Source organism: Anguilla anguilla, chromosome 18, assembly GCF_013347855.1.
Source record: "Anguilla anguilla isolate fAngAng1 chromosome 18, fAngAng1.pri, whole genome shotgun sequence".
Taxonomy (NCBI): Eukaryota; Metazoa; Chordata; class Actinopteri; order Anguilliformes; family Anguillidae; genus Anguilla; species Anguilla anguilla.
The window spans coordinates 22,483,895-22,535,396 of NC_049218.1; the positions used below are offsets into that span (position 1 = coordinate 22,483,895).

At 44.8% G+C, this 51,502-nt stretch overlaps 3 protein-coding genes across 8 annotated transcripts in view; all 3 read left to right on the forward strand.

Moving 5' to 3' along the window:
* slc24a3 (solute carrier family 24 member 3) overlaps nt 1-5,902 on the forward strand; it is a 67,364-nt gene extending 61,462 nt beyond the window's left edge. The window contains exons 15-17 of the mRNA XM_035400822.1: nt 379-491; nt 1,689-1,754; nt 2,287-5,902. Coding sequence (XP_035256713.1) covers nt 379-491; nt 1,689-1,754; nt 2,287-2,436 — 329 coding nt within the window. The 3' untranslated portion in view covers nt 2,437-5,902. The remainder of the gene's footprint in view (nt 1-378; nt 492-1,688; nt 1,755-2,286) is intronic.
* A 3,057-nt stretch (nt 5,903-8,959) lies between these two features.
* On the forward strand, nt 8,960-11,650 carry si:dkey-187a12.4. The gene is made up of 4 exons (XM_035399610.1): nt 8,960-9,292; nt 10,060-10,277; nt 10,756-10,915; nt 11,080-11,650. The coding sequence occupies exons 1-4, from the start codon at nt 8,998-9,000 to the stop codon at nt 11,232-11,234; spliced, it is 828 nt and encodes a 275-aa protein (XP_035255501.1). The 5' UTR covers nt 8,960-8,997; the 3' UTR covers nt 11,235-11,650.
* A 1,467-nt stretch (nt 11,651-13,117) lies between these two features.
* rin2 (Ras and Rab interactor 2) lies at nt 13,118-51,286 on the forward strand. 6 transcript variants are annotated; one of them, XM_035400318.1, is made up of 12 exons: nt 13,118-13,355; nt 23,908-24,030; nt 27,700-27,791; nt 30,740-30,938; nt 32,376-32,484; nt 35,347-35,419; nt 36,559-36,650; nt 41,349-42,353; nt 46,182-46,490; nt 46,896-47,027; nt 47,453-47,616; nt 48,364-51,286. In XM_035400318.1, the coding sequence occupies exons 2-12, from the start codon at nt 23,971-23,973 to the stop codon at nt 48,667-48,669; spliced, it is 2,541 nt and encodes an 846-aa protein (XP_035256209.1). In that variant the 5' UTR covers nt 13,118-13,355; nt 23,908-23,970; the 3' UTR covers nt 48,670-51,286. The 6 variants fall into 6 exon arrangements, with proteins under 6 accessions (XP_035256209.1, XP_035256214.1, XP_035256213.1 ...); XM_035400323.1 differs by lacking the exon at nt 13,118-13,355 and adding an exon at nt 15,270-15,379; XM_035400322.1 differs by lacking the exon at nt 13,118-13,355 and adding an exon at nt 19,718-19,860.
* The last annotated feature ends 216 nt before the right edge of the window (nt 51,287-51,502 follow it).

The window sequence follows — 51,502 nt, forward strand, 5'->3', positions numbered from 1 at the left end:
GAATTTCAAGACATACAGCAAGAACATAAAACACATGTGCAAGAGCAACAAAATGTGGTGATCTCTGTCCTCATTAAAGGGTGAACTACTTTAAAGGCACAGTGAACTACAAAAGATTTTAAATAGATTTTTAAATTCTGTTAGTAGAATAAGGCAACGTTTGTAGAAATTAGTTAAAGGTGGAGTTCACACTGATATCAGGAAGATGTTACGGTTTGTACAAAGAGAGTTGTGGAACAGTGTGGAACAGCAGGGGCCCCCAGGGTCCAGGCTTGGTTCAATGCTGCGCATTGCTTACATTAAAATGGTGAGGTCAGAAGGGCCGAACGGCCCGTTGTCCTGATCATGCACTCTTTCCTTTTCATCCTTTCATCTCAGGCATGGGCGACATGGCCGTCTCCAACTCCATCGGGAGCAACGTGTTCGACATCCTGGTGGGCCTGGGCCTGCCGTGGGTGATCCAGACCCTGGCCATCGACTACGGCTCTTACGTGAGTGACCAGAGAGCCCGCCCTGCGCAGGCTTACATCCCTCCCTCCCTAATTTTCCCTCCCTGAAAACTCTGTCCTCTTCTCTTATTCTCAGCCATGAATGAATGTGCCAGAGAGTGAGAGATCGACATCCTGAATCATTTCCATTTCAGATATATTTTAGCTATATTGTTATTTACTGTAGTAACTTATAAATTACTGTAGTAAATTGCCCGTGCAGGGTCCTTAGGCACTGGTGCAGATTTGTGAGATGCCGCAGACGCCTCCTCCTTTTGACGGCCTCTGCGGTCCGCGAACAAACTCCCTGTTCCACCCATTTCACTCCATCGTTCCGGCACGTCAAGTGGTCAAAAAAGCTTCAAAAGGGAAGGAGGAATTTGAGGGCCGTCCAAGAGAAATGTGGCGTACCGTACACCTGCTGAAAGGCACAGAGGGCCAGCCTTCTCAAATCGAACGCATGTGTCGAACGGAGGAATGCGGCTCGCCTCTCCCACAAGACAAACATGTCCCCCGCTTTCAGAGCCACGCTCAGCGCTTTCACACTGATGTTCTGCCCGGCTCTTGTTAGTGTTTTTTTAAATATGAAAGATGTGATTGTGGATAGAAATGGAATATCTTTGAGGGTGGATAAATAATACGACCCGCGAAGTAAGGAATTTTTATGAACATACACACTCCCGTGTTTTTTAACTTCATATTTTTCATTTCATTTCCACTGTAAACATTTTCAGCCACGTGTCTTTGTATGAAATGTGCCTTACAAACAATCGTTTCATTATGCTCACATTCTTTAAAAATAATTGAACATCAAGACATTATGTATTCCTGTCCTCACTGTTCTGTTTGATACCCTTAATCAGCAATCATTTGGTAATGTCTGTCAGGGAGCATGATAGCTCATCCACTTTATTTATGTCTGCGCTACACAAACAGACACTTGTAGTTTCTGCTTACCCAAGATCCTCATGCACAGTCAACCATCATACGCACGCGTTTGATCATATTTTGTTTTTATATTCCCAACTTAATCAGCTATACAGAAAGGTTGAGAATTTTTTAAATAATACATTTGCTTTAATTAAATTGGAGTTGGTTGTGCTTGTTCCACAGGAAGTGTCAACATGACACTCCAGAGTTAGATGTAAGGAAATAAAGAGGGCCTATGAAGTAAAGTGTGCTTTCTCTTACCTTTCACAGGTTCATCTGAACAGCAAGGGGCTCATCTTCTCTGTGGGGCTCCTGCTGGCCTCAGTATTCCTCACAGTGAGTGAAGCCCGAAATCAGTGCAGATTGCTAACTCTGGCCCCTCTGCTGACCTCTAGTGGTAAAACTCTGTTACTGTGGCCCTGTGACAGTTAAACAGAGATATGCAATCCATTACACCAGGGGTCATCAATCTTATCCAAAAAGGGTCAGTGTGGGTGCAGGTTTTTGCTTTAGCCTGATTCAACTAATTAAGTAATCACGGTTTTCAGTCAATATCGTGATAAGTAGAATCTGGTGTCTTAGTACTGGGCTAAAACAAAAACCTGCACCCACATCGGCCCTTTTCAGACAAGATTGCATCTAGATTACATGATTGTTGCTGTTTAATCTCATGACTTATTCATTTTTTTTTTTGGAAAAATGAAATGTGTAGAGTAAAAAAAGTATTGTTCGGCATATTAAAGAAAATGAAGGATGAAGGTGAAAATCAGACTTACCATCAGATTTTTAAAACAGGCTTACTCTCTCTCTCTCTCTCTCTCTCTCTCTCTCTCTCTCTCTCTCTCCCCTCTCTCTCCTTCCCTCTCAGATCCTGGGTGTGCACTTGAATAAATGGACTCTGGACCGGAGGCTGGGCCTGGTGTGTCTGCTCATGTATGCCGTGTTCCTCTGCATCTCCATTCTCATAGAGTTCAACGTTTTCACCTTCGTCAATCTGCCCACGTGTCGTCACGACTGAAGCCCCTCCCCCTGGTCCGCTGACTGGCCCCTCCCACTCTCAGCGGGGGGCGGCCCCCCGCATCCCCTGCCCCCTCTTCACTTTTCCGTGCAGACGATTGCTTTTCCTTGTCATTGGTGCAATATGGACAGAGTGAGCGACAGAGACACATGTATTTTTGTCAACTACTGCCTGCTGTGATGTGGAACAAGAAGAACCTTTTTGAATTTTGTATGGTTGAATCGAAACTGGATTATAATTATGAATAATATCACTATTATATTTTACAAGGAGATTTATTTTACTAGCTGCTAATTGACTAAGACAAAGCTGGACTGATGAGAATGCTATTATTATTATTATTATTATTATTATTATTATTACTGTTGTTGTTATTATGCAAATGATTATTATTAAGGGTATTGACATTTTGATTAGAGAGAGAGAGAGTGCACAGGACATGCCTACAGAAACACTGGGGAAAAGCACAGCTGCCCACCTGAAGTGGACCTGAGTGGGCTCTCTCTCCCCCACCTGTCCCTTTGTGTGCTGTCTGAGTGGGAACAAACTTTTTTTAAAAAGCATATTTTGAAGTCAGAGGGTGTTGGGTTTCCCTCTGTGTCGGAGACAAGCGGAGACATTCCTCTCTCCGACATCAGGACTGCACCGTGTGCTGGCTGTTCGCTCGTGTGTTTCATTCTTCTGTACTTTGTGAAGCAAAGACTCAATCCTATTTATTAATTTATTGAAAGTTATTTATGTGCATATGATGTATATTTTTGCCATAAAGAAGAAAAAAAACAACTAATCTACCCACAGCTGTCCCAAAGAGGAGATCACCCTGGATATAGTCCAGCATCGTCACTTTATCGCACAAAACTTCTCATTCAACTCGTCCATCTTCTTTTTCTGACAGTGAGAATCACATCTGCATCCGTGCTGTGTTCCTCCAAGAGATCACTCTGAAAATGTTCTGTTTCTCACACATAAATGCAGTGGTGACAAGCCACGTCTTTTTAACAGTGTTTTCAGTGTTCACACTTTACAATGAAGAATACCACACGCGTGTTAAATTGACTGAACCTCTTTTCTTTCTCGTACGAAGGTTTTGGTCATGTTTTCTGAGGTTAAGGTTAGTTCCTTTAGAAGAATACGCCCTAGTGGCTGATTATCAGAATTTGGCTCTGGTAATATGAAGCTCATCTCAATGTGACGAAACTGAATTAGTCTTATTTTGACTCATTCTTCTAGTAAACATGTTCTGTGCAGAATTTGAATATGTCAGTAGGTAAGGCCTAGTGTTATTGTTCATATTGTACAGGTGGATATTCAGTAATTTAATAGATCCTCGTGTTTTGCATTTGTTAATAACAGATTGATTATTTGTATTTTGTAATGCAGAATGTTCAGAGTGACCATGGGCTGCACATTCAAACTTTCTGCTTGTCTGTAGGTTTGGTTTCGTTATGGTCGTAGTCCAAAGTTTCTTCCTCAAAGACCCATTTGGTGGCATGTAACATTTTCAAATATTTTGTGAACATGCTACTATGCCCCCCCCCCCCCCCCCCACACACACACACACACACACACGCACACACACACACGCACATAATTTTTTTCCCTCTTTGTCTTTGATACACACAAAAGAGTGTGTTTTGCAAGTACAACCATGAGTGTCCACATTTTGCTGCGATGGTGAAATGCAGACTTGGTGATGTTCATAATCTGGCCTTCACTTAAAATAATAAAGAGATGCTGTTTGAATGGGAAGCCGGTAACACTTGATACTGATAAGTTTTCATATTGTGGCAAGGCAGGCTTTTGAAAAATAACTGAAGATATTTTGTATACCATATTCATTCATAATCAACTAAACACAATTAAATCTTCAATTACAGGCATGGCTGTTTAAGTGCTTTATGGACATTTAGGCCACCTCTCTGATTGCTGGAATTTTTACTGTCCTGTATTTTTTCCGTAATCATTGTGGTACAGTCCTCATTTCAATGATTGATTTAATCACTTTTGTGGCAGGGGGTGTAATGCACAATATTATTATTTTTGTTATAGGGTGATAAAAAACATTAACTGATTTTGCATTTTGTGACCAATGCACCTGCAATTTAGGCACCTACTATTTTGCCACTTTTGAACTAATAGTTGCCTCATGTTGCTTTGGAAACTTACATATCAAAGTGCTGATTGTCAGCCCTTTTTTTAGTTCAATGATACTTTCATTGAATTTGCTATGAATTACCTGTGTAGCTGTACTTGTGACTTAGTTACTTAAGAGTTAAACTACTTTTTCATGTTGTGTTTCTTTTACTTTTTCCAACCTCTGTATTCAGAGGGCACCTTGCAGTTGTTTATAGCACTAATGGCTGCCTACCAATAGAGGGCGCTGTAGGGCAGAGTGTAAGCTAGTCACCATATTCTCTTGTCCTGTAATTGTAAGAACAACCTTTGATCTTTGAATACTTAACCGAAGCTAGGTTCTCATTTTATTGCTCAAGCCTATGTGCGGTACTTCTGAAAAATAAGCCTCAAGACCACATTATCTATTATTGTTGTTACTGCTTTTGATAGTCTGTACAGTTGTACACAAAGTATTGTCACACATAACCAAATGTGAGCAAACAAAAAATTAGAAATATTTTTTAGTTGGAGAAAAGTGCATCATACTGTTACAAGCAGTACAGTATAAATTCAAAATAAAATAAATTAGTACATATTAAATTCCTCAAAAATCAACTTGATTGTACAATTTCTAGAAATGTTTCTAGAGTATGTTCAGATACTGTTGTATGCAGCTGTACATATGATTGGTTGTAAATATATATTCTTGCATTTTCACAGGACTCAACACAGCCTACACGATAAGGTACTATTATTTGCTTGAAATTATTCAGTAACTCTCAGTTGTTTTCTACGGGATTGCTGTCTAGTGCAAAACATTTAATATAATTTGTGATATTCACAGGGTGATGTGTTGCTTCTGTACATAAATATATATAAATATACATTATACATTTATTTATATATTTTGTTGTAATCTGTATATCTGTTGGTTATAATTGGGGTACATTTATCCAAAATCCTTTTTTTCCTCACAGTGTTTTGTTGCGTTGAGATTGTGATGAAATCACCTCACAAAGTAATTTACAGTTGACTCGCATGGAGATAATTATGTCATTTTTAGTTAGTAATGACTGTACCTATTATGGCTGATAGTGTACAGGTCCAGGACACAGATTTGCTGAACTGCATGTTATAGGTTTGGTTTGGTCGCTGCGCCCTTGGGGATATACATGGTGAAAACATGAGTTTTCCCATCAGCAGCCGTTTCTAGAACGTTCACTGGATTAATGGAACAGAGTTTACTTTTGTGTACCAGACAGTTATATTCAGATGTTTGTATATTTGAATTTTTGCTACTCAAGCACAAATAAAGCAACCCTTTTTAAAGGTCAGGCCGGAGAGGACATTTTACCTTGTTCTCTATGGTTTCTATAATACTGGTGAATTCAAAAAAAATGTGAGGATTGTTTTGTAAATGGATTCGGGTGCTCCTCCCATTGTTACAGCCACACCTACACTGCATTGGCAAAAGTATGTGGACACCTGACATCCAACATCTCATCTGAAATTATGTGCATTAATATATGGAGTTGGTCCACCCTTTGCTGCTATAACAATCTCCACGCTTCTGGGTAGGCTTTATACTAGATGTTGGAGCATCACTGCAGGGATTTGCTTCCATTCAGCCGAAAGAGCATTAGTGAGAACGTTGCCACGTTTTAAAATAACATTACCACGCCTTGTTATCTGAAACAATCAGACCTCTCTTTTCTGTCTTTCAATTATTTATGTATTCATTTCTATTTATGAGAGAAATTCCCATAAATAGTGAGGTGAAAACTTGTGAGGACCTTTGGTTTGTTGAATTATAGTATCAAGTTTTTCAGGGCAAATAAAATTCTAGGGGCTACAATTTGCTCTCTAGATTTAACAAATATATATTTTTTAATGAATATATAAGTAGAAACTACTTACCAGTATATTTCAAACTCTCATGACTGGCCTTTACAGTTAGTCTAGTTAGATGACTCCAAAAGATATTTTAAAATAAATTATAAAAATTGTGCCATGGGACACTGTATATTGCTGTCTTCATTGTAATATTGCAATGCAAGTCCACTCAAAGTAATGTCATGTACTACCCTTACCTCTGGTCAGATGTGACTAAATGTGTCACTGTGTAAACCCATCTAGAGCATGAATTTATCATTTCAGTACCCAGCGGTCCTAAATATTGAAATCTGGAACTCTTTCCTGCGATGTACATCTCAATAATAGAGGTACAAGAAACTTCCATATGCTTACAATATTATCACAATATGACAATTCTGAACAAGATCAAAATCCAGTATACTGTTCTTATAGCATCCAAATCCTGATTTGGCAACATGACATGTACTTTAGAAGTGGTCCTTTACACCTTTTCAATATATTTCATAAAGTGATAAAATGTAATATAAACCCTTGGGCTGGTGGAGAAGCAGCTTTCAGTCAATTCATATGTGTGGAAGTAAGTTTCCTTTGTCAGAAATAATTCCAGCAGAACGTTCAAGGAAATAGATCTGCATGCTCTAAATAGATGATATCCTAATAAAGGGAGTTATTTTTATCTTTTGTGTACATTTTAATAAATTTAAGTTGTAGTTTTTGATTATGTAAATTATATGAATGACAGATTAAGAGAATGTTGAAGAAACCCCTATAAAATATATTTTAAATCTCTAGAATATCAGTTAGTTTAATGTGAACCCATGTCCTTTTACTGTTACATTTCCTTGCAGTTGTGAAAATGGGTTTTAAAAAATTGTGAATCTTCATATTGTTAAAGGGTCCTGATCTGCAATCTGCTAACTGCCCTGTAGAGGACAGGGCCAGAGTGCTATTGGAGATCTGGCAATAAACTGATTACAAACCGGTGTCTTGTGTGAACATTCCTGTGGCAGAAAGATGTGTTGAAAGGACACAGGATAGCCAAGCTTATGAGACGTAGCGACATGGAAGAGTTTGAGTGTCCGAGCCCATGACTGATGCAAAATGCTGGCTGATAAACATACGGCATTATTTACAGTGGACTTTATGCACAGTAGATATATGAAACATACAATACGGTGTGGCAATGATATCATTTAAAACTTACATGTAAGCTCTGAGCAGGCAAACCTTTCAACCATCTTGAACAGGCCACAGTGTAGCAGCATATACAGTAAGAATAGTCTTGAATGTGGGCCTAGCTCTTGAGAAACATATTTTGAAAATTGAGTTGATCTGCAGAAGTTGAGTGTAACAAGAAAACAATGACCAAAAACTTTTTAAAAAACTTAAATAAAATACTTTCCAAGGGATATGATCCTGACATTATACCCAGAGCCTCATATAGGCCTACATTAAATTTACTCCAACATTTTGGATTTACTATTTTAAATATTTCATATGATATTCAAAACAACTGTGCTCTCCAGTATCCAGTATATATTTTTTCCAACATGTATAATCCCTGATCATAACTAGTAAAATGAACATTTCTAGAGCTGCCAGCTTCCTGTAGCCCAGCGATTCCTGGGGACCCACTGTGTGTGCTGCTTTTTGTCAATGCCGATCAGTTAAGGTTATGATGTGAATATAGGACTTTTTTTGGAAATACATAGCTAGGTGCCATAATGTGCCTTTAAGAGGGTAAATCGTCCTTAAATAGGCGTATAAAGTCTAATGAATGGACAATTAGCAGCTCGTTACAATACAACAGTTGTCACTATGGTTGGAACAAAAACCAGCAGGGTCTCCAGGACCAGGGTTGAGAAACACTGCTCTAGCCCATACCATATTTATTTCAATTTTTTTTTATGTTACCGTCGTGATCAGTTGATATCACTCAATTACACAGATAACCCCGAATTCAAACCGGCACACTTGGTAACGAATGCCTTAGGCTTTAGGATTCACTTGTGTATCGCTGCAATATGCAAGCACACATTTAAACGTTACGTTTCTTAAAAGAACAAATGAGCCTCTTTTTGGCTAACTACCAATAGCTATAACAGCTAACTTACGGTAAGCTTTCGTTAAAATACAAGTTGACAGAGGAGCCGATTCAACTGAACTTAGATCGGGACCATCCAGCAGAATTTTCCAGAGAGGAAACAATATGTGCATAACTGGACTGAAAAGAGCTGAGACTTTCTCACGGTGAGACGCAAACAGATTCCAATCCTGTCCCTAGTTAAAGCGTCACTCACTTTGAGGGTGAGGCTGGCGTGTATCTTGTATTATGGGAAATGTAGTACATTCGGGACTCCCAATATTCTCGTAACGTTGCCGTGACGTTTAAGCAACGTGACAACGTGCGCTTGTTGGGGACGGCTCGGAAAGTACTTCCGCCTATTTTCTTAAATCTCTTTATGAAGTCTCTTTACAGATTCCAGAAAAAAGAAGGTTTCATCAAGAGCTTACCAATTCGTTTGACTGTAACGTTAGCTAGCAAAGTTAGCTCGCTACCTCGCGACGTCGATGGCCCAAAACAATGGAAATAGTTCTCATTGGTCAATACAGCGACGTGTGGAAGGTTTGGTGAACAAACACATGGCAGACATGGCAGTAGAAACACTGCAACATAGGCTTAATGCTGTATCAGAAGAAATTAACCATCTGGCAGAAGAGGCCGCGAGACGCGCTGAAGATGTCCCGAGATGTGCAGAGGATGTCCCAAGGCGTGCGGATGTCACTTTTGAAGTGGAATCACAGTCAGACATACACCACTCCGGAGGTGTTGGGGAAAAGTTAATACCAGCAGCCGCCTCTTCAGGTAAATGTTTTTATTGCTCTTTTTTCTCTCCAGCGATAGTTGTTGTGAAGTTAACTGTCAGTTATTATGCATCCATCTTAAAACCTTCTGTAGCAAATGTTATCCACGAAGGACAACTGTGAACATTTCAGTGGACAGAAAAGAATTAGGCTATGTTATTGATTTTATTATGGAGCATCTCATATTTTTGCAGATACTCACTGTAATCATTTATTTCGAAGGCAAGTGGTAGTTCTGTGAAATTAATTTGTATTAGTTAGTTATATTAATAGTTGCTTTCTTGATCTAGTGACTAAAAGCAGATGGATTTTAACAGAAATATGATATCTGCATGCTATTTGATTGAGAGTAGTGAGTTCTTGTGTCTTGAAACATGCTGGCAATTCAGTCGTCAAAGATGATGGTAAAATAGCACAAGTGTCAAGCTATTGGTGTCAAAAGAAATGGATTGGGGCAGTCACATTAATCACATTTTACATTTAACAATCACTCTTATCCAGAGAAATTCACATGAAGCAGGCTGCTTTTTTCAGGGGTGCAAGAACATTGCCCTACCTGGGAATCAAGCCACTAACCCCTGAGTTGTACATTGCTGCTATATGCACAGCGTTTCCTATTGGCTAAATTATTGTTTATTCAACAAACTCCATTATCCAGAACAACCTACAGGAGCAGATTGCATTTTCAAATTATTTATCTTGTGCAAGAGCAAAAAAACTGGTAAGGTAATAGAAAATTAATTGATGTATTCATTTTCTCACCTTCAGAGACAGCAGCGCAGAGGAGAATCATTTCGCTTCTGCTGGAGATTAAGGAAGAACAGCAGAAACAGTGGGCAGTTTTAAAGGAGCTGCAAGACAGAATGCAGGGTCCAGTGTGTGAGGAGGAGTTTGAAGCACTTGACATTGACCTACCCCTGAGGACCATGGAGCAGCTGGATGAAACAGAGAGACATTTGGAGGATGCTGGAGCACAGAAGAAGATGGTGAGATGGCACATTGATTGACACAGTGTCACTTCACTAATTAGCCTATTTCTAGTACTATAGTGCTAGATTATCTTGCTGCAATGATGTTTACTAAATTTGAAGGACAGTGTACCAACTTAAAACATTTGTGTATGTATTTGTATTTTCGAATATTGCCACTGCATTCAGGAAATATCTGATTTCAACATCTTTAGGTGAGTTAAGGCGAAAAGAATCGAATTTTTCATCAGTGAAATGGTGTTGTGCCTTGATAGCAATCTTGTGTACTGAACTCTGTAGCACCACCACTTGTTTACAACACCTTTTCATTGACAATATGCCAAACAACTGAATCTTTTGGCCTCATTATAATTCAAAATGGTGAATGTGAATTGTTCCTGAATGTAATTACTGAAGTCTTCACCTCTAAACTCCTTTGATGAAAGAGCACAATCAGTAGGCCTATACCTAAAATGTTTTTTGCTTTGAATTGCAGGTGTCACATTTATCACGCATGGGTGGCGCCACGGTGGACGATGCTGTGCGTCGGCTGATGCAGGCCGTGCTGTCCTTCGGAGTCGGCTCCAAACTGAACTGGGTCGGGCGAGGCCAGAAAAGGGGTTTTCGTAACACCAGGCTCCAGGGAGTCCTTTTCCGTAAGAAGTCTTTTATCTTACTGCATAATCAAGTTTTACAGCGGTATGTTCATTTGACGATTTCGACTTCCTGTGAGGCTGTGTGACACAGGTTACTGGCACCTAATAGTCTGGTTCTGAAAAAAAAAAAATGGCGTCACCTTTGTCAATTCATTTTTTTCCAGGTGCCCTAAAGAGAACTCCAGTCGGAAAGGAGGCGACACACCACCAGTTTGCAGACGTAGTTAAAAAATGGCTGCGATTTGCCCCGTTCAGGCAAGGGGGGAGTGGTCGACGGCAACATTACAAACCTTCGGTTGAATTCATGTGCCCTCAGTGAACCACATGACACTGTTGCCAGGTTGAGACCACAACAATTTAGATTGTAACTGTTTTCATCCTTGTTTGTTTAACCATCATGTGTGAACTAATGCATTTATCAACGTAAGTATATAACCAAAAAACAAGGAATCACGTTGCGTGTTATATTTCATCACTTTTACAAAAATGTATTAAAATGTATTAAAATGTGAAAGACTGCTTTCTAAACACATATTTCATCTTTGCTCTCACAATGTTAACCCAGTGCTGTTACTCATTAAACTTTTCCCCCTCCAAACTCAAATTGTATTGTGACCAAACAAGCAGTTGTTTTTCTTAAGTCCTTTTTATTTGGAAAATATTCAAGATTATTTGTGCTGTGACAGTGTCCCGTATATTCATTTAAAATAAATATCAGACTATTGTTGTAAAGAATGTGTTTATGAAACATGGTTTGGATTGGTTAGTTTTGCTAATTTTTTTGAACAAATGGTATTGTATCTCTTCAGCACTGTCAAACATTTGACGTGAAAAAAATAAATAGGTGATAATCACTAGACAGACCAATGTAGGTTCAAATTACACATAACAGTTTTTGGGATGGAATGCATAAACTTTTCTTCTGATTGTGTTGCAGTTTGGGTCCACTGCCACTGGCATTGTTTGCTGCTGGAGGAATAAAATGAGCGACTGTGTTCCCCTCTTATAAACAGGGTGTTGACAGGAGTGAATTCGGCCTCTGCTGAGCTGTCCAATTTTACTTTTTGTTCATGTGTGAGTTGCTTATTTGGCCAAAGGCTTCAATGAATGGTCCTTTTTGTAAGTTCATGGAAGACAGAGTTTAAATTTTTTCAGTGGCTTAGAACTCTGGTCTGTTAGCAAGTGCATTTCAAAGCAGGACCCAAAAAAACCTTTAGGATTCAAAGATGTTAAATCATATCAGCTTGATAACAGCAAGTAAGAAAACACAGATTGCAGCCTTTCATTTTATTTCACCTAAAAAATTTGAAATGTTATGTCGGTCTTTAAGAAAAAAAGTTTGTCACAAAGCTGGTACGCATTTCTTCTAAAACTATTATGAGTAACCTAAATATGATATGAGTTATATAAGATATTAAAACAGAATTAGATATTTAAAGTTTAAATTAGGGCTACAATGTTTACCGATTTCATGAAACGGCGGGTATTGGAAACATATTATACGTCTGATTTGTATTGGAATTTGTCAGGTTCATTTCTCAGAAAAGACACTGCATAATGCATAAATCATTCTAGAATTTTGACATAGATGCTAAGCTGAATCGGCCAGTCTCTATACTGGAATAACACATGTATTATACATCTGAGAATTAAATTTTTCTAAAAAAAAAAAAAAAAGACGTGATGACTTGACACGATCTTCTTAGTATGAGTGTCAAGATAAGCCAACATAAATGTGGTTCGATGGCGACAACAATCAATGTAATTCATAGCAATCAATAATCACGTTTCCTCATTGTTTTTTCGTTTATTATGTCCTTGGTTTTAAATTAATATTAAAATAAAAACGTAAGTCTGGATGCATTTTGTCTGATTTAGTGGGTTCGCCTCAATACTGTCCTCTGATTGATATCAAATCTTTATTAATTTTCAATTAACAGGGCTTTGGATATTGGCTTAAAACGAGAGGGGTAGACCAATAAAAAAAAATCCAGTTCAAGACATTCCTAGAGCAAACATATGACGTGAAAGTCAACGCAAATTTACTGTTTATCCGCGAGCAACAGCTCAGGGTGGACGAAAAATGAAACATATGGATGCGTTGTTCAAATTATGATTGTTTTGTAATATCCCATCTGCATGCTTTACTGATCGATAAATTTTCGTGGCGCTTGCGCACAGCTGATTCCAGTGAACAACAACTACGTTTGTTCCTAGCAGTTTTGTGTTGCCGGGAGCTCGCATGCGCTGTTGAGCCACCTTCCTCGCTAAGTTTTTGGAAGTGTCATAAAAGAGCAGAAGCATTTTCTTGAATGGGCCGTCCGATGATATAACTCACGGAGCGAAAGCTCCGTATTATACAATGAACCTTTAAACGGTTATACAGACGTTGGAATTCCGAGGCTTTTGGAACCACGGTGGAACTATTTACTTAAAACAGGTTAGTAGACATTACTTTGGAGCGTTAGACTATTCTCGTTTTCTTTGCAAAATTGGGTGCCAATGTTCGAATGACAAACTCGTTTGCTAGCTGTAGGCTAACACCATTACTGCGGTCCACATGAAAGCATTTTAACGCGAGACGAGCTAGCTTGCAAGTTGTTGATGCTGCCACTGTTTTTATTTACTAATCCTTTTTAGCACGGCGCTGTAGCCTGACTTTTCCATTGCATTTCTGCCTATTCACTGGTCAGCTGTGCTCGATAGACCACAGTGTTTTTAATAAGGGAAATACATAGTTGTAATCATTGATTTGAAATTATAGGTTATAGGCTACGTACGATGGGTCTCAAATTGCTGGCTTATGTATGAACTTTTGATAATTTGTCCACCGGTTAAAGGAATTGACATTGCTGAACGGAAGCTAACTTGGCTATCGCCCAACTATTTGAAGCATTTTTAATAATGTGTTGGTTTTTTCGAATGCCTGCCAATGTTTATATTTTGCTCCCAAGTTGCCGCTTGCAATATTCGTTTGCTTTATTAGGTCATTGTCCGTCCTGACAATTTAGCGTTCTAACTTGTAAGTTCTCATTTTCAGTACTCTCCCATCCCCTCCCTGGCACGCATAGTAAGTAAGACAGTCAAATACGCATAGCCTGCAAGTGCACACACACACACACACACACGCACGCGCGTGTTTATATCAGTTTTTGGTTTAATGGGCAGTGGTGAAAAGTTGTTTATGCAGTACTTCAGCAGAGATGTTGAGAATTCATTCTCTGGTACTGAACACAGAAGGTTTGCTTCGGTCTCTGTTAGATGGACAGAACATTCTTTCGCGTCTGAAGCAGGCTACAATCTAACAGAAAACGAGCAGTTTACAAATAGTTTTATTTATTTATTTATTTATTTATTTATTTATTTATTTATTTATTTGTTTGTTTTTGTTTGTTGTCTCAATGATTTTTATATCAAAATGCCTTGCTTTTCTATGGATAGCTAAAACAGTGATTTGGTATTTTGCCAACATATTCTTCAGACACACCAATAAAGATGTTGGCAGAATGTAAGTGGTAATTAATTGCATTTCCCTCGCTTTAGCCTTTGTGTATATATTGACACATGGGCTAAAGCCTTTGGTTGCTCATTCTTACTTGTATATTTTTGTAGTATCTGTCAAAACTGGCTTCCCTTGAGATGAGATCCGTCCTTTGCAAAGCAATTCTCTGGTTCAAGTGAAACCCATAGTGCTCATTTGAGCTCTCACCACAACATCAGGGTTTATCTCCTTTCCTGCTGATAACGAGCTACATTTAGTCTGGTTAACAACAATGAAAATTTCCCCATGATCATTGTTAATAAAACATATTTTAAAATCCTGTTTTGACAGAAATATGGCCAGTGGGGGTTGCATAGCTATGTCTAAAACTACAATTTTGCTCCTTGGGTGGTTTGTCTTGGGACAGTGGAATTAGACTGTGAAGGGCAGCCGATTTGGCCACATTGTTGAATGATTCCAGTCCAGTCCAGAGTTTGCCAGTCTTTTTAAAGCAGGTGTTGCTGAGTGTTCCCATCGAGCTGAATATAGCATTTTGGATATTGTGGGCAATAGAGATGTTTTTGCCTCGGGGTGTTTTCACAGGTTTGATCGTGTGTGAGATTACCGTCTTTGTGGAGCCATATTTAGCCTAGTTCATCTGTAGTTCAGTACGTTAACTCTGTTTCCTGTCCACTTCTGATATGGATAGTGAGCAACTAGGCCTGGACATTGGTTTATGGTTCATTACAATGACGTAGCCTATATGGTTCATGGAGGAAGTAACAAATTTAAACAGAGTTTCCTGTTAATGATGTAGCACACACAAAACTGGAATTCACACGGTTTGCTAAAACCTACAAAAAGGTAAAGGGTTTTTGCTAGCCTTGAATTGTCTCATTCTATTCCAGGTAAAACAGAATGGTGCCGTTTTGGTTCTCGACCCTCGCAGGTCTTACTATAAGAATTCCCCTGCTGTTTTTCAGGTAAAAGACTACTCATGATCTGACCTGAAACCAGGATTATTTTTCTTATCAAGGTCCTTTTTTGGCTTTTGCTTGGCCTCTCCTTGGTCAATGGGGAAATGGAAAAAATAATAAATAGCATTTTTGAACATCCCCTAGTGAAGTATTATATATGTCCAATCTTGTCATTATCATGTAGGCTTAATATGTTGTAATGGAGGTGTCCTTTATAGGTGGGGATTTCCATATATAACCTGAATGTGAGACCTGAAGGTGTCTAATATAAGACACTCTGGGGGTTTTCTTTATTACTGGGTGAAAGAAAAGAAGCTTCTGCACTCTCAAACTTTGATGCACAAAATATCTTTATTATTGAAAAAAACCAACGTTTCAGCAACAAGTGCCTTCGTCAGGTTATCAGCATATCAGGTTACCCAATATATTTGTTACTGGTTAACAGTTATTTACCATTTTAGATGAACTCATATGGACACACTTACAAACAGGATATATATATATATATATGTGTGTGTGTCTTATCTGTGTGTGTGTGTGTGTGTGTGTGTGTGTGTGTGTGTGTGTGTGTACTGGTTCCAAATGTTTAATCACCGATGTGTTGGGCTACTTGCTATACTGTAGCTACTCCCTGAATGAAGTGTATGTTTAACTTAAGTGCTTATTTGGCTGTTGGGCGGCACACATTGCTTGTGACTACTGGCGTCTGCAGTTTTCTGTGTAAGGCTACTTGCTATCTGTGTTGGGCCATAAAATGTGGAGTTCCTACTGCACATATACTGCACCAGGACTCCAGTATTCTTTGAAGAGTCATGTGCCCCACAATTTAGCTGATTATGTGAGTCATATATGAAAAGCTCACGTGCATAATTTCACGTTGAAACAAAGTGTAAAGTGAGACGCAGACCCTTCATTAAGTCATAATCTATCGTGACGTAGGTTTTTTTCAGAGTGGCTCTTGACAGCTCTCCTTAGCCCCATATTATAATACTTAGAACCTGGAGCGGTCCGCACAAGCGTGTTCACGCTGGTGCTACAGTTAACCTCAAGATGACGTAGCAATCCAGGAATCTGGAGCGGGGCGCAAAACCGGCTCGTCAACATTTCCACATTTAAAGAATGAAAGTTTCTTGATAGTCACCCGTTCCCAAGTTCAGTCTTCTCTGCAGGGGGCACTGAGAGATGGCCTGCTGCGCGTGCTTTGGGGTCTTCTTTGGCTCTCGTGTTTGCTATGAAGGTCTCAGATGCCTGCACCCTGCTTACACAGTATGGAAAGGCGGCGAGGGAGGGCTTGTGGGTCGGGGCTTCGCCGGTGGGATTAGCATGTTGGATCAGAGCCTCCTCCCCAGCCGTGACAGGCATTGGATCGGTCAACTGGTGTCAGTGAACTCATCTGTGTAATTAATTGATGAGGGCCTTCCTCTGGGCTGTTCATTTCTGTCCCTGCATAATCACCCCTGGCAGCCTCTGAGCTCATGAATGACATCACTGCAGTGTAGGAAGCAGCCGCTTTAGTCTTCACTGCCAGCGTGTGCTTGTAGTTCCTGTGGAAATTACACCAAATGCTGACAGTGGGCAGGTTCTGTGACCTTTTTATGCAATTAGAATGTTCTTAACTGAACATTCTAAGGATGATTTAACAATTGCTATTGGTAAATGAAAGCAGTGGAGTTCTAGAACATTGACATAGAATTTTGAAAAAACATTCTGAAAAACCTACTCTTCCGAAGGTTTTTAATGGGACTTAAAGCATGGTGATCTTCAGGTCCCAGTGCCTGGCGTGAAGGAATAAGTTCCTCTTTTCCTTTATAGAAAAGGCTGGAAGCTTCTGGATCAGCGGTAGGAGGCTTTTGGGAAGAGCAGACATTTAATCGCCGCTGCTCTGTCTGATGTGTGATACTTTCGCTGAAAGGCTCGCCGTTGGACTTAATGTGCTTCTCAATGAAGCGTTTCCTCACCCCACGCCCTGTATCTGACTGCTTCAGCTGTGAGCCAAGAGAGGCTAGGAAGGATGTTGCGAACATCCTGCTGACGGTTGAACTGTAATCCCATTGTGGCGCTGCAGTCAGCTTGGCCAGTGTTTTGACTTGGGATTGGGGTGGGGGAATCCTTTACCTCACTTCAGTGTCCTGCTTCACACCTAGCGACCAACCGATCAGGCCGAACTCTTTCTGTGTCTGAAGTTATAGAAGTGCTGTAAATGCTCAACTGTGTTGTGCTCCAGGAGAGAGTTTTGTGCTTGACATAAACAACTAGTTGGGTCCCATCGCTTGAGTGAGCCTGTACATGTCCATCATACACTAAGAGCTTTTATTTAGTTTCTTTTCTAAAGAGGAGAGCAATTGTGTCCACCCCACATGTTAAGTCATTCTTATGAGAATGCAGCGTGTTTTCTCTCTTGTTTGTGAGAAGCCTGTATCCTCAGCCACAACTTGGCTGCAAGGGGAATGTGCGTTCACTGCTGACCTTCTGACTGGAGGAGTCTGGCAGGGTGCACTGATTACAGTGAGGAAGAGGAATGGAGGGAGGACAGAATCTGGCAGGGTGTGCACAGATTGCTGTGAGGAAGAGGAATGGAGGGGGGACGGAATCTGGCAGGGTGTGCACTGTGCAGAGTGCTGTGAGGAATAGGAATGGAAGGAGGACAGGATCTGTGAAATTATTTAGATATTCATTTCTTTAGGTTAAATGTTTTCCCAAATAAACATGATAACCTTGAGTACTTGCAACACATGTTATCCACATGCATATTTAAAACAGAAGAGCTAAGCTTAATGATTTATAAGACATTTGCTTGTGTTAAACTTCTGCTGAGGCAAATGTTTCTCTCCGTCCAGGATGAATATCTGTATCCCAATGGTGGTACTGAAAACAGTGATTTTGTGGACCACGGGTACAGTGTACAGGGACGCTAACTTTGCACTGCGCTCAGCAGAATTCTCTAAGACAGGGCTCCACGCTAGCATTTTTTGAGAAGAGTGCATGTGCTCCTAAGTTGAAACATTTCTGGGCACACTAATGCATCCAATTTAGTAGATGTGCTCCTAAGTAATTCTTCCAGTTAGCACACATCGATTTTTCAGGAGCAAATTCTCCTAAAATGGGAGCACTGTGGAGCCCTGTAAAAAGTCGCATGGGAACACCTAGGAGGTCTATTAAAGTTTACTGGGGTTTGAGGCAGGAAGCTTCCGATACTAAGGCCTGTGTGAAATGCCTTTATGCTGTAATGAAGCAGTTGTGACGCTTTGGGTTTTGGTGACGAAAGAGTGTAAAGTCACACTGTGGCTAATGCTGCATGAAGGGCTTTGTAGTTCTAAACACCTTTGCAGGGTGATAATAGAAACTGAGTTTGGTCTGTGAGAAAACCCAGGGATCTCAATATATGACTCCATAGGCCCGACCACTTCCCCTTTCATAGTAGTGGGGTGAAAGCAGTTTTTTTGGTCTTCTGAGCTGTGCAGCCCCTGATAATTCTCACTGTTGTACCAGCCGGAGAAGTAGGCTATTGATTTCCAGCTCACAGTGGATTTATCCCATTACAATGGGTCCCTCAGTGCCAGAGACGTCCGAGAGTGCATGAGCGGGAATAGAATAGTTTAGAGCTGGATCTCTGATTTGTGGTGATGGATCTGTCTTCAACATTGTCCTTAATCTTGACATAGCCTACCTTCAGCAAGAAGCCTTAATAGTAATAACAACATGGTGTTCTGGAGAGTCGATGCTGTACTTCAGATAGTGTAATGTCTATGTCTATTCTTGGGCTCTTATCTGTGGAATGGGTGTGAGAATATGCATTTCTTGGCTTGTTCAGTGAAGTCAGCCCGAGACTAATCCTGGTAATTGTTTTATTTGGTGCATGTCTGGTCTTGCATGGATGTTGCTTGCTGAAGAGGAATCTCCTTTGCGAGCATGTAAAAGTAAGGACTGGGTTTTAATCGCTAACTAAGCTCGGTACAGTCCAGTGGCCCGGTTAGGCCTGGCTTCGCACTGGACGCTGTACAGGGGTAGGGAATAGGGAATGGTATTCTGCTACTCGTCTGCAGGAGATAAGGCATGTGTGTGAGGAAATCGGGGGTTAAAATTAGCAGTGTCTGTGGCGTTCCGCCTTTGCACTCGACACTCTGAAGTGGATGAACCTCCCGCTCTGTAAACCCCTGCAGGCAGGCAGGGGACGTCACGTGCGCGTTTAGCAACGCAACGCTACGTTTCCTTTCTTCAGGACGGCTTGCGTTCGGGGAAACGTGTCCGTGGCCGAGGTCCGAAACTAACGTCAATTACCGAGATTTGGTCACTAGAGAGAATGAGTCACTCTTGCGTAATTTGCGCTTTGTTGAGAGTTGCAGCGATACGAGATTGCACGTTCAGCTTGCATTAGTGATACGTGCGCACACAGTGAATCTTTGCACCGGAGTTACTGGAACTTCGATATTATTGTTCCTGAGACTGGGCTGTCCTGCCGGAGCACCCTCCCCCGCTGCCTCTCTCAGGTGGGCACGTGCTAGCATGAGTGAACAGCTGTGTTCCTGTCTGTTTCCGCCAACTTTTACTGATCGCTGGGCTGCGCGAGGGCAGGCATGCCGGAGCGCAGTCATATCCTTTTCCTAAAGCCTTTTAACCCGCCTGCGTCGCTGTGGCTCGTCCCTTGCGGTATCCGTTGAAGGTGGAGCAGCGTCTTCCATTGACTGCAGGATTGCAGTCTGGCTTGAAAGGCGTCCCAGTTCCCTTTTGATGAAGATGGGTCATAAGGCGTTATGTGTTGTATGCTGCATGTGTGGCTTTTGGGTAATGCCAGGTCAGTCCATGCACAGACATGCCTTCACACACGAAAACATGTGCACGCGAACCACCGCTCCATTGTAATGCAAAGAGAAATGAGCTTTCAGTGGTGTTCTTTATTGAGGAAACTTCTTTCATCCCGGTGAAAGTTCAGGATTCAAACCCCAGTGGAGGTGGTATTTATTTAATGTGCTGAAGAGTGATTCTAAAAATACAGAGAGCTAGAGAGCTGAAGCATCGCTGGAGCAGAGTCAGGGTGACAGTAAGACTAAGCACAGCTTCTACTGAAACACTGGCCTGGAGATGACACTGATGTCTCAGTGCATCTCAGTGCATCTCAGTGTGTCTCAGTGTGTCTCAGTGTGTCTCAGTGTGTCTCAGTATATCTCAGTGTATCTCTCAGTGTATCTCTCAGTCTGTCTCAGCATGTCTCTGTGTGTCTCAGTGCTTCAGCCGCTTAAGAGAAAAGCAGTTGGGCTTGTGAGTGGCCGTCTGAAGGTCTCCAGTGTGGAACCAGAGAAGGTCAGTGTCAGATAGCTTGTGGGTTACAGTGGGGGCCCGTGCAGGCTGGGACTAGGCTCTGGAATTTTGCTCACTTAAGATATTTTTCACTCATTTACAGTAAACCATGGCTCGGTTTCGCCTTGCAGAAGGCCTACAAACCACTAGCACCAAACATATAGCCTAGCTATCGGGTGTTGTGTTTGAAATTAGCCTAATTTCTGTGGGAAAATAATCTTATTTAAACTCAGGGCTAAGTGTCTGGTGGTAAGTACCACTGCACCAAGACTGCTTTTTGTTAATATTTGGGCTGATCTGTAATATTGTTTTAAAAAATTAAATAAATAAGTCCAGTAAATGCTTAGGTCATATTTGCTGATTCATGCGTTTGGATGTTAAGTTTTCATGGTTACGCTGAAGCAGAACTAAAGCAGGCGTCTTGTTCCTGCTTGACGGATGTCTTGACCTTTTTTACACTTTTTGGATCCTGTTTTTATTTTCAGTTCGCCTTTGTGCAACTGATTTGTCCGTCTCTTCGCTTAGATGCTTGGAGACTAAATTTCGTGTTTTCAAAAACCTGAGTAATATTCTGGACCCGCAATGGGAAATGTTACATAACCTTTATTCGTCTGGGCCAGGAATAGTCTAATAGAGGGATGATATCACTGCATATCAATTTTCCTTTTGATCATCTTCATCTTAAACTTAATGAACATAGCCTATATCCTACTTAAGATCCCAGTACCATTAAAAAAATAAAAATAATAAATGTATAACTATATCACTATATACTATATATATATACATATATATAATCCATAATGTTTTGGACCAAGACACTTTTCTTGATTTGGCTCTGTGCTCCACAATTTTTGATTTGCACTCAAACAATTGACATGTGGTTAAAGTGCATATTCTCAGCTTTTTATTAAATGGTATTTTTATATGTTTTGGTTTCACTATGTAGGAATTACGGCACTTTTTATTCATAGCCCCCCTGTCTCCCCATTTCATAGCCTCCCAACACACCTGACTAATCGGAAACACCTGTGAAGCCATTTGTCCCAAACATTGTGATGCCCTGAATGGAGGGGCTAAGTGCTATAATGTGTAAGCTTACATGGTGAAAACAAAATGAATGAAAATACCCTGTAATAAAAGCTAAAAATCTGCACTTTGACCACGTGTGAATGATTTCATTTGTTTGGCTGTTGTTGCTCTGGTGTGAAGGAACCCCTTTATTGTACCTGTGACACTGTGTGTAAGGATAGGGGGTGAATGGGGAAAGGGGGGAAAGGGGGGAAAGGGGGGGCTCCGGGTTCTCTCCGGGACAGTGCGGGCTCTGTTCCGTGGGTCGGGGGGCCCAGAGCGTGGTGTGAATGGCCTTTTTGTGGGAGCGTTTAAATCTTTCACATCACACACGCGCTGACCAAAATGGCTGCCGCCGCTGGCTTTACCGCACGAGCATTGGCAGCGAATGAAGGCGTTGGGCCTGGCCCGGGCGGCGGCAGTTGTAGCGGCGTATTATTTCGCGGAAGTTGTCGTGGTAACCGCAAGCGTAGTTCTCTTCAGAGCCATTGCCAGTGCTACCAACGGGTAGCATAGTGACGGCTGGGATGCTTCAGTACGCTAGGTCATTTTTCAACAATTCGTTTCGCAAATGATGCGAAAGTCGTTTGTCATTAATGCCTCCCGGTCGTGTTGCTCCAGCTAAGAGGCAGTGGGGCTTATCGGGACGGCCGTGGCGGGTTTCAGTGGCGCTCGCTCGCACACACTGCTGTTGTTTTCTGCTTGCACAGCGCTGTTTGTCTTGCTGTCCATGGACTGGTACACTGAGGCTACTCATTCCCGGTGTTTGGTAGGCCCGTGCCAGCTGAGGACTGACCTTCCCCTTCTCCCCCCCCCCCCGGATCCCACCGCAGCGCTGTGCCAGCTGGGACATAGCAGACAGGACGAGGCAAAACAAGACGACAGTGAGCAAGGAACAAGGATAATCAATGGATCAAAGAAAACGCGGCTCATCGCGGGCAGCGACTACTGGAAATGCTTTGAAAACAGCCGGGCCTACTTTTTTTCTTTCCCTTTCCCTCCTGGTAGTGATTCCCTGAGAAACTCAGTAGAGCACTCATATGTAGGCTAGCTGTGCGTTTCTGCTGAGGCGTTTCCTGTGCGAAGCTGCTGAGGTCAGCACTGTGGCCGGCTCTGACCAATCACCAGCTGGAAGAGGCGCGTAGCGGCCCTGAATTTATGGGATTGAAAGAGGGGTTCAGACTCAGCTGTCACATCAAAGGGTCCATGCGTGGGATGACTGATTCCAGACACAGCCTTTTCGCCCCAAACAGCTGTTCCAGTATGAATGCAGAAATGCTGGCCAAAAAATAATTCACTCAAAAAGAAAAAAAAGAAGCGTTTTTTTCTCTCTACATCAGTTGAAACTTGTTGTTATTTGGATGTTTAAAGGAAATCATCTTTGCGAGCCCTTGGGCTGTGTGGAAATTGCAGGAGTGCAGTTGTGTGTGGGTTCTGCTCTGTTATGTGTGTTCCCTGGTGTCTGGATTTACTGTTAACATCTGGGACAGTCGGTGCTAAAGTGTCTGGTGCAGTCAAGTATTTCTGCTCAATCATCGGTCCAAAGGCACAGGACCATACAGACATACAGTCCTGACTCCACTGTGGGATGTGATGGGCTCACAGTGGGGCTCTAGAAGACATAAAAGACAGACTCGCAGGACTCTGACTGCAGTGTGTGTCTGTGACTCTCAGGACTCTGGCTGCAGTGTGTGTCTGTGACTCTCAGGACTCTGGCTGCAGTGTGTCTGTGATTCTCAGGACTCTGGCTGCAGTGTGTGTCTGTGATTCTCAGGACTCTGGCTGCAGTGTGTCTGTGATTCTCAGGACTGTGGTTGCAGTGTGTCTGTGACTCTCAGGACTCTGGCTGATGTGTGTGTCTGTGACTCTCAGGATTGCGGCTGCAGTGTGTCTGTGATTCTCAGGACTCTGGCTGCAGTGTGTCTGTGACTCTCAGGACTCTGGCTGATGTGTGTGTCTGTGACTCTCAGGATTCTGGCTGCAGTGTGTCTGTGATTCTCAGGACTCTGGCTGCAGTGTGTCTGTGATTCTCAGGACTGTGGCTGCAGTGTGTGTCTGTGATTCTCAGGACTGTGGCTGCAGTGTGTGTCTGTGATTCTCAGGACTGTGGCTGCAGTGTGTCTGTGACTCTCAGGACTCTGGCTGATGTGTGTGTCTGTGATTCTCAGGACTCTGGCTGCCCGCACGGCCCTCACAGACGTGCTCACGGACACGGGCTGGAGAAGGGGAGCATGGCCAAGAGCTTGGGGGTGCTGCACTGCCCCCCTGTCAGGACCGGGAGCTTCTTTAAGGTACGGTATGGACATGGGGGAGAAGCAGTGTGAATCAGAATATATACATATATATATGTGTGTGTGTGTGTGTGTGTGTGTGTGTGTGTGTGTGTGTATGTAAATATATGTGCAAGCACACACACATACAGTATCATGCAATCACATGTTCTATTATGTGCACAATCACATGCACACACATGCACAGGCGCGTACACACACACACACACGTACACACACACACATATAGTCTGTATGAGAATGGGGTTGTTTTGTTTTTATAATTTAAGATGCAGTTTCAGAGCCATACAGAGCAGGCAGAATGAGGCATTCTGAAAGACCCATTCAGCGTGTGTGTTTGGGGAGGCGGCTCTCTCCGCGACACGGGTCTACACACAGCTTTTTAAATTGGCTCTGTAGTTACAGTACTGGCTCTATGGCACGCAGACCCCTCCCAGTACAGTAATGAATGGTGCAGTGTCAAAGGGCATGACTGAGACTTTACACACAGGCATGAAAGAGAAGAATATGAGCGGTGGATTAGTGTTAAACATAAAGTGACCAACAAGGTTGACAGTAAGTTTAAATCATCTCCTTTCTCCTTCTGAGGGAATGAAAAACCCCTGATAAGATCTGAGAAAATAATGATAACACAGTAATGAGCTTATAATTATATGAAGCACATTAAAACACAGCTGCAGCATGCTTTCTCAGTACAGTTAAAAGAGAAAAAGACATACAGCCGGTACAGATGGAAATAGAAACCAGCTGGACATATGAGAGAGAGGTCTGCGTGAGGCAGGAGTAGAGCGAGCAGCAGCGGTCCAAGCGAAGAGACAAAGCATGAATGACTCTCTCCACATCGGAACGGGGGGGGAAAAAACGACTTAATCTTACAAATGGTCTCCACCGGAAGAAGGACGACAGCACTACATCCTTCGCTGGCTGTTTTATACTTAACTCAGAGATCAAAGTATTCATACTTGCTCTAAATATACCTCGCTGGTCGGCTGGGTCAGCTGCGTACCATGTGATCTGTGCTCTTGTTGCCGAGCGGCTCCCGGGTGGCTGTGGGGCACAGCTGTTGCCCCTGTGCTGCAGAGGAGGCTGTGTGGAATCGGCTGTGGCCTGCTGGGTTAAAGTAGTGGGGTGGTAGTGAGCGAGGGGTGAATGAGCTGGTTTCCCCGCGGCAGCAGGCTCAGAATAGTGGGCAGAGTGGTTCTGCCGGTTCAGTGCAGGCAGGATTTCAGCTGGTTACAGACCTCTCCCTCAGCCCAAAGTCTTACTGTGTGTTAGAGGAGAGAGTCTGTTGAGATGACTTGACAAAATGGAGGGTTCAGCTCTCTGGTACCTGTTAGCACTCAGGTACCTGTTAGCACTCGGATACCTGTTAGCATTCAGGTACCAGGGGCAGGTGAGGGGAGATTCTTATCTATCTGTGTGGCTGGTGAAGGCCCCGTCATTGTGGATTTGCTGTCTTTCTCCATTCACCCGCCTCTCTGTGTGTGAACACATATTCACATATTTTCCAGCTGACTTGAGCCCTTTCACTGTTTCCGCACGGAGAATTGACTACCACTGCGCCCATGAAACTTTAGCAGTGGTGACAGAACCTTCTGAAACTGCAGTGATCCAGGAAAACACCTACTCTGTCTGGATGTGTGAAGCGCACAGTCAGATTTTCCTTGTAAAAGTCTTTGAAAGGAAATAGCCTTTTTGCCATCAGAATTCTTAAGCCAGGCTGGCTGCCCGGAATAGTCTATAAATCCTGAAGGGACTCTCTCTCTCCCTCTACCTGACGGGTCTCTCTCTCTCCCTCCCTCCATGGTTTTGCTGGGTTGCTGTTATTTGACATGACAAAGCATTTATGAGCACACGCAGGAAAATGTCCTGTGTTAATTCAGCTCTAACGACATCAGTTCAGCTCTTAACAAATAACATTTGTTCCCGCTCTGGAATGTGGGACCAGATGTTATCTGTTAAGTGTTGAATTAACACTGTTGGAGCTGAATTAACGCTGTGTGACGTTTCACCGTGTGTGCATTACCAAACCTGAACCGCACTTACGACATGCGCTTGCGTCTCTAACGGACCTCTCTGGAATAGTTGCACAAGACCCTCCTCTTTTCCCCCCAGCGGTCGCTCAGAGCGCGAGTGAGCGGGGGAGCGACCTGGCGCCTTCTCCGAAAAGCACTGAGGAGCGTGGTCTAAGCCTCGGGGCTGCGGATGTGCTCCGCTTCCCCTCTCCGTTCTGGACGCCACGCGGCGGAAGTGTTGTGAAAGGCGCTGAGCAAGCAGCGGCGGGCTTCCTCCGTGCTGAACGGCGAAAGGGGCGGGGCCACCCGCGAGCGCGCCGCGAGCCGCGCTCCAGACGAGCGGAGGGGGTTCCACCGGAGCCCATTCACACATTTGTGATCCCCATCCCGCCCTTTTTTTTAGAGATGCACGCGCTCGCGTTGGCGGTAATTGGCCCGAACAGCCGTGCGTTAAACGGGGTCAGCGGTAAATCATTTGGCGGATGCGTGGCGACGGAGGGCCTGCTTTCTCTGGGCCTGTGCGCTTTACAGGCGTTTAATTCGGGCTGCCTGCCTTGGCAGGGCCCTGCGCTTAAAGAGGGCACAGGCTCATGTGTAACTGCGCTCTGCTGACTAGACAACCGTGCAAGCATAAACATTTCAGAGACCTAAATACAGAGTGCTGGCTCTGACCGGCAGAGGAGGAATGGGGGCGGGGGCTGGGTCTAAGTAGGGCAATCGGAGTAGTCTCTGGGACTGAAAAGGGTAAGGCAGCCTTCTCCTCGCTCTCCTGTATGAATCGGTTGTTTTACACACAGGGCTGCTGTTTCGGCTCATTATTTGTCCTTCTGTAGTTGTTGTGCTTTATTCAGCTTTGTGAGCACCAGGTTAAGCAGAGGAGCCCGCCCGTCAGGATTCGCCAAGAATGGGATGAGTGAAATACCGCCCTCTTCTGGTCACCTGAAAGCGTGCCTCTCGTGTCCTCTTGATGACATTCTGCTTTTCCGTGAAATGGATCTAGTGGGATTTTTATGCGGTTGGCACCTCTGTGGAAATTAATGGAGATCTCGACAGTTGTTGTAAGAAAGTAGTGCTGGGCCATTGTGTTTCCTCTGTGGACTGCTGACTGTGCTTCTGTGTAGCTTCTGATTGTGTGTAAAGACTGGGAATGTATGGAACTGTGAGGTCACCCAGCGGTACCTACCTCTGGCTTTGAGCTCCTGCTTCTTGGTGGAAAAGTCTGATGTTTTAGCATCAGTGTGTCTCTGTGACTTAATGTGCCTGTCTGCCTGCCTGTCTGTCTGTCTCAATACGTTTTGTGCATTCGTTAGCATGTCTGTTGTTTCTCTCCCTTTTTTCCGCAGCTGGGCTTTATCGTAAGTGGGAAGTGGGAAGTCAATCATTTTGACATTGCAACACAGAGAACAGGACAGTGACTAACAGTTTCCCCTCTCGGCCACGTGCATGCGGGTTTCTGTGCGTGTGTGTGTGTGTGTGTGTGTGTGTGTGTGTGCGTGTGTGTGTGTGTGTGTGTGTGTGTGAGAGAGAGCTGTTACATGTTCGTTCGAGCGTTCGTCCCCGGCTGCGGCTGCTTTTCCTTGGTTAGCTGTGACATCAGCCTCACGTCCCGTCTCTGCTCCCTCTCTCCGTCGGTCCTGCCGGGCGTGGCCTGCAGCTCATTGACTCGTTCGCCGTGGAGATCGGAGAGCTGAAGCAGGAGATGGCCGTGCCATTGGACGGGGACCCCCCCACGGTGGCCCTGCGGGGGTAAGTGCAGGTCCAGGGTCCGGTTACCCCCGGCACACGCCCACCCGCACCCGTCTCCCAGCACCATCTGAAGCGTGCAGTCCGGACATTTTCTAACCGGTTCTGTTATGGGTCAGGTGGCATGCATATGAGAGGCAGAGGATTACATCGCTTTAAATTTGATTTCTTTATTTCTGCGAAGATGTTGCTTTACGCCTCCCTTTGAAAGTCATGTGCTTACCAGCTATGTGCAAGTATGTAATTAAAGGTGCTTTTTAAAATACATAGATAATAAATAAAAAGAGCTTGCAAAAAGATGCGGTGCAAAAGTATCGCTTTTTCATTAAAAATGTGTATATATATATATTGTCTGTAATTTTGTCATTCTAAATATATTTTACAGTCTGTAAGCCATGTTGCGTCTGAGACGTGAGATATGGGGGCTACTGCCTAAGCCAGTAGCACGCCCATCTTTCTTCACTAATAAAATGCTCAGCGTGTTCCCAGTTAGACTGTTGGTAGGTACACTTCCCCACCAGAGAGCCAGCTATGCCCAACTAGCGCTAGACCCAAGAAACTGCACTATTCCTTTCAAAGGTTGAATGATGAAAGTTGTGGGAAAACAAGTTAACATCAGTGTGGCTTTTTAGCTTTTCAGAACAACACAGCACACAGCTAGCGCTCGTAAGGCAAATCACATCACTAGCAATCTGTGTAGCTAATGCATAGCTATAAAGTATTGCAAAGTTGCTGGACAAATATTATTTGTTACTTCTCCCACGTAAGACTCGCTTGTCATTTTGGATGCTACAGTAGCCAGCTTCGCATCGCGCTACATTTAGCTACGTTTAGCGCTGTACCACCATCACACACAAAGACGCAGGTGGCAACCGCTCGCAGGGACGGAGTTTCGATCGAGAGCAACTAGCGAGGTGGTTTCATGCTTTAGGTTGGGATTGCTGTTCTCCCTCCTGGACACTAGATGGGGTTTTTTTTTAATTAATCAGAGTTCATGTTGTTTTATTTTCATTTGTCCGTTTTACATGTCCATTTGCGTGGGTTTAAAAAAGTTTTCACTGATTTATTTTAACCAAGTTTGTCGGCCTAAATTCTCATTCACACATCAAGTTGAAGGGGTAAAACAATATGTCTTATCTGTATGAACATATTAAAGATGGTAAATGCAAGTATAATGCCAGCTGTAATTATGCCGTGTTCTTTTCTGTCCCTGTTTTGCTTTCTGGGGGGTGCAGGGATATGGATCCTCGGGGGAGTGCCCCATATTTACAGTGAGGTGATGAGCCACTTTTCTGGGTGTAGTCATGCAAATATTTTTGTCCCGTTTGACTCTCCGTAGTAGTGGATTCTGGTAGTTGCATGTAACTCCTGTGCCTGTGATGATGTTTTTTTTTAAATGTATTTCTTCATCTTATCCATTTGGTTTGTTTGTTTCGTCTTTGTTTTGACAAAATATTGTTTCCAGTGGTTTTTCCCCTTCAGCTATGCTGATGTTGAAGAAATCATTGGCTTAAGTTAAAGTAATTAATGCTGGAACTGGAAAGAAATTATAAAACATTGTTAGTTTAAGTATGCCTTGCTAAAAAATTCAAAACACATTTTTTGTTATTTTTTTGGTAGGGACATAACCCTAAGATTTCACAAGTATTTCAACCGAACACAGACAAGAGGTTGAGAAAACATTTATTGTGCATTTTTAATCGCTTGCATTAGTGTTGTTTTTCTGGTTGGTGGGCAGTACAGCCCGTCCACCAGCAGAGGGAGAGGCAGCAGCACTAGTGTTGTTTACAATACCCATATTTTGCATCAGAGATGACAATCTAAACAGATAGGCTTGTGGAAAGGTTGCCGTATAATTCACAGAAATGACATGAACGTTTTGTTCCCTTAGTGAGTCTTACCTGTTCCCTGCTAAGAAGTGTGTCCTTTACTGACTGGATGTTGTATGTTTTGTGTACAATATGTTTGGTATCTTAGCCAAAATGCAAATTGCATGTAAATGGGATTTTCAGAGAGTGAGTGAGTCACTTACTGTATGGTGAAGTAAATTAATATGGTAAAGTAAGTAATGTAAAGTTGGAAATTATCATTAAGTAGTGTAGGGTTAAGTAAGATATAGTAAGTGCTATAAGTAATATAAAGTAAGTACTGTAAGGTAAAGTAAGTAACGTTAGGTAAGTACTCTAAGTAAGGTAAAGGACATAAGGTAATGTAAGCAGTAATTATGGTAAAGTAAGCAGTAAGTAAGGTTAAGTAGTTTAGGTAAAGTAAGTACTTTAAGTGAGGTAAAGTAAGCATGTAAGGTTAAGTAAGTAAATAACTAAGGTAAAGTAGGTAAGTATGGTGATGTGCATTACGGTGAAAAAGTATTTGCTCCCTTACTATTGCATATGTGACACTGAGTGGTCTTTGGACTTTAGACAAAATATAATATTGGACAATGGGAAACACAGTAAACACAAAACACATTTGGTACACGGTAGTGCAGTGGGTAGCACAGCAAGAAGGTCACAGGTTTGAATCCGGCCTGGGCCTATCTCTGTGGAGTTTTCCTGTTCTGCCCGTGTTTGCGTGGGTTTCCTCTAGGTACTCTGGTTTCCTCCCACAGTCCAAAGACAAGCAGGTAGGCTAATTCGAGACTCTAAATCGCCCACAGGTACGAATGTGTGAATGAATGGTGAGTGAATCCCTGACCAGGATAAGCAGGTATAGATAATGGATGGATGGATAGAGGAAATCAGGAAGGGAGCAAATACTTTTTCACTGCACTGTAGGTGAGTAGGCTAAAGTAAGTAAAGTAAGTTAAACTACATAAAGTAAGATAATGTAATTTAGGTAAAGTATGTAAGTACCAGCTGGACTGTGAAACGATGCTCCACTCTGTGTGTTAAGCAGTGCAGGGTGTTCTGCTCTAGGTCTGCTCAATCTCTCATCTCTGTTTGTGTCTGCAGGCCAGAGGAGGAGGTGAGCGGGGTGTACCTACAGCCTCCCCCCACCGGGGGCGCACCTGGGACCAGGGACTCGGGATACTCCTCCCTGCGCAGACGCATGAGCGTGCTGGACAGGCTGGTGCAGACGCACCCCATCTGGCTGCAGCTGTCTCTGAGCCACGAAGAAGCCGCCAGCATCCTCACACTGCAGCCGCCTGGGGTGAGAGGGGCCTACTCAGCCACTGCACTTTTCACCCTCAATCAATCAATCAATCGATCATTCAGTCAGTCAGTCTGTCAGTCAGTCCATCAGTCATTCAGTCAGTCAGTCAGTCTGTCAATCCATCAGTCAGTCAGTCAGTCAGTCTGTCAGTCAATCCATCAGTCTGTTAATCAGTCAGTTAGTCAATCAGTCAATCAATCAGTCAGTCAGTCTGTTAGTCCGTCAATCAATCAATCGATCGATCAGTCTGTCAGTCAATCCATCAGTCAGTCAATCAGTCAATCAATCAGTCTATCAATTAGTCAGTCAGTCAGTCAGTCTGTCAGTCAATCCATCAGTCATTCAGTCAGTCAGTCTGTCAGTCAATCCATCAGTCAGTCAGTCAGTCAGTCTGTCAGTCAATCCATCAGTCAGTCAATCTGTCAATCAGTCAGTCTATCAATTAGTCAGTCAGTCAGTCAGTCTGTCAGTCAATCCATCAGTTAGTCAATCAGTCAGTCAGTTAATCAATCAGTCAATCAATCCGTCAGTCAGTCAGTCAATCAGTCCATTCGTCAATCTGTCAGTCAGTCAATCAAACAATCCATCAGTTAGACAGTCAATCCAGCAGAGAATCAGTCAGTCATTCAGTCAACCAATCAATCAGTCTATCATTGTATCTGTATCATCAATTTATATATATTAGTATGGGAACCCAATTTAAAATCACAAACATAAAACAATCAAATTTCCAATGGAAGCTAGTGATGAACTTGTACATTTCACAATTTATACATTTAGCTGGTGCTTTTGGCTAAAAGAGCAAATAACAAAAGGCACATTTAGCGTGAGCATTAGTAAGAGCTAGAGATGGCCACCAAGCGGAACAGTGAACCTGTTAAGGTGCACGCCTGAAGACTTGTAGAATAAAGAGAGAGTGGGCGGTTTGCGTGTTCAATAGAAGCATTGTAGTTTGTGGCCCTCTGTGACGTTCTTGTCGGCTGGGTGGGAGTGTTTTCACTTTCTGTAATAGTGCCGTTCCCTAATTTACCGTAGGGCTTGTAGAAGTGAAATGTTCCTATCCTTCAGGGGGATCTCCCTGGAGGTGAGATGTGCACTTGGGTGGCGAGTTCATCCCACGTCTCTTTCCCTTTGCGGTAACTGCAGAGGAAGGGGGGAGGCGTCACCACTGGCTGGTCCCTGCATCGTTGGCTAGTAACAACAGTGTCACAACAGAACAGCAGGAACCTTGATGACTTTCAAATAATCTTGGCCATCTTAGGTTAGAGTAGTTCAATGCCTGGTAGGTTTTCGACATAGTGTTATCTTCTGAAAGCCAGTTGGGAAAGTGTGCCGGTTTCGAGAATCTTCCTGCGCAGTGTGCAGTGAACCAATCAAAAAGTGTCTTAGAACTGGCCTGACCTGCTCTACTCCTTCTGGTAACTTGCATTCTAGACGTTCCTGGTGAGAAAGTCCTCCAGGCTCCAGAAGAAGGTGATTTCCTTGCGTCTGGACGATCCTGGATCCCCAGTCAGAGACTTCCCCGTGAAGGAGAGCCAGTACAGTATGTGATTCACCCCTCTGCCCCTATCCGTTATTACCACTCTGTGGGTGGGGCTTCTCACGCTACGGTCTGTAATAATGATGACGATGACGAGTGTCGTATAGACTACTTTGGTTATGAATGGTTCATACATTTTTATTTTTTATGATTGGTCACTGCATTTAAAAAAAGAAATCTGTCGTTCAGCGGGGAAAATTCTGAAAACCCTGTTGATTATAAACCATGGGTTTTATTAGGTGGCATGGATATTATTAGCATTGTGGGCATTATCACTAGCTTCAGCGTTAGCGTTAGCATCCTTTAATTCTCTTTAAATGATGCCATGTTCTTACAGCCCTGTGTGAAACCGTGAGTCCCACACTTACAGGCCGCCTGCGCCTCAGTTCTGCCGCTCCGCCTGCGTGGCGCTCTCTTGGCCGTCCCTACGCCGCCGGGGTTGCGGTGCCCTACCGCTCCCTGCTCCTGTTCTGAGCACAGCTCGTCCTGGCGGCGGGCCTCAGCGTTTAGCAAACATCGCGCGTGTTCACGGGGCGCGCGCTCCACACTTTGTGTGTGTGTGTGTGTGTGTTCACACGGTGCGGCTGCTGAGCAGCGCGTGCGCGGGGTTGCGTGTGAACACATCTACCCCCGAGGCGTGTGCTGACACCGCACGTGTATGCTGACCGTGAACATGCGTATGTGAACGCTCTTACCAGGTCTTACTGACTTTAACACAGTGGGCTATAGTACATGACGCACTACTGGGGGAGTTTCAGCGTGTTGCTGCTGCCAAGTTGGCCACATTTGTTTTTCTACTTTTTAGTCAGTTTGGCAAATTTTTTAGCTTTTGAGGAATGTTGTTTTTTCCGCCCTTGATGAAAGTGCAGTTTCTTTCGCAGCAGCCATAACTTTTATTTTTTTTATACTTTTCTAACTTTTCCAGATTGTGGAAGTGTGTTGAAACTCTGAGCTTGTCTTTGTCCTTTGACGTCCTTAAAAACTAAAGCAAAGCACTCCTTTTGGATGGAGTCTTGCTGTGTGGGGGAAGAGTTCATGCCTGTCAGGCACACTGAGTGAATGAGTGTGCCTTTAGTTTGTTATTTATTCTTCCTCATATTCATGGAAGGATTCGGATGAACAGATGTTAGTAATTAGTGATCCCGATCCAGGTTTTTGTCTTTCGATTCGATCCGAGTACAGTAACATTCAGTTTTGCCCAGATCCAATGAAGATAATTTTAATTTGTTTTTTTCTAAATGATTGAACAGCTAATATACAAAACGTTCAAGCAACATTTAAAAAAAAAAAAAAAAAAAAACAAGCTTCTAGGTTTGTAATTATATGAATATAATATACTTCTAGGTAAGACTGGGCAATATACCAGATTGACGCTTATCAGAAGTTTTTAAGAGCATAATAACAATCAGTATGCCATGTGGTGTGTTGGATGTTTTTTTTTTTTTCTTTAGTCATACCTTGACACCGACTCCATTATGAGTTTCCGCAAAACTTGCGCCTGTTGTTTGCAAAGTCATGTCACGCCTATTTTTTAAGGAAATGGTGCAAGTTCAATTCAAATCAGACGACCCACCTTAAGTTTGCTTCGCAAAAATCATAGCTGACTGTTGCATCATGAATTTTTTTAATTAATTGGATGAAAAACAATAAAATACCATTGACAATGGAACTGCAAAACCACATACTGCTGTGTGAATTCATACCGGCAGCTGTAGCCTACCTAGAAATAAGGCAGGTTATACTGCCCTGCCCTACATTGAAGTGGCCTGTAAGCATTGTGATCAAGCTTTCAGATCCAATAAAAGATTGTTAAAAATAACAGTGAAAAGTCAGCATACTCCTTTGAGTGCTGTTTCTTCAGATGCTTCATCAGGTGCTTTATACCATAATAAACTCTGCTAATGCCGCACCTCGAAACACTAGCATTGCAAGTGGCCATAGGGCTGCTTTTGCACTTTGTGTAAGTTCCACACAGCAGACATCGTAGCAGATAACAGCCCGTTTCGTAAACAACGGCTTCATTTTGCGGTGGCGAATGGATAGAATGCTTGTTCACGTAAGTAACGGCGAGCTCATCCTCATGGTGTGAACCTAGTCAGAAAGTACGGAGGTGAAGCTTTGCTACGGGCAGGAATTCATATGCGTATTAAGTGTTCCGGTGTCAGACCGGATCGGACTCAGATTGGGATTGTCCTAGCCAATATCTGATCCACAAAATATGGTGGTATCGGGAGCCGATACCGATCCATGGAACGGATCAGGACATCCCAGTTAGCAGTGGAGTGCAGAGGTTGTGGGCAGAAGATGATGCTGAGGGTGATGATGTTATTGCTGGTCAGCTATCCCGGTGTTAATCCGTCATTGCGGTTCTGCTTTCCTCTGACTACACACTGAGCACACTGTTCCATCTGCTCCCGGGCTGGGTCAGCAGTTCCTCTGCAAGCACACCATCGGTGGAGCCGAACTGTGGCAGGAGTCAGGGTGTGGGTGGAGCCACTGTGGCAGGAGTCAGGGTGTGGGTGGAGCCACTGTGGCAGGAGTCAGGGTGTGGGTGGAGCCGAACTGTGGCAGGAGTCAGGGTGTGGGTGGAGCCGCTGTGGGAGGAGTCAGGGTGTGGGTGGAGCCGCTGTGGGAGGAGTCAGAATGTGGGAGTGGTGTGAATACTCACAGCTTTTTTTTTTTTGTTTTTTTTTTTGTTGAAAGATTGGCTCTTTAATCTTGATAGAGGTTCCAAGCAGCCATGACTCAGCAACACTTGGCTGTGCATACAGGAATACTCTCGTTTTATCCTCATTCTTATGCAAATGAAGTTTTTTTTTTTTAATTAAAAAAATTAATGTTTACTATTTCTGCCTCTGCTTGCAGCCTTTTCATTGGAAGGTTCCGGGATCAGCTTTGCAGACCTCTTCCGTCTGGTGGCTTTCTACTGCATCAGCAGGTAGCCCCGCCCCCTTCCCCACAATCCTCTGCAGGAAGCGTGCATGGGCTAGCATGGCTGCCCCTCGGTTCCTCTCTCTGTGGGCATCGCAGTTTCTCACAGCGATGTGACACCAGATAACTATGGTTTTTGTCCATTATTAGCCTGCTGCTGCTGCATGCTTTACTGTTATGACTGCCCTACTACAGGAAACGGGGTGGTGGGGGGGGGGGGGGGTGTGGGTCACTGGGTCACTGCGTGGCACCGTTCATCCAGGAAGCTCATTTTCAGCTTGTTTTGAGTCTCAGAAAAAGGCCATTCCTTCAAAGTGAACACATGGGGCCCAGAGCCCAAATCTGGCTCTAAAACCTCCGTCTGTCTGTCTGTCTGTCTGTCTGTCTGTCTGCTTCTTGCTGGCCAACTCATCAAGGAAAATGCACGTTTACACTGAGGTGTGAGGAACCGTACTGTAATCACAGACATGACATTCTTGAATGAGCGAGCTGGATATTTTGAATTTGGTTGTTTGCAAACGTCGGCGTATAACGAGATTACAGGACCACAAAAAAGTGACTGAAATGGCACTAAAAAAACGGAAAATGTACACTAGCCAAAACGAAGTGGCTACTGAGGTGCTAATCCTCAAAGCATAGTACAAATCAACATCGACTTTCATGCAAAGATTAAGACGTAAATGTGGCACTTGTTTTAATCCTAAAGAGGGACCTCAATACCTCAGTTTGCATCAACTTTATTTTGTGTGGAAGAACGGGGTATATAGAGACACTAACACATTTTAGGTTTAGAAGCAGAGTTAAACACACCGACAAAGTGCAAGACAAAATGTTTTTGAAGAAGTAAGGAAAGCAGATCAGTGGTATTTATAGTGGTGGTGAGCGTGTGTGCGTGTACATGCATATCTGTGTTTTTGTGTGGGTACGCATATCCGTGTTTGTGCGTGCGTGTGTTGAAATGTTTGTGTGCGCATGGGTGTGTGTGTGTGTGTGTGTGTAGTTCCGTGTATCCCGGATGTCAACAGAACTGGCCTCTGAGCTCATTGAATGACATTTACTCCAGATGTTGTCTGTGGGACATAAGCCAAGAGTGTGTGTCTCTCTCTCCTCCTCCCTGCCTCCCTCCCTCTCTCCATATCCGCTCAGGGATGTCCTGCCGTTCCCCCTGCGGCTGCCGGAGGCCATCGCTGCAGCCCGGACCCACGCCGAGCTGGAGGAGGTGGCTCAGCAGGGAGCAGGTCTGCGTCTCCTCCTCCTCCTCCCCTTTGTGTTACAGTCACAGTGTCTCTCCTCCTCCCCTCCTTTCATCCTGAATGCGTTACAGTCACACTGTCTCTCCTCCTCCCCTCCTTTCATTCTGAATGCGTTACAGTCACAGTGTCTCTCCTCCCCCCCTTCATCCTGAATGTGTTACAGTCACAGTGCCTACAGTCACAGTGCATCGCCTGTTTCCCTGTTTCAACTCCGTTGTAGTAAAAATACAATGAACTAATAGATTGCACGTGGTCCCTATTAGACCTGTATAAACCTAGAGTTAATTTAAACATGAAAATATTTCTGTGATGGGCATGGGCTCTGAGCTCTAACAGCAGAACTCACTGTAGCAGTGTCTTATTGCTGTTCCCAGTGCTCATTTGTTTTATCGCGGCTAAAATTAAAGTTTACAAAAGCAGCAAACCTGTTTGTGATCTTGAGCAAAGGTTCATCATAATAACAATTCAGCTGGCTGCACAGAACGCTTGGTAGCGCTTGCCTAGCACAGGCTCTGTGTGCTGGTTAACTGCAGCTTATGTGACGTACGGGAGTAGTCAATTCTCTGTCCTTTAGCCATACTGAATATGTGTATTCTTAGTCTAGAAACACTGTGCCGTCTTAACTGGAAATGAAGCAGTCGCCTTCACGGCTGCTGTATTTATAACCCCGCCTGCGTACTCGATGGAGAGCTAGCCGCGGCACGGTTTTAGAACGTCTGCGCGGTCGACTGGCTGCTCTCGTTATCTCTGAAGAAAATGTACAGCGTAAGTGCGCTCAGGAAACGATGCGTGGATGCGTCTGGCGGGTGAGGACTGTTCGCTCGGCCTGCGTGTGCTGTTGAAAGGGTGGCGCGCCTCTGTGAAATACTGTCCTGACGTTTCGGATGATTTACGTACCGGAAAGGCTGCTTAACGTCGCGCGCGCGTTAGCCACGCTGAACACGCTGCACAGCAGGGGCGCTTTTCCATCCAGTACGTTTCACTTTTTTTTGACAAAAATCTACCCGAGTCCACGTTACCGGTGTGCTTGCAAAGGCTGGGGGTTGGTGCCCGTAAGTTATGTAGAGGAAAGCTATTCAGGCGTTCCCTGGAATTAAAAGGTACAGCGTGATCATAGGTGTCTTCATGTGTGAAGGACCCAGATGAAGAGTTTGAGCATCTGCCAAAGGGAGAGCAGTAGCATCATTTAATTTGTGTTCTGTGAAGGTATGCCCTTCCACGCTACCCCTTACCAGTTAGGATCAGTCATCAGGGTTTCTAGCAGGGGTGTGATTAAATTTCGATGAAACAGCTGCATCGATGCGATATGAATGACTCGATCCGTATCACACCGAATCCTTAATTCACGTGGCAAACTTTTATTCAGGCAGATTGAGGCACTGAAGCTGACAAACACGCTTGTTAGCCCTGAAAGCTATACTATTTGTTATTTCAAATGATCTCTTGAGTGTCGGTGGGGTGGGGTGGGGCAGGGCAGGGGGGATTCTTTGAAGTCTGTTGGTCATATTCACATCGCAGCTAATCGCTAATCATTAATCGTATCGTATTGTTATAAATTAAGAGAAACCGTCATTACATTACATTACATTACATTACAGGCATTTAGCAGACGCTCTTATCCAGAGCGACGTACAACAAGTGCATCAGTTCAAGGTGCAGAGGTGCAGAAAAAACACACTGGAGTGAAGTAAAGATCGTAGTGCCAGAAGTGACCACAGATCAGGACTCCAACCCTGAAACCGTATCACATCGTACTGTTATTCAGAGTACCGCCATCGTACGGTATCACCATCATGGTTGCATCGCTACACGCCTGGTTTCTCCCACCCTGGCGGTGCTGCCCCAGGCCCCAGCTTACGGTCTGACTGGCTCTGGAATGTGCCGCAGAGCTTCCCGGAATACCGGTGCCAACGTGTGCCCTCGGGCACCAGAACCACATACTCATCATTTCAGTCATGCCTCGAACACCTCGCACATGCTCAGTGAGATAAAACACCCTGCCACGCCTCTTTAAAATTCAGTCATAATAGTCTGCTTCATTTAATTTATATATATATATATATATATATATATATATGTGTGTGTGTGTGTGTGTGTGTGTGTGTGTGTGCATTTAAACTGTGTGTCATTGAGAGTAGAAGCACAGATGTTGCTGGGGAAGAGTGACACAATGAAGTATTGACCCTGATTTATTTAATAGTCTGAGTAGCTTCACCTGGCAGGGGTACATGGTTAAATAGAAGTAACTGAAAACTAGCTGACTAAATTAATTTAAAATAACTGAAAATGAATGATTAAAGTGATTTTGAATATATATTACAAACTGAAATGTTTAATGTTTATCTCAACTTAGCAGAACATGCACAGAACACATTTAAATGAACATGCATCGAACACATTTAAATGAACATGAACCAAACACATTTAAATGAACATGAACCAAACACATTTAAATGAACATGCATCGAACACATTTAAATGAACATGCACAGAACACATTTAAATGAACATGATCCAAACACATTTTAGTGTTGGGATTAAATGGTTTAAACATGACATTTGCATAGTAGCGATAGCCTGGAGTGAGTAAATCAAACGTTTTGAGTACTCACAAGCGTTGTCTTTGAAGATGAAATGCATGTGTTATATACAGCTGTGTGGTGTCATTTTAATCAGTAAACTGAACACCAGGCAAATCGGTTGATTGCATTTGTCCTACCCAGAGGTTCGGTGTAATGTTCAGCATGAACCCTTCCTTGGGCATATTTGGAAAGACACGTAATGAGTCCTAACTATTTTAACGTGTTACTCCTTTTGCAAACAATAGTTCTCATTTAGGTTGCTGATGTAATTGTGCATAAATCAACAAATGTTGGTTTAATTCATTTAGGACATAGTTCATTTCGTGTGTGTGGGGGGTGGTGGTGTGGTGCACTGTGTAAATAGCACATAAAATGGAAATATTGTGTCTGACCGCATATATATATATATATATATATATATATATATATATATACACACACATGTATTTGTGTGTGTGTGTACTCACCCACTTCATTAGGTACACCTTGCTAGTACCCAGTTGGTCTTCTGCTGTAGCACATCTGCTTCAAGGTTCGACATGTTGTGCATTCAGAGATGCTCTTCTGCATACCTCGGTTGTAACAAGTGGTTATTTGAGTTACTGTTGCCTTTCTGTCAGCTCGAACCAGTCTGGCCATTCTCCTCTGACCTCTGCCATCAACAAGGCATTTTCCCCTAGAGAACTGGTTATTTTCTCTTTTTCGGACCATTCTCTGTAAACCCTAGAGATGGTTGTGCGTGAAAATCCCAGTAGATTAGCAGTTTCTGAAATACTCAATCCAGCCTGTCTGGCACCAACAACCATGCCACGTTCCATGCCATTTAAGTCACTTAAATCACCTTTCTTCCCCATTCTGATGCTTGGTTCGAACTTCAGCAGATCGTCTTGACCATGTCTACATTCCTAAATGCATTGAGTTGCTGCCACGTGATTGGCTGATTAGATATTTGCATTAACAGGTACAGTTTGCAGTTGAACAGATATCCCTAATAAAGTGGCCAGTGAGTGTGTATATATATATATATATATATATATATATATATATATATATATGTGTATATATATAATATAATATATATATATATATTATATAATTATTTTTTGTGAGTGTTGTCAGATCTAAGTCTTAGCTGCTGGCAGTGTTGGCATGTAACTGCTCAGTGTTGACAGTTTGCCGAGAGTTTCCCAGTTATGAGCGAGCTGAACACCTTTAGGAGCTGGAATCTCCCCTTCCCTCCAAAAAAAATAATAAAATCTGTGAATCTGAATCTGTGGGTGGAGCAATCTGCAGTTTAACTTACCCTAAGGAGGAAGTGTAAGGATGATCTCATACAATAGTATTTCATACAAGTTTTTTAACAATGATGTTGATTAATCAACTGCAATAATGTTGATTAGTTCATAAACTAACAAACTATCTACTAGGAAAAGCATACTGTGGCTTGTTGATGAAACACTTTAACACACACGCTAGCAAGAATTCGGTCAGCTAAGATAAGGTGACCTTGTGTGTCTCTGGTACGTAGTAATCGCTGAATAATACTGCTAAGAGATCACATTCTTACATACTGGGGAAAAAATATTTGTGTGCAAAGTGAGTTGTGCTCGCTTGTTTCTAAGAACTTTGCTGCAAGGTCGTAGACGGGGAGAAAAACAAAAATTCCAAAATGCCGTAAAGGGGAGTGAACGATAAGATGAGCAGAATAACAACAACAGGAAAGAGCGCAGGCACTGTCTCTGAAGGAGGAGGGAGGGAGGGAGGGGGGGAGAGGGGGAGGAGTGTAAGACTGTGAGGGCGTAGAACCCTCCCACCAGCATGTCCATATGTGACTCATTCCGCTGTGTGTGTCGGCAGAAGTGATTCAGAATCCACTCGCGGAAGGACAGAGTTTCTTCTCTCTCTCTGTCTCTCTCTCTGTCTGTGTCGCTCAGTCTAGTTTCGTACCGGCTCCAGATAGCTGATGAAAGAAAGTGTTGACGGAGCTTTTGTCCTGCGCTTGGCTTTAGCGTGCGTTTGAGCGCGGGTGAGCGTCGGGCTGTTTGGCGATCGCACCGTGCGACAGGGCTTTCCTGACGCGTCTCCCGCTCGCCCCCCGCAGCATTCTGGGACTCGGCCCGTGGCGGCAGGAGGAGGGACTCGGAGCGCCAGCCGGAGCTCCGACAGAACCGGGGGAGCAGAGCGGCCTCGCTGCCCGTCCTGCGCACGCGCGCCCCGTCCCAGGTGGAGTGCAGCCAGCCCAACGGGGCGCTGTGCTTCATCAACCCCCTGTTCCAGCGGGCGCCCCGGCCCGACCAGGAGACCGCCGCCCCGGAACCGGACCCCCGCGCCCACCGAGGCCGGGCCGCCTGGGTGAACAGCGAGCCGCTTCCCTCGCCCCCCCGCCCGCCGCCCCCCCGGCCGCAGCCCCGGGTTCCGGACCAGAGGAGCGTCATGCCCGTGACGGCGCCCTGGGCGGGACGCTCGTCCCCCATCCCCGTCCCGTCCCGCACGCCCCCCGCCATCGAGGAGGAGGAGGAGGAGTCGGAGCGTGAGGAGGCGGTGGACCGGGCGCTGTCCCGGCTGAGGAGGCCCGGCTCGTCCGACGGTCCCGGGCTCAGCGACGTGAGCGTCTCCACCTCCTCGTCCGACTCGCTGGACCTGTTCACCCCCGGCGTCTTCCTGGCGGGGGGCAGCCCGCCCGCGCGGGGAGGGGGCGGGGCCGCGGGCAACAGCAGCTCCGAGGAGGACGAGGAGGAGGAGACGGGCAGGCCGAGCGCGAGGAGCGCCTCGGAGGGGGAGGTGAGGCCCTGGATGCCGGAGCGGAGGACCAGAAGCTTCGTCCTGCTCCGGATGCGGAGGATGAGCGGGGTCTTCACCTCCTTCATGACCCCCGAGAAGAAGACGCTGTGGCGCATCGTGGGCCTGTCCCAGGACAAGGCCTCCTACTTCGGCTGCCTGGTGCAGGACTACCTGAGCTTCCTGCAGGAGAACCGCAGCAGCCACACCTCCGGCGAGGACCTGCTGCAGACCCTGCGCCAGTTCATGACCCAGATGAAGGCCTACCTGTGCCAGAGCTCCGAGCTGGACCCGCCCATGGAGTCCCTCATCCCCGAGAGCCAGATCGGTGAGGCCCCTTTCATGTGTTACAGCCATTTAGCACACCCTGCTATCCAGTGCACCAGAACTCAGTACAGTGTGATATAGCCTATCACATGCATTTAACAAACACTTCTATTCAGAGCGTCTTACAGTGCACCAGAACTCAGTACAGTGTGATATATCACATGCATTTAACAGACACTTCTATTCAGAGCGTCTTACAGTGCACGACAACTCAGTACAATGCAATGTATCACATCCATTTAACAGACACTTCTATCCAGAGCGTCTTACAGTGCACGACAACTCAGTACAATGCAATGTATCACATCCGTTTAACAGACACTTCTAATCAGTGCAGCTAACCGTGAAAGAGAACGTAAGTGCACGTGCCTGAGTTGTATGAGTAAATGTACATTTTCTGTCATGGTGTGACTTTGTACCGAACGCTTGGGTTAACATGGCTCTGAAGGAACACTCATGAATGTGTATCTAAGCTACAGTTTGACTGTCAATTCATTCAAGATTAATTCACACATCTAGAAGAAACCTTGAAAGTCCTTGAATATGCGCCTTCTGATATGCGGCCATGAGCAGCTGCTTGCCTTAAAGGGCCGGGTTCTAAAAGCGGGAGGGAGCTGCTCTTATGGGACTACCCTGCCGTACCCTGCAGGGCTGGAAAAGGCTGTACTTGGGACGACCGCTTTTTTTTTTTGTTTGTTTCAGGCTGAATGACGTGATTTTTTTTAGAATAGCGGTAGCTGTGGATACTGTCAGACAATGGTGGCAGTGAAAACATGGATGGATGTGAAGTGCTGTGTGTGTGTGTGTGTGTGTGTGTGTGTGTGTGTGCGCCTGTGCGTGTGTACAAGTCTGTGCGTGTGCATGTGTACTTTAGTTTTGTGTATCCCGGATGTCAACAGAATTGGCTTCTGAGCTCTACTGAATGGCATTTGTTCTAGATAGTCTCTGTTGAAAATGAGCTAAGAGTGTGTATCTGTCTCTCTCTCTCTCTGTGTCCTCTCTCTCTCTCCCCCTCTCTCTCTCTCTCATGCAGGCTGCTTGGCTCTCTCTCTGTCTCTCTCTCCCTCTCTGTGTCTCTCTGTCTCTCCCTCTCTCTGTCGTGCAGGCTGCTTGGCTCTCTCTCTCTCCCTCTCTGTGTCTCTCTCTCTGTCTCTCTCTCCCTCTCTCTGTCGTGCAGGCTGCTTGGCTCTCTCTCTGTCTCTCTCTCCCTCTCTGTGTCTCTCTCTCCCTCTCTCTCTCGTGCAGGCTGCTTGTCTCTCTCTCCCTCTCTCTCTCGTGCAGGCTGCTTGGCTCTCTCTCCCTCTCTCTCTCGTGCAGGCTGCTTGGCTCTCTCTCTGTCTCTCTCTCCCTCTCTGTGTCTCTCTCTCCCTCTCTCTCTCGTGCAGGCTGCTTGGCTCTCTCTCCCTCTCTCTCTCGTGCAGGCTGCTTGTCTCTCTCTCCCTCTCTCTCTCGTGCAGGCTGCTTGGCTCTCTCTCTGAACAGAAGCAGGCTTTCAGGGCTCTTTGTGGCTCTGCTGTGTTGTTGAGTTTTGTTGGTGCTCATTTCTCTTTGCGTGGGCAGGGGGGCAGAGGGGCAGGAGCGTAGTAAACATGGAGAAGGGGTCCCTTGTTCCAGGCTCGGCGGTATGGTCAGATTGCCCCCCCCCCCCCCCCGCCCCCCCCGCCCGCGACAAGTGGCTCAGTGTTTACCCTGATGCTTTGGTGTGTTGACTGAGCAGTGTTTCTGGGCTCTGTTCACCAGATCTTTACATCTCGCTCTGTGTATGTTGTGAGTGTGCTGAGAGAGCAGAGCAGTAGAGTAGAGACGAGCAGATAGCACCCCTGAAGTGGCATTACAGGGTACTGTGCTTAAGAGGAGTTAACTGAGGTCTGAAACTGCTCACTGGCATGACAGGGTAACGTGAGGCATACTCGCGTTCCTTCCAGAGTTCCTGTCTGTGTGTTCCTGTGTGTGTATCCGTATGTGTCCGTGTGTGTGAGTGTGTGTGAGTGTGTGTGAGCGTGTGTGAGCGTGCATGTGTGTGTTTGTGTGCGTGCGTGCATGTGTGTGCGCGTGTGTGCGTGCGTGCGTGTTGTGTGTGCGCGTTGTGTGTACGCCTGCATTTATGCACAGTAAACATCTCCTCTGACCTTTGTGTGCTGTGGAGGGTTGAATGCTTTGTTGTTTTTCCCTGTGTTGTGTTGGAGTGGTTCTGTTGCGTGTGAAGCGTCTGTCCCTTTGCCTGCCACTTTCTCTACAGAGGGGATATGGAAGTGGACACAAATCACACATCCTCTTTCAGCAGGGTTTTTTTTTTTTTTTAGCACTGACTGTTATGCCCTGATTGGAGCTCATTTTTGTCTTTTTTAAATCCCCTTCTTCATTTTGCCACAGGAAGTAATAATAAACAGGTTGTCCTTCATTTATTTATCCACTTGTAAAACCACAGTGGACAGGAATTGGCCATTATCCTGTAGCGGAATGTTCCGTGAGTGTGCGGGTGATATTTCCCCACCGGCGAAAGAGCTCTGCTGAAACTCTGGAGCTCTGGGTAGCACGTGTGACCCACTTCTTTAGCTCCCTCGATAATTGGCGCGTTCCAGGGTTCAAGAATCCTGACTGGCGTACCAGCTGTGTCCTGCTGCTGGGGGGGGGGGGGCTGCTGTAACATGATGCGGGGTGCACTTTTACTTTGTAGGGAGGAGGTCATAAACCCTGCTGGCAAACATAGGGTTTGGATATTGTAAAATGTTTGCTTGTTTTTACAGGGAGAGGGGGGGTGGAGGAGGTGGTCAACCATTTATGGATTCCAGTTCATTAATGTTCCATGTAGAAACACGCACACATACACACACAGTCAGAATTCAGCCTGTCCAGTCCACAGAGCCAGCACTGCATATTTATGTGAGGCTTCTCAGTGATCTGTCTGAACGGCAGGCCTGAGCAATCGCACCCAGAGTGCTGGTGGATGCCAGCAGGCGAGGCTAATGGCAGACGCTGTGTGATAATATCTGTGCCTTCTGGGAAGAACTCACTGCATGCACCTGCACACAATGGTCCACAGTTCAACACGGTGGTGAGGCGTGGGTGTGACTTGAGAGATGGGAGTAGACGCGATCCAGAAATTGCGTGTATAGTGCTAGCGCATCAAAACCAGCTCGACCGGTTGAGTTGCTGGAGTTGCCAGTCACTCTTATTCAACTTGTTTTTTTCAAAGGACCGCCTAGATACGGTACTGTACTGTAAACCACCAAAATAACCGGTTTGTTTTGTAGGTGTTTGAACTCACTGGCTTTGGGGAGGGGGGGGGGTTGTTACTGTTAGCCTGGTGTGTGGCATCCTTGCTTATATAACTCAGGTGGATGAACTCACTTGTTTTCTTTTGTACGGCAGTTTTCTCAGGATAAGAGAGTCTGCTGAGTGTAATGTAAGGAGATCCAGGGCAGTGCCACACACTTGGGCTGTCAGTGTGTCATAGTGTCTTACATCATTTACCCTGAGCTTCTCCCAAAGACGCTCCCTGTTTGTTATAGTGAAATACGCTCCTTTACCCTGCGGGAGATAAATGCACCTGTGATGGAGAACTGGCCCGATACAGCAGTGCAGAGTCTCTGGCCCACGAGTGCAACACATATGCATGCATCACAGTCTCAAACTTCTGTCCATGTGATGACTTTGTGGAGTGTGTGTGTGTGTGTGTGTGTCTGTGTGTGTGCGTGCATATGCTTGTTGGTTTTTCCAATGGGCAGTTTTAACGAAGCATTCCGAGTTGAGTTGTTGAGTTGTTGAGCCTTAGCTGAAGGACGCAGTGTCCAGGCCGCCCGGCTGAACTCTTCCCCTCCCCCCACAGACCAGGTGCTGGAGAAGGCCATGCACAAGTGCGTGCTGAAGCCGCTCAAGGGCGTGGTGGACGCGGCTCTGCGCAACTTCCAGGTGAGCAGCGGGGCGTGGCAGCAGCTGCGGGAGAACCTGGCGCTGGCCAAGGCCAAGCGGCCGCAGGAGCTGGGCGTGGACGGCGCCGTCCCCCCGGACCCCGAGGCCATCGAGAGGATTCGCCTCAAGCTCCACAACATGTGCAAGATGTACTCCCCCGACAAGAAGGTGTCCGTGCTCCTGCGGGTCTGCAAGCTCATCTACAACATCATGGAGAAGAACTCAGGTACGCCAGCATGCGTGCTTACAGCCTGCCGCCTTGCATTCCAGGGTTTATTAAAGCACAGCGTACGTATGGATTATATACGATATGTGGAGGAACAGGGTGAACGGGTGTGTTTGTGTGCGCACGCCCTCCCAAACAAGCAGAAAGGCAATTTAAGGCACAAGCACGCTCGCACATTTGCATACAGGTGTACATTGCGTGCTTTGCGTGTCTGTTCTTTGTGTAAAGAACAGACATTCACGTGTACACACACACACACGCACACATGCAGACACACAGGTGTGCGTACACGCGTACACACAGATATGAACGTGGACGCGTACAGACACACACACGCGTGCTCGCACTCGTATGCTCGTACACACGCTCCGTGTGACCAGGCCTGTGTGTGTGTGTGTGCGACAGGGAGGATGTACGGCGCGGACGACTTCCTGCCCATGCTGACCTACGTCCTGGCGCAGTGCGACATGCCTCAGCTGGACGCTGAGATCCAGTACATGATGGAGCTGCTGGACCCCTCCCTCCTGCAAGGAGAAGGTACGCCCGACCTCTGACCTCTCGCTCCAACCCCGCCCAGCACAGGGAGACGAATAAATCACCTTTGTGTTGTCATTCAGACTGGAGTCACTTCATTCCACATTGCTGAGTGTGCTGGGCTCTGTTTTTGCTGGCTGAACCAGTGCTTAGTCCCACTGCAAAGAGAGGAGGGGCTTCCTTCAGTGTATTGCTCTGCAGTGGTTCCTCCAGGGGGCGCTGTGATGTAGGCTTAGTAGTTCTCAAACTGGAGTTTGTGAAGTTGCTCAGTACCAGAGTCACCAGCAAAAACAAATGTCATTAAGTACATATTTGTATATAGTTTTAAGTTATGAAACTTTCTGTAGTATCTATAGTAATAACTATGGGAAAGTTTGATGCAAAGACAAAGGAATGAAGTCTAACGTGAAACTGCTCCTCTCTGCCAGGTGGCTATTACCTGACCAGCGCCTACGGAGCCATGTCCCTGATCCGAAACTTCCAGGAGGAGCAGGCAGCCCGCGTGCTGAGCTCCGAGACCCGCAACACGCTCCACCAGTGGCACCGCCGACGCACCACCGAGCACGTGCGGCCCTGCATCGAAGACTTCCAGGTACCGCCAAAACACAGGCGGCGAAAGGAGGCTTCCTTTATCCGGGCGAGAGATGGGAAGGGCACAGAGAAAGGAGTCGGACAAAAGAAACCCACTCTTATCGTATATGTTTGATGATCAAAACGCGCGTTGTGTTGCTAAAGCTGTTCTTGGACGAACTGACATTGTGTAGCGGCTAGCTATGGGCAAACATCTGTTGCGTTGCTAAATCGATAACTAGAGAGGACATCCATTTTGTGGCTACTTGCTGTACTCGGACAGACTTGCCTTGTGTGGCTAAGAAACTGACTGTTAAGAAACTGACTCCATACTGTCCTGCCCCTCAGTATTTAACAAACTGACCCAGACGGCTTGACAGACCGGCTCTTGCTAACTGTTAGCGCCATGATGTTCCATTTTCCACTGTGCCAACTACCGGCTAGGCTACAGGTCTAGAGCAGAAGTCCTCAACCCTGGTCCTGGAGGGTAGCGTGATGCTTTCATTGCTACTCAGAACTTATTCGACCAATCAGAGCAGCCGATTACGCTGTTGACCGACCTCAACTGGCCTTCTCTGGCCTCGAACGGATTTCGATTTTAAAGGTGAAAACCAAAAAAACAGCCGCAGACCCCCCCAGGCCCAGGATGGAGGACGGTGCGGACCCGGGGGGGGCGCTGCCGAGCGTGCGGACGCGACCCCGGGAGACGCGGAGGGTGAATACTGGTGGCTGAGCGCCCGTGCGCGTCTCTCCTTGTGTCTGTGTACAGAACTACCTGCGGGTGGCGCTGCAGGAGGCCGGCAGCGGCTGCACGGCCAAGACGCTGGCGGTGGGGCCCCTCTTCACCGCCGAGGAGGTGTGCCAGCTGTGCGCCCGCAAGTTCAAGGTGCCCGACCCCGAGGACCACGCCCTCTTCCTGCTGGTCGGGGACTCCAGCCAGCAGCTGGCCCCGGACACCCGTCCGCAGAAGATCAAGGCCGAGCTGCACAGCAGGCCCCACTCCCAGCGCTTCCACTTCGTGTACCGGAGGGTGTCTGAGCCCCTCCCGCCCGGCGAGACCCGCCCCCCGAGCTGAGCGCGCTCAGACTGTGGTACAGACCAGAGCCCTTTCGTTTAGGGGAAGCATCTCCGCCCGCTGCTGGAACCGCACCGAGGGTCGGCCACGCTAATAAAAGGCGCTGCCGCTGGGACTCGTAGTTCTTTTTCTCCCTGCACTTCTGGCCGCTTCCTGGGGGAAATCGGCGAGTCGGCAGGACTGCCGCGCCGGAGGAGGATGCGGGGAAGGTGCGGGTTTCTGACTCTGCGGTCCGCAGTTTTTTTTCGCTTTAATTTAAAGCCTTTGGAAACCGTGCGTGCTGGTGACTCATTCACATGGCGGAAATGGGCTAGCACTTTAGCCCGACCACAAAGCTAACATGTTTAAGCCACAAGAACTAGATCAGCTGTACAAAGCAGGCTTCCTTGGGAATCCTAAGCAGGGGTCCTTTAATGTGTTCAGGCATGCTGAGGGTAGCTACGCGGGGGTCCTTTAATGAATTCTTCCACAGCTTAGGGTAGCCTTTAAGTTAAAGTACCTGCATTTTAAGACTGTTGGGAGTGTGGGTTCTGCATGCTACCTCTCCTCCTCCCAGACAACATACTGCATTTTATACTGTTGACCTAATGGAGGCATCAACAGTAACTGCTCTTAAACTGGCAGGATCAAGCAGCATTCTGGGATTTGTAGTCTCCTTCTGTAAGATCGTCCAGCCATCTGAGTGCTGTACCTTGCTGGTATTTTTCATCCTCGTATAAAGACTTACAGTGATGTTTCTCCCAACTGAAGGTAACAAAAAATAGAATGTATATAAGTGTACAGTAATTATATATTTTTATTTTGCAAATTTGCTTTTGACACATTTTCTGTCCAGTTGCTGGTAAACTGTATTATACAGATGATTCATTTTTTATATGAATTAATACAATACATATTTTCAGTGTATTTTTTAAATTTGAGGAAGCTAGCATTGCTGCCAGTGATTGCCAGATTCTCTCCATTTAGTTTGATGTCTAAAATACTAATATTAACAATTTGGGAATCCCTACTCTAAATGTGTAATATTTGCACATAAATAATGTCAAAATAAGAGCAGTCTGAAGTGTGTGTAATGTTCACCAAAGCCAGGGAAGCCACAGAAACAAGGTACTGACAAAATGAGGCAGGAGACTAGATATCAGCATTATTATTGAGATGATGAATGACATTGCTGTTATTAAACAGTGCATTATCTGTCTGGTCTCATCCCAAAGGAGAGCACTGGGTACTTACGTGTGGAAGGACCCTTTCTGGTTTGAAATGGAAAGGTCTGCCAGGGGTTTGAGAACGCTTAGGGGATGGTTTTGTTCCATTGGAGGAGAACTCTAGCAAGAAGTGCAATCGGCCGTAACCAACGTTGAGTACACCGAGGCCGTGTCCTTAGTTTTTTTCTTGTCCATTTCTAAAGCCTGTGTTTAATTTCTTTCTTTAGTGAGATCATCAGTTACAATTAATTCATGAGGGGAATGAACTGTGTTTAATAATTTTCTCAAATTTAAGCCTAATCTGGACGCCCATGTACAGCTTTTACACTCAAAAATGCATCCTCGATTAAATGACAAAATTAAAGGGAAAAAGAGCATACTCCAGCTTAACCCCCCACCCTCACCCCACCTCACCACCCCACCACCTGACGCCTCCCCAGCTGAGTTTCTCGACCTCTGTATTTTTAAAGTCCTGGTTACACTCCTGAGTACAGTGATATTATTACAGTTATCAACCAAAGGTGTAAGAGAAATACTATCATTAATTACAATAATTATAGTAGAAGGACAATTGAATTATTACCTTAAAATATAAATCTCTTCTAAATTTAGATTAGAAGGCGTTCTTTTTTTCACACCCTGTTTTTTAACCCTGAAAGGTTAAGAAGTTGCTGGAAGATTCTTAAAGATATATCTCACCATTGAATATACCATGATAGTGCCTAAAATAGGACACAAATAGCCTGATGTTATGTGTGATTGTTAATGTTTTGCATAAATTGGTGCCAAGACATCGCAAACTGAACTGAGCTTTTAGAAATAACTAAAATGCATAAAAACTCACATAAACCAAACCATACTCAATGGCTTTATATTCTTTTCTTTTCTGGGGAGGGGGGTTATAATTTTATTCCCAATTTAACCAAAAGTTTAAGGAAAATAATCTACACAGGACGTTCATGGCCAGTACACTGGTAAACACTGTCAAAAACACTATGAGTTTAGTTTTTTTTGAAAATGTAGGTATGACTGGAATGTCAAAATTGTATTTATGCATTTGTGTAGCTCCTTTAATATAAAATGTTAATAAACAATCTGTAAAATATGTATTTATGGTCTGTGCCGGAATTTTCACAGATAACTTTATAATATGCCATTTAATGTGTCGATATTTTGTGCTTTTATGTTGAGTCCATTTGGGAAAGGCGTGTAAAGTATTTGTTTTTAGACACCATGAAAGCCATTTCTTTTGTCGTTCCTGTATCCTGTATATATTTCATTTACAGGTAGGCTAGTGGATAGCAGTAACATGTATAGACCTGTTTGTGTTCCGTTTCCTTCTTTGACTGTCCTTGGCCGATGGCAGTATAAATGAATAAACTGATTACCGATTCCCATATGGTATCTCTGTACTTTGTGTACTGTTATCTGTATGTTTTGAACACAAATGTGTTGTAAAAAAAAAAAAAATTAAAGGGGGGGGGGGGGGGGGGGACTAAGGGGAATTTTACTGGATCTTTTGTTTTTAAGTTCCGAAAAGTATCTTGCCGGTAGTCGGTTCGTTAATTGTTCTGGAAAACAATGCAGGGTGTTTGTATGAGATTTTATTTTATTTGGGTCTAAAATAC

What these genes read in the sequence shown, in the direction of transcription:
- si:dkey-187a12.4 (XM_035399610.1), top strand. Translation starts at nt 8,998, where the DNA reads ATGGCCCAAAACAATGGAAATAGTTCTCATTGGTCAATACAGCGACGT. An exon ending in CTGGAGCACAGAAGAAGATG is followed by an intron (nt 10,278 to 10,755) that starts GTGAGATGGCAC and finishes TTTGAATTGCAG; the next exon opens with GTGTCACATTTATCACGCAT. An exon ending in GCTCCAGGGAGTCCTTTTCC is followed by an intron (nt 10,916 to 11,079) that starts GTAAGAAGTCTT and finishes ATTTTTTTCCAG; the next exon opens with GTGCCCTAAAGAGAACTCCA.
- rin2 (XM_035400317.1), top strand. Translation starts at nt 23,101, where the DNA reads ATGTTTAAAGGAAATCATCTTTGCGAGCCCTTGGGCTGTGTGGAAATT. An exon ending in GGTGGCTCAGCAGGGAGCAG is followed by an intron (nt 36,651 to 41,348) that starts GTCTGCGTCTCC and finishes CGCCCCCCGCAG; the next exon opens with CATTCTGGGACTCGGCCCGT. An exon ending in CATCATGGAGAAGAACTCAG is followed by an intron (nt 46,491 to 46,895) that starts GTACGCCAGCAT and finishes TGTGTGCGACAG; the next exon opens with GGAGGATGTACGGCGCGGAC.